Source organism: Pteropus medius, unplaced genomic scaffold, assembly GCF_902729225.1.
Source record: "Pteropus medius unplaced genomic scaffold, Ma_sr-lr_union100, whole genome shotgun sequence".
Lineage (NCBI taxonomy): Eukaryota > Metazoa > Chordata > Mammalia > Chiroptera > Pteropodidae > Pteropus > Pteropus medius.
This window is the reverse complement of record NW_024340701.1, coordinates 6,814,383-6,885,870: the sequence shown is the minus strand read 5'-3', so window position 1 is coordinate 6,885,870 and position 71,488 is coordinate 6,814,383. Positions and strand designations below refer to the sequence as shown.

Genomic DNA, 71,488 nt, shown 5'->3' with positions numbered 1-71,488 from the left:
AAAGAACAGCAGAAAAACGTCCAACCTTTAATGTTTGGGTAATGTGGCTCACCCTCCTATGCAACAGATTGAGGCTGGCACCTCCTATTTCTGATAGAGCCCTTAGAGGTCAACCTGCTGGAGCAGGAAGACTTGGGACTCAATATCAGTTGCTCTCGTTACATAGACCCATTGCCCCAAAGTGTCACCTACTGGGATATAGCTTGAAATGTTTATTCCTTTAACTGGTGTTTTCTGTGAAGACACCCACATTAATGGGGTCTTAGTTCTCAAATTCTTGTATCTCTATGAAAAACAGTGATATAGAGAGCTATAGAGATTTTGGAGGGTGTGGAGGAGAGACAAAGAGCAGAAAATTGAGAAAATTAGCAGCCACAGGGTATGAAGGAATCGGACATCATCATCACGATTGTTATTTTTGTTGGGAGGGCTTAAAAATCTGAAAGTGTCTTGATTTACATAATAGAGGGTTTAAGGACCTAAGAACAGCTAACTGCCACCCTCTGACTTATGTAACCACTGGTGAGGGCTTCTTTTTTGCCTTTAGAGTCACATCTTTCAATAAATTCATAGAGATCAGAAGGATTAAATGTTGTTATGCTTCAGGGTTGCTGAAGAGGATAAGCCCACCTTCAGTGGAGACATTCACAATGAAAAATTAGCATCCCCAGTTGACACACCTGGTACTGCGCATCACGCTGAGGGAGCAGATGATTCCCAGGGCAACTTTAGGTAGGGATGTGTAAGCATTGTGCTTTGTGACACTTTTTGTCCCTCAGAACTGAACCTTTTTAACTATCCCTGTAAATAAACTATTTTGATTGATTAGTAGTTTTGTTATTAGTGTTCTCTCTAGATTCTGGGTGGGGTAGAGATTATGTTCTTCAATATGGTTGCCTTTTCTTTTAAGAACATTTGCTTTTTTCTATTATCTTCCTAACTTGTCACTAGGGGGCAAGCTTGTCATTTTCCTACTGATAATGGGACTTCTGTCATCATCTAGTTTTTGGGCTTCCAGTTTTGCAGCTGTCCGAGAAGGAAGGCTTGCTGCGTGAATGAAGGTTCGTAAGCATAGCCCACCAGCTTCTCAAGTTGATAGAAGAGAGAGATTTTCCCAAGAGCAGAGAAGTTTTAAAAAGTGAGTTTATTTTAAAAATGTAGTTTTTCTTGTATTTCAAATAAAGTCTGTAGGCCAACACACATATGAAAAGATGTTCAACATCACTAATCATTAGGGAAATGTAGATCAAAACCACAATGAGATACCACCTTCTACCTTACATCTTTTAGAATGGCAATTACTATTATTATTTTTTTTTTTTAAAGACAATATGTGTTGGCAAGGATGTGGAGAAATTGGAATCCTTACACATTATATGTGAGGATGTAAAATGGTGCAGTCACTATGAAAAACAATATGGTGGTTTCTCAAAAAACTTCAACGTAAAATTACCATATGACCCAGCAATTCCATTTCACGGTACATATCCAAGAGAATTGCTAGCAGCGCCTCTAGGAGAGATTTGTACACCCACGCAGGAATCACAATAGCCACAATATAAATGGAATGTTAATTCAGGCTTAAAAGAAAGGAAATGCTGACACATTCTATAACTCGGATGAACCTTTAAGACATCATGCTAGGTGAAATAAGCCAGTCTCAAAAAGACAAATACTGTCTGATTCCGCTTAGATGAGGTATCTAAACTCAGAGATAGAGTAGAATGGTAGTCACCATGGTCTGCAGGGTGGGGGCAATTGGGAGTTTTTTAATGAATATAGCATTTCAGTTTTGCAAGATGAAAAACTTCTGGAGATTACTTGCACAAAAATGTAAATATACTTTACTGAACTACACATTTAAAAATGGTTAAGATGGTAAATTTTATGTATATTTTATGACAGTTTTTTAAAAAACAACATTTAATTTTTAAAAATGTAAGATCTGAAGTTTTGGGTTATAAAAGTAATATGTTCTCATGAAATGTAGTTGGGAACTTAGAAGAAACAATTACCCCTCACTATCCTTTACCACCTACCAGCATTCTTTGGCCCAATAGTATTATTTAAACATCTTAAGAATCACATCTTTTCAATTAAACAAAGGGTTTTGTAATTTTGAAGAATTAGCTTAACATGATTTTTAGTGGCGGATATGCTGGGCTATGTTTTTATGGACCAATTCCTGGTCAGGACCCATGGTACCTGCCTGCCTTGCATTACATACTAAGATGGGGCTGGCAACAGTGAATGAGTATTGACAGTATCAAAATGTTACATTTCACAAAGTTATTTAAATGTAAAGAGTAATAATTTACTGTCCAGAAAAGTCTAAGGCCATTTAATACACAGGTTGCTGTGGGAAGGAATGGATTGATAATGGCTAGCATGGTTGAATTTTCTTTTGTTCAGCCTTTGAGGCAGGGTTTGAAAATCAGTTTTCAGATTCTGGTCACAGCAAGCAGTATTGTTACTGTGTCTTCTGGCCAGCAGGCATTTGAATCATTACCAAGTATTTCCAATGTGTTTCCTCCCTGCCAGGCCTGGACTGGGCGGTCTAATGGGGAAGAAGTTTCATAACTGATTAGTAGTTGTGTTCTTATTAGCGTTCTCACTAAAATCTCAACAGTGCAGTGCTGGGCACTATGAGAAAAAGAAGCAAGAGTTCCATAGGGAGGGGAAGGTAGGTGTGAGGAATGGGGTAGGAAGGTCTAGGTTTGGGTTTTATCTTGTGATCATGCACAGTCACTGCAGGGTTTTGAGCAGAATGAAATGATCACATTTGGAAATTAGATCACCATAGTGTGGAAAAGGATTGGATGAGAGTTATGTGGGGGTGGGAGGAGGGTAGATCAGGCCGGGGGTTAAAAACCCAGATTTCTAGCCTGGGCACCTGGGTGGACAGGGTTAGCCATTCATCGATTTGGAGCCTATGAGCTCAAGAAGGGAACAAAAAAACAATTTTGTTACGTTTGGTAATTTTTTAAAAAATTTAGAAATACATTTTAATTTGTTAAAGGTTTATGAAATTGCTTTAAAAATTTTGTGAGAGGCAGCATGGCAGAGGGAAAAATGCCTAGACTTCAGATGCTACAGATGTGTGCAACTCTGGATTAGTCAGAGGCATACTAAGCATGAGTGTTTAGGGTACCTAACAAAGAATAAGAAATATAAATTTAGAATAATTTTATATTTTTAAAAAGCACCAAGTAACCACTTTGAGAGAAAAAAAAATTGAAAACTTTTGGCTTCCAGTTTAGATCTTTTATTTTGAATTCTCCATTAGAGTTGGCGGGGAACCAGACTCTTTGCAGTGCTTAGGTCTAAAGTTTTTAATTTGGGTTTTGATCTGGGGTTTACCTTTTATTGGCTGTGTGACCTTAAGCAAGTTACCTGACCTTCTGGGTCTTGGTTTTGTCACCTCTCAGATGAGGATAACACTGCCTTCTGCTAGGATTGTTAGGATTAAATAGTAGCTCTTATAGAATTGTAAATGTTTCTTTAAAGAGATCTTTATGGGGCCACATTTTACAAATAGATAATTGTTTTCTCTCCAAGTGGCAATGTTAGCTTGTGAGTGTGTCTACCTTTTAAAACAGGCTGTTTTTGCCACCATTCTTTTAATATCCAGGGAGCTGATGTTGAGGCTTTCTAGGGGTATTCAGGGCATAAAACAGCTGCAGAAGGCAGGCCTGGTCGAAGGGTGGGGCCTGCCTCCTTCCTCCTTGCTTCTCTGCTGTGCCAGTAGAGAGAGTCACTGAGAAGATTTGCACCTGTTGGGGACCCAGAGTGGAAACTATTCCCAGCTGGTGCTCCTCTTCAGGCTTGAGGGATGGTGATTGTATTACAGTTTATACACCAGCCCTCCCCACCGTCTAAAGGGGAAAGGGCAAAATTCTTTGCCCAATATATAAGTCCTTGCCTCCATATTTAGCTCCATCTTGTTCCTAACTTGGGCTTCTGTAGCAGGGAACTAACTGCTTATAGTCTCTGCACCACCACCAAAAAAGTAACAGGAAAAACACTCAGGACGTTTCTTACTGCCATGTTTTTGTAATGCTGGTTCCTCTGTCTGGAATGAACTGCTACCTTTTATGAAGAATGACCTTCATCTTTTAAGACTCTGGAAGCATTCCCTTCATCCTTCAGGCTGGTTAGAGGCTTTCTCTGCTCACTACTGCCCCAAGTTTCCATCCATCACAGCACTGTTCACACTGCATTATCATCTGTGTATTATTAATGGTCTCCATTTCCTACAAGACTAAGTTTCTGGAGAACAGGGATATGGTTGGCTTTATCTCTATCTTCAGTGCCCAGAATGAGGCTGAGGCCATGCTAGGCCATCAGTGGTTGCTTGCTGAGATGAACAGCACAGAGCGGCATTTAGTAGCCTCCTGATCACCCCAAGACAAATCAGGCACAGGCTCCTCTAATCCAAGAAATGGTATGAGCTGTAGGGCTATACTGTTTTTGAAACTGCTTATCAAGAAAAGCTCCTTTCTAAACCAGAGTTGGCACATGATGGATCACTAATATTTCTTGGGTTCTGTTCAGGAACATATCTTTTCTTAAAAAAAGGTTTTTGAAATAATTAAGAACCAACACAGTGCTACCTTGATACCCTTAAAGTACATGTTCAATAGCTTAATGCCAAGGAACCAATATTAATATCCTCATGGCTAAAGAATCACTAGTCCAAGTATGGCACTTTTTTCTTGGAACACTAAGAATATCTTTCTTGAAATACTAAGAATTAATAGTCTTTGCTCATCATTATAATGACTTGTTTTTATGTTTGTCTCCCTGATTAGTCTCTGAGGCTCCAAAGACAGGGATCAAGAATCCTACCTTTTTGAAATCCTTCAGAGATTTCTTTTCCATACAGCAGTGGTGACCCTGTACTCCTCAATCTCTTGTGGCACCTGCTTAAAATAGAGATTCTTGGGTTCACCTAGAATGAAAATCTGGATTTTAAGCAAATCCTAGGAGATTTATTATTTTTTTAGAGAATTTTTATAAGTTTATTTAAACCAAAATTGACAACAGTTTCACAGAAACAAGATCTCAAATGCGCTTCCCTAGGAGATGCTTATTCATAAGAAAGTGGATGACCCACTCAAGTGGTACATAATCCTAGCTCCTGAGCTTGGCACCATTACTGCTCTGCAGTCTGAGCTCCACAGCTTCAGCTCTTTGCACAGCAGTTCCACCAAAACATCTTGCTTTCTCGTCCCCCTTGGCACAAGCCTGGCCAACTTCTGTTAGTCCTTCAAAACACAGCCCAGATCGCACCTCTTCCAGGTAGCCCTCCTGGACCCTCAAGATCTATGATGCAATGACAGCCCTTGTGCTTCTCACTCTCAGTTCTTTTCACATGGTTTGGGAAAGGCTATAAGTGCCTCAATTACATTGATTATATCTAACACCTCTATTCCCAGTGCCTACCTCAAGACCTGGTACAGATAAGATAGTTAATAAATCTTTATTGAAAGAAAGGGAAGGGAAGGGACTTGGCATAAATCCTATCTTCCAATGGTCCATTGAAAAGGTTGTGTTTTGGGGAAGTATCTGGATTTAAATCATTTCTCTGCCACATACAAATGTGTTATATTACATCTCTGAGCCTCATTTTCCTCATCTCTGAAGCAGAGATAATGTTTACTTTTGGGGGGCTAATGTGAGAGTTAAAGAGTTAAATGAGATAAAATTGTGAGGTGCTTAGCTCAGTGCCTGGCACATTTTAGTTGTGTAATAAATCACCGAAGAACTATCTTCTGGAAATAGAACTAGGCTTATTCTGTACAGCTCCAGAGAGCAGAACTAGGCCCAATGGGTGGAAGCTGCAAGGAGACAGACCTCAGTTCATAGAAGTCTAAGTGGAAAGAACTTTCTACTTGACAGAATGGGAAACCTTGGTTGGAGGTCTACTTCCTATTATAGGATTTTACAAACTGAGGGTAGATGCTCACCTGTCAGGGATGATACATAGGAGACTGATTCTACTGAGAGCAGTGAAAGATGGGAGCCCTCTAAGGCATTTCAATTCAATGCCCTCCAAAATTTATTATTCATTCAACTAACATGGAGAGTCTCCTCTTGGCTGGGCCCTAAGTTGAGCACTGAAGACACAGCTGAATCTGACAGGTTCCCTGTCATTTAGAAACTCACAGTCTAAAGAGTGGTTATTTGCTAGATGCTCTGATCCTCTCAAAAACCCTCTAAGGAACCTTTCATTCTCACCATTTCTCAAAGAAACAAGCCCAGCTAGACAAAATGATTGCAGAGACATACAGACCCAGTGAGTACTGCAGCTGGGATTAAAATTTAGTCCTGCCTGTTTCCTACCCAAGGCTGCTTGTCATCCAGGTGTTGAAAACTTTGCAATCTCAGAGAGTTCCCAGACAGCACCCAGGGCCCTTTGGGACACCAAGCAGATGCTGATGAACATAGTTAAAAGGCTGAGATCAGCTTCAGGAAGATGTGGGCTCCCTGCAGCATGCTCTGCGCCCTGGGGTTCTCTCCAATCTGGGCCACGTGGAGGGCCCAGGAGAACATGCTGAGGTTAGGCCCCACTACTCACATGACCAGCTAAGCTGCCTGGGCCAGGGCTCCCTCAGAGAACTTGAAACCCGGCTGAGTTCCACCAGCTCCAAGAATAGCAGCTGACCCTACCCACCTCTAGCCAATGACCTCTGATCAGGTTCCAGGAGGCCCCAGCAGATTCTAGACACCAGTGGCACAAGCTTTGACCTTGAAGGGTAGGGTAATAACAGCTACATTTATTAAGGAACCACTCTGTGCAGGGGACCTCCTAAAGGAGAGGACATCCTTCAACGGAGGTTTAGGAAGTATGGAACCTGTATTACAGATGAGGAAATTGGGGCTTAGAGATATTGAGAACGTGCCCAAGGTTATAGTAAGTATGTAACAGAACAAGATTTGAGCCGAGGCTGCCTTTGCCAGTTACTCTGCTTCTGTGAGGAGAGAAGAGTACTTTCAAGACCTCAGAAGAGTCTGGGCAGAGGAGATAAATTGCATTAGCTTTCAAAATGGTGTTATTCCAGCAGAGTGGGACTCATATGCTTAGAAACGCAGGATTTGAAAGCCAGGAGAGATCCTGGCGTGTATCCCCATTCACCTGAGCCTATTTCCTCATCTATAAAATGAGAATCACATCCACATGGCAGGTGAATAAGCATAAGCATAGCCTTCAGAGCCAGGAAAATCTGGATTTTAATCCTGGCTCTGGAGTTTCCTAAGTATAAGACCTTGGACAAATCATATCACTGCCTTTCTGAGCCTATTTCTTCGTTCATTTGTTCCACAGATAGCTTTTGAGCACCTACCATGTGCCAGGCATTGTTCTAGAAGCTGGGGATACATCAGTAAGAAAAGCGGACAAAAGTCACTACCCTTATCAAGTTTAAATTTTAGAGTTCTGGAAAATACCTCATTGGATTGTCATGAAGATTAAATGGAGGAATGTACAACTGTGTAATGTGTCTGGTAAATAATAAGTTCTCAGTTTAATATGATTATTTTCATGTGAACATGCTGGTCAGTGCTCAGTGAAAGAACATTTGATATTGAATTCAACCATTTCATGTAATAGACAAGGAAACTGAGACCAGAGAGGGCATGAAATGCCTCCAGTTGCCCAGCAAGGCAATTGTAAATTCCTAACTTCTAGTCTCATGTTTGTACCAGTATCCACTAAACCTGGAAGCCTATCTCTGACAAAAGGAGCCAGGGAGGGAGGTGGCAGACTGAATCTTAGAGCCAGTAAGGTTCAAGGTAGGCTTACAGCTAATTGATGGACTCTAGCACCCAAATGGGCTTTCACTGTCTTGGTACCAAACCCTTATTGTGTTTCTCAGGTGTCCCAGGAGCTTCCCAGGCTCAGCCTCCACAGGAGGACATGATAGGATGGGCTGAGGATGTACTGGGGTGCTGAAGAGCCAAAGATATAGGGTGTTGCTTACAGCCAGCTTCATGGATGAGCCCCTGTGCATTTACACAGGGCTCCTCACTTGGTTTAATGCTCTGCTGTTAACAGTCGAAATTCTTAGTAATTTTTGAACAAGAAGCCCTGCATTTTCATTTTCATTTCACTAGACTCCACAAATTATGTAGTTTATTTATGTAGGTGCTACGCTCTGTGGTGGGAGGTAGAAGCTCCTAACCTGCAGTTGTCCTGGGACTTGTTAGAGGCTTGTCAATACTGTGGGCCAATGGCCGAGTCACCAACAGACAGGAAAGAAGCCACATCAAGCCCCCAAATACAGCTCTGACCTGTGATTACAAATCTCTAAGAGACCTTAATGGGCAAGGGAGAAGACAAGCTCTACAGAGATTCTGGAGATACAACAAGAACCCACCAAAGAAGGGCATGATCTGAGGGGGATTTCAGCTCAGCTCAGTGGGAGACTTTCCCAACAGTGAAAATGTAATCATAACATGTAAAATATACCTCAGTAAAGTTATTAAAATGTAATCATAATATTGGCAGCTAACATCAACGTGGTGCTGACTATGTGCAAAGGGTTGTGCTAAGCACTTTGTTAACAATATGGAAAATAGTGGAGTGGTCAAGAATACAGGCTCTGGAACCATTCTGCCTGGGTTCAATCCTGGCTCTACCATTTATTAGCTGTGTGACCTGGAGCAAGTTACTTGATTGCTCTGTGCCTCTGTTTCATCATCTGGAAAATGGGGATAAGAATGGTACCTATCTCCCAGGACTATTGTTATTAAATGAGTTTACAAAGGGAAAACACTTAAAACAGTGTTTGACATATACTCAATACTATATATATATAAGGTTTGTTAGTTATTTTAGTTAATCCTCAGGACAATCCTATGGTATAGGGATTATTCAGCATTATTCCCATCCAATGAATGTGTAAACTGAACCTTAGAAGAGGTAAGTGACTTGCTGATCATATTGTCAGTAAGTGGTGGACCTGGGATTTGGCCAGTAGTCAAGGAATTTTCAAGGAGATTCACCTTAGGAGTTAGGTCAGACTTCGTGATCATTATGCCCAGTGCTTATACCACAGTAGGCATCTGGTGAGTTTTTGTTAAATTAATCAATTAATTATTGTTTCTTTCATCTCTGAGATTCTAAGCTTCTGGGAAATGTGTGCTCTGGCTGGAGGAGGATTAAGGAACCCAGCTGTTTTGGGATTTCTTACCAATTATTGGCATCAGTATAATTAAGTATCAAGTATGTCCACTCTTGGCCTTCTGAATTAACTGCCTGTTGCCCTCTCCTTTCACCTCCCTTGGTACTGCCCAAACTCCAGTCTCTTCATCTCTCCGAGCTCTGAACTCAGCACCACTGTATACTAATCCTGGTCTCTCACATCTGCACAGCATTTCACCGTATACAAAATGTTTTTACATTCAGTGGTTAATTGGTCTGTGTAGAAGACAGCTCAGCACTCTGGCCTCTGAACAGATCCCAGCCAGCCCTGGCCACCTGCCCCAAGATCAGGACAGACTGCAGGGAAGGGTGTGCAGTCTGGACACCTGGGGGAGCTCAGTGAGTTGTTGCTCTCTAGATGGTGTTTGGGAATTTTCTAAGCCAAAGAATGGACTGAAAGGGGCAAGATTCTCACCCATAAGTGTTCATGGCCACTCATATTTAAGATCTCAAACTCAAAACCAGTGCTTGGGGAGAATTGTCTGAAGGTAGACAGTCCCTCAACTCCACAAGTTCAGAAAGCATCCCTTCATGAAGTTGCAACTATAAAGGGCTGAGGTCCTAGACCTTGTCCCTGACACAGAATGTCTTTTTCCAAATTGCCATCAACTTATATCCAGGATTGCTGTAAGACATACAGTAGAGTGCCACCACATCTATATTTGACAACAATATAACAATTGCACTGTGTCAAATACTGTTTTAAGTGCTTTTGTAAATATTAACTTTTAATTCTCTCAATAACCCTATGAGATAGGTACTATATTTAACTTACAGAAATTCAGTTTTACTTGCTGTGAATAAAAAGAGATGGAAAGAGAGAAACCAATAATATATTAAATATTGTTTTACTTATTCAGCATATGCCCCAGGATGAGAGAGGTAAATCTGTTGTTCCTTCCATTGGTATCAGTTCCTACATGCCTCATAAAATCCTCAGTGTGTGAGCATTTCGCCATGCTGAATGTGCTTCTAGTAGTTTTTTTTTTTTTGATTCTAGTTTTTAAGGATATATCTTGCCCCAAAGCAAACCAATCTCTTCATCAGCTATCCCAACAAAGAAACAGCTGTCAATTTCATTGCTAGAGGGAAAATTGGCTGTGCTATTGAGAGATGATTCTATAGTTTTACTTTATGGGTGATTAAAAGGGTTTCCAAGGATAATTTTGATTATACATGATTTTTTAGTATATGTGCCGCCAAAGCGAGCACTATACATGATTTTTTAGAACCTATTCTAGGTAAGCTTTGACTGAACTATAACTCACAAATAAGGTGAGTAACCATCTCAGTTTGTCTGGGACTAAGGTGGTTTCTGGGATTCAAGACTTTCAGTGCTAAAACTGAGAAAGTCCTAGGCCAACCAGGACAAGCTGGTCACCCTACCACATAACACATCTCTGATTCTATTGTGAGAGCCCTGTTGAGGCCATAGTCATTATATCATACTTTATGAGGATCTCAGGAGAAATTCTTGTCTGGTATTCATACCAAGAATAGTTGTATGTCCCCTAAGGAGAAAGTGGTTTGTTTTTATCTCATGAATATTGTGAGTTGTACAAGTAAACAGGTTTCCCTTTTTGCCTTGGCTGCTGGAAGTCATTGCTAAATATGTGGAACACAGATTTAGCTGTGTAGATCACTATGTTCTGCACTTTTTGCATCATTCCAGCCTCTGCTTTGTCCCTATCTTGTTTTTTCAATCTTATCTTATCCTATCTTAAACTTAATGATGTTGTTTTACTTTAAATGTCTTTCTGGATTAAGGCAGGGTAAAATTATATCATTCTTAACTTAAAGTCCATGGATTTTGCTGTGAGTCATTGAAAATCTGGAATGATATATAAGATTTATGTGTACATTTTTTTTTTTTTGCCTGGGGAGGAAGAAGCCATAGATTTTAATAATTTCTTAAAGGAGTCTATGTTCCTCAAAATATTAAGAGCCATTGGTATAAGTGAACCAAGAAATAAATACATGTTTTTAGTAGAAGGACGTTGGAAGGTTGAAAGTTTGAATTGTAGTGCTGGTATTTTAAAATGTTGGAGTGATGGTGTGGCAGAATGTTGGTGGGGCCGAACTTTGGAATGGCAGAGAGAACATTGGTGTGGTGGAATGGCCCCCATAATGGAATAGCAAGGTGACAGAATGTGGTATGCTGAAACATTAGTGTGTTAAAATATTAGTGTGTTTTGGAATGTTGGTGTAACTGAGTTTCTAGAACTCCTCCTTCCAAATGTGCTGGCATCCTCCTTGCTTAGTTTTACCACAAGGAAGGGCCTCTATCTGATTCAGCCTTTAAATCTCCTGTATCCCCTAGCCCAATGCCCTATAAGGTCATGATAAAGAACCAATTTGCTGTTAGAACGCTCACTAATGGGCACCTGCTGGCTAATGAGTTTGTCAATTTCACACTGAGATGCCCTTCTCCTTTGAGATAGATCTCAAATACCTTGCAGACTTAGGAACCCAGTAGACTACATTGCCTACTTTCATTCTCGGTGCCTGTTCAGGGTTTGCCCAGAGTGCATGCCAACCTTGCGGCTACTCTAGGGTACTCTGGCTAAGCTGCTGGCCAGGAGTTGGGCGGGGGTAGGTACTGGCATCTGTGTGGTGGGAAGGCTGCCTCAAGGGCCAAGGTGCATTGAAATTCCCCAGTGTTCAAGTGTGGGCCTCAGATCAAAGTGCTAATGATCACAAACTGCCTAGTTCTTTGGGCTGCACAAGTGTGATCTGTCCAGGTCTAATCTAATTGCCTTCAGACCCTCCTCACCGGCTTTTCCAGTAACCCACAAATTTAAGACTGTTGCAATCAATGCCAACCAGGAGAAGATAATTGGCTCTTTTTTTTAAAACACCTACAGCACCTGGTATTCCTAGGTGGTCTCCCATCCAAGTACTAACCAAGTCCGACCTTGTTTAGCTTCCAAGATCAGACGAGATCGGGCATGTTCAGGGTGGCATGGCCGTAGACTGATAATTGCCTCTTAATGTTGGGAGAGATTTCCTGATTATGAGAAAACAGGATTTTCTGGAGGTGCAAAGTCTTCTACCTCCCAGCCATCCTGCTATCATGTCCTTTCTTCTGGGCATACACCTTAAGTTGGTCCTCATCACAATAGCTGGGTGGGCCATGTACTTTCCTGGTATCCGTCTCAGTTACATAGGCTTTAAAATGAGCTCCATAATGGTGTGGGGACTGCTCACTAAACAGGGAGGTAAGAGAACTGTCTTCAAACCCTGGCTCTTTTACAGAGTCTTCACAGATGGCACTATGTGAGGTTGGGCAGGGCACTTCCTCACTCTAGGCCTCAGCTTTTCCAACAGTGAAAAGGGAGAAAGCATGCAAAGATTTCTAAGGCCTCTTCCTGCCTTGACATTCTTTGTCTATGTAGAATCCTGGATGTCCTGTCTTCAGGCTGCTCCTTTAAAAGAGAGGCCATGTGACTCTGGAGACAGGATATCTAGATATGATTTGGGCTGACTTGCTTTGTGAGGTTGAGACAGTCACTAAACCTCTCTAAGGCTTAGTATTCACATTTGGTAAATTGAAGTAATACTTAACCTCACAGGATTTTGTGAAGCTCCAATGTGCTAAAAGCAGTATGATGCTGGTGGTGGTGGTGGTGGTGGTGATGATCTGACTGAATAAAAATCACTTGGAATAAATTAAAACTGGGAGTGTTGCCAGGAAGTTAGGGGCTAGCCCCAGAATCATAGGAAATGTGAACAAGTCTTTGAAAACCTTCTCCATGGCTGAGCAAACATTCCCAGCAAGAGCTCTTCCTGAGAGGGAAAGGGAATTAATTTTTGCTGACTACCTACATACATTTGTTGCTTCTATTCCTGGGAAGCGAGTGATAATGCACCCACCTACTAGCTGGGTGACCAGTAAGTAAACCTTTTAGAGACTCAGTTGCTTCATCTGTAAAACAGTATTTCCTGACAGATGGATGAAGGCTATAATGGACATTAAATGCTTTTGGCTGCCCAGTATCCAAACAGTTTTCCTATCAGGAGGAATTCCAAGCTATGTGAAAACTGAAAGAGGCAGCAGCTCTTCCCCTGACCCCTGTGGTCCTGGGCTTAGCCAGGTTGGTGCCCCACCTGGGCCTTGAGCTTGGTGGGAATTAAGCACAGGGATGAGGACAGCCAGAGATTACTTCAGGTGGCTGTAGTGGGTACAAGAGCCCAGCAGTGCACTGGTAAGCAGCAAGTAGCTGTGTGGCCCGAGGTAGAGTCTGTCCTAAACAGAATTCCTGTGGCAGAACTTTGGTTGTGCACAGCTGCCCCTGATTCCTGTCTAGCTCTCCAATCTCCCCATCATTTCAGTGAGCCCTCAAATAGCCTTTCAAAAAAGCCCCTTTTGCTTAGTTTTGCTAAGTATTGTTTCAATTGTTTGCAACTGAGAATCCTGACTGGTATAAAGTAAACCATGTAAGCACTAAAAAAAATCACAACACCACACACACATACACACACACACAGTTTCAGAGAAGTAAGTGACCTCACCTAGGCAGTGGCGCTGGTATAAGGCTGACCATAAACATCTTAGTGGTACATGGTATTAAGATATCACTTTACATCACAACACATCATTTTTGAACAATTTATTGGTGATTCACTGATCCAAAAGCTTCAAAACATCCTTTGAGGCCCACAGGCCAGAATACTCTCTTTAGACAGAGAGGAAGGCACTAGCTCAAGGTAACTCAGTAAAAAGTAGTGGCCTGGACCTCAGGTCTTAAGTCTGCAGCCGAGGGATGGTGGTCTGGTGGTATCCTCACATGTGCACATGCTGGTGCATCTATCTAGTGGAGCAGTCCCATCTGAAAACATAGATACCTGGTACATCAGCAATCTGGGGTGAGTCAGCAGCTGCCTGTGCGGACATCAGGGAGAGAACACCATGTACCAGAACCTGCAGAAAGGAATGCTCTTGTAGCCACTATGCTGATCTGAGATGTGGAGCAATAGAGGGATGGTAATGGGGTACAGGGTGAGAGTCCAAAGGGGATAAGTGGAATCATCCTAAACTGGGGCCACCTCTGCTAGGCCTACTAATCAAGAGAGGTTTTGATTACTGCAGTGTTAGCAAAGTGGCTTAATTGGACCTGATGGGAGAAAATGTGTGATGAATATGGATAATACAGGCAATGAGGCCCTAAGGAAAGCTGGCTGGAGGGTGATGAGCTAAAGACAGGTCTGCTGGGAATTAGGCTATGGCTCGTTGGTGAGTCCATGGATAGCAGGGACAGCTGCTCCTCCCCAGGGGCTTAGGACCATCCTGCTGACCTGGGTCTCTACCCTGCCCTGGCCTTCAGACCTTGCCTTCACACTTGCATGGAATCAGAGAATGTCAGATTCATAAGGTTCTGGGATTAAAATCAGACTCAGGATTCTAGAATCATAGACCTTTAGCATCACATATGTTAATATAGAAAATTTCAGAATCTAACGATCTGAACATTGGAGGCCCTTGGAAAAAAATTTAGGAGATCCTTCTCCAACCTTCATTTAAACAATAAATAACATCTGCTGAATATCTCATAACTTCCAAAGTCCTTTCACATCTCTATAGCCATCACATGAGTAGTGGGTGTTATGATGCTTTCAGGTTAAGTATAGTGCATATCAAAATGAGCCAGTTGAGACTGGAACGCAGCTTTACAGGATGAATTCTATTTTCGTATGCCAAGGTTTGGATACCTTTGTCTTCCAGAATTATAGAAACACTCTGAACTACTTGGTCTAAAGTGTCCAAATTCTTAGATGTTTGTTGTGTAAATTCTGCATGGTTGTGTACTGTGTTTCTTAATGCATTCTGGCATATTGTGATGCACTAAAATGTGATTATCTTTGTTGCATCAGCATAATCAAGGCTGGTGCATTCTGCAGTAGCTTTTTGTCAGGTTTTATCATTCAGCACTATTTTCAGTTCACAAAGGACTTAAACAACATATCCAAGAATAGATTTAAAGTCACTAATGTAAAGACTGAACTTCAAGTCACTCGAGGTTTAGTCAGAACATATTGTTATTCTCAGAATAAAAAGTTAAACTACCAAAATGTGGAAAGACAAAAAAAAAAAAAAAAAAAAAAGGAGAAATAAGACTCCCTGGTTAAGAGCGCATAATGCCACAGAGGGGTGGTTGTGGTGAAGTCCAGGTGCTCCACGTGGAGGAAATCTGTATATAGGATTCTGCCAGTGACCGGCTTCGGGTAGCCTGGGGGCAAATCCCGGCTCTTCTCTAGGTCTCAGTTTCCCCTGATTTCAAAAGGGGATGATAATTCCTGTCCAGGGTAAATTCGGGAGTTTATCAGCCCTGGGGGAGATCTGCAGTCACACGAGAAACGGCTGAGAGAGATGGCGAAGGGGGTGGGGTGCGGAACAGCAGGGAGCTGCGAGGGGCTTGCGGTCTCCATGGTAACGCACGGCGGCCAGGCGAGGAGGCGGGGTTTGGGAACCCTGAGCTGGAGGTTTTGAAAACGAGGGTTTCACAAAGAAAGCTCCCTCCTCCCTGGAGAAAGGCCTCCTTGGAGATACAGCTCTGCACTAGAACAGCCTTTTGTGCCGGATGGCGCAGCGACTCTTGCCCGGTGTTACACACGGGGAGAACAAAGCCTAGAGAGAGGATGAGAATTGCCCGCTAATATTTGACCCAGCTGTCCTGCCTTCTAGTCAATGCTCTTCTCTGTACCAGAATTGGTGTTCCTCTGACTTTCGGTTTCCCCGTTTGTACAATGAGACAATTGAAAGGAATAGGTCTCTGAGAGCCCTTCCAGCTCTGACAGTGTTCGATGAAACTACTAGCAAACTCACCCGATGTGGTGAATACTAAGATGAGGATCCTGTGGTCTGTGAGACCTGGGCATTGTCTAATTGTTTCTGGGTCCCCACCCTAACAGATAGGGAGGCACAGAGTGGACATTGGTATTTATGGAATGAATATTTATGCAAATGTACACATTCATTCTTTTGTTACCCAAGGTTTAAAGAGCACCTACTATGTGCCAAGCACTGTGATAACTCAAAGAGGGGCTCACTTACTGAGGGCTGGAGGAAAAAGCCCGGGGTAAAGCGAAGGAGTGCCCAAGAGGCCACAGGTGAGGGAGAGGACTCTAGTGCCTTGAACTCCCCTACTAAATGTACTGCATTCATGTCCTGGACCTTCTCAGCTAAGCATGATTTCTCCCTATCCCAAGTCTCCAGGAGGGTGGTTTTAATCTCCAGGTTCCTGCTGGTCAGTGAAGCATGCAATTGGGTCAAAACCTTTTCTTGGAAAAATTCAAAAAGTTCTATTGAAGAGAGTGGGACAGGTAGCCCCTGCCAGCTTCTAGGAGGGCCTGCTTTGTTTTTTGTTTTCTTTCCCCATTGGCTTATTAGCAAGAAGGTGTGTTGAGGTCTCGCCTCTTCTTCACAAGAAGAGCACTGAACCGGGAGTCAGAAACCTGGATTCAAATTCTGACTCTACTTCCAGCTCAATATGTGGCTCTAGGCTGGTTGTTTTTCTTCCCTGGTCTTAGGCTGCTAAAAAAATATAATGATAGTGATCTTCATAGTGATATAGTGAGAATCAAATGGGAAAATGGTTATGAAATCCTTTCTACCTCTTCACCAAAGTCATATTCATCATTTACTATGAGCCAAACATTTTACAAACATTATCTATAATATGAGCAACAATCTTGAAGTGTTGGTATTTGTTATCCATATTTAACATACGAGGAAACTGAGGCTCAGGAGAATGAAGAAATTTGCCTGAGGCCACATACCTAGGAAGCCATAAAGCCAGAATCTAGACTCAAGTGTTTCTGACCAAAGTGCAACTCTAACAGCAGGTCTCTTGGAATCTTCCTTTCTTTACCAAGTGACGTTTTTTGAGCATATACCATGAGCTAGATGGCAGCTGGGTTAGACTAAGGCATAAAATACTATCTCAGAGAGTCAGGAGGAAATAGATGGCATTCTCAAATTGAGTAATTTGAGAAAAGTATAACAAAGGGTTTATTTCATACAAGGACTAGAGATAGGGCAATACTTCAACATAAGTAATGTTAGGTCTAAAGGAGCAGGCGATGGGCACAATTACCAGACTCTGGAGACCGATAGCTGTGGTAAGAGCAGCCTGATAGGGGCTATGTACCTTGGTTGAGAGATACAGCCAGCTCATGGTGTAACTTCAGGCAAGAAGCTAGGGGGATATATACGCTGCTGGGACTCCAGTTTGCCAAATCCTACCAGAATCCAGAGAGCAAGGTAGCCCCTTGATGTAACGCACATGAATCATACTCCTAAGATATGGAGCAAGGCCGAGAAGGGAAAAGATATTCAGCACAAAGCCAGGTTCTTTCTTTTAAGGAGGAGCTCACAGACAAATGGAGAAAATAGATATATTCGCAATTGTAATAAAATATGAAAAGAACTATATGAGTAATCTACTGTGATGTAACAAACTATCCCAAAGGATATGGTTTAAAAAAATAACCATATACTCGTGATTTACTCGTGATTCTATAAATTGGCACTTTGGGCTGGGCTTAGCTGATGGTTCTTCTATTGATCTCACCCAGGGTCACAGTAGTTGCAGTCATTTGGTAGTTCAACAGGGAGCTAGTTGGTCTGGGAGGCCTAGTGGAGAGTTCATGTATGTTCTACATGGTTTCATCCTCCAGTAGGCCAGCCCAGGCTTCCTTACATAGTGACACTGCATTCCTAGAGGGTGGGAGGAAGCCGCATGGTCTTCTGAGGCCTAGACATAAAAGTCACACAATGCCACTTTTGCCTGTCACATTTTGTCAAAGCAAGTCAGAAAGTCAGCACAGAAACAAAGGATGGGAAAATATATTCCACTGCTTAATGAAAGGGGTGGCAAAGTTACATTGCACTAATGTAACACCATGTATGAGGTTAGCATCACCCATCTTAGTGGTAAGCCATCTTTCAACTGATGAATGAAGAAATCATAGCCCTTCCTATACTATTTAATTGTCTAACCTATCATTGTCTAACCTCCCCAAGGGCAGGATTTATGACTGATTCATTTCTTGGTTCCTAGAGCTCAGGGAAAGGCCCGGCATGCAAAAGATATGAAGTGTATGTTTGTTGAATGACTATGGCTGGGGGTGGGGCTGTTGAATGTTCTACTTGTCCAAAGCCCTTAGACCACAAGTGGAACTCTCTTTAAATATTATTATTATCGTTTTGTATAGTGATACTGTTTATATAATTTCTACCCATATATTAGTTTCTTTGGATATCGAACAGCTTTTGAAAGAGACAAGAAACTGGTACCAGTTGTCCCTCCAGAGTGGGGAGCTAGATGCCTGTGGTAGCTCTTATTTACAGATCCCTTGCTCAGACATGCTTTTGTGCAGGTTGGGTGTTTTTTATTGAGTTTTAGATGTTCAGCTTATTGTTGTTTCAAGAGGAAAGATCTGGGGACACCTCTCACTCTGCCATATTTATGACCACTTGAATCCTCTTTAAATATTATAGAATACTTCCTCTACCTCATTGAGACCCTTCAAATGTTGCCATGGTCCATCAAGGTCAAATTCAACCCCTATTTTCTCCACAAAGGTTTCCAGACTGTTTCTTTTCTCCTGTTTTAGAATCCTTGCAAGTCTAATGGCCTTTGCCCCACAGCTTGGCATTTGCATTCGAATTGCTCTCTAGGGGTTTCATGGGTCAAACCTACTCTTCATCTCTAGTGAGTAAGTCCCTAAGGTTAGGCCTGTATCTTAAATCCTAAAGGGCTTGTAATGGTGCTGGGCCCACAGAATGTCCTCAGTCAATACTCCCCGAATGGATTACTGACTCTGGTGACCTTGATCCTGTAAGGTATGGAGAAAGCATGCAAGGAGCCATTCACACCCTTGTGAATGCTCCACACATGAGAGCCTCACAGGTCTCTGGGACAGAGCAAGGCACATCGCTCTCCTGGGCTCTGGTCTGTGGCCTGGGCCTTGGTTGCCCGATGCTTTGGCCCCTGAGCTAACTGGGCATAGGAAAGGAAGAGCAGTGTCATGGATGGCAGTGAAATGGCCTCCTCCTCCTGACAAGAGGAGATATTTCCAGGACTTCTTCTTGTGGGCACAAGAGTCATCACTGTCCTTCAGACTTCAGGAACCAAAGGGGCAGGTGTTCAATGGGCCTGAAAAGCAGAACTCCTGGGTGGCAAATTTCACTTCTGTGTCATGAAGAACATGAGAACAAGCTATCAGATAAGGTGCTGAATTCCTTTTCCATGTTGAAAACCCTTTCACATGGCTCTCCCTTGTCCTCAGGTTAACGCCCAAGCCCCTTAATATAGAAAAAGCTTTAGGACTTGGCCCATATTTTCTTTTAGCTTCATCTCTCACTATTCCCCATCTTGGGTATAGTGTCCACAAAACTGAACTACTTATTGTTCTTTGAAATCACCATGTGTCCTCTCTTAGCTTTGGGTCTTTGTGTATGCTGTTTTTTCTTTGCCTTGAATTCTATTCCCCACCTTGTACATAACCCTCCTTTCACTTGACAATGGGTCTTTCAAGACTTAATTCAGGCATTGCTTCCTCCAAGAAGTCTTCCCTGAAGCCTTGGCTAGGTTAGGGATCTCCTGTAGATGCCATGTCCACGAGTTCCTTGAGGACAGGGACTGAGACTTCATTTAGCCTAGATCCTTGGCAGAGAATCATTGTCAATCAATTTCAAAGGAACAAACAAATGTTTGAGAGAAACCACCTGACAGGAGTGCTATAAAGGTAAGTGGAAGGTTCTAATATTTTCAGATTTTCAGATTCAACAGTTCCCTAATTCTTAGTGAAGATTCAGACTCCCCAGCTAGTCACCTCTACCCAGTGCCCTCTGATTGTTTGTTCCCAGGCAGGCACACACACATGTTCTGAACATAACCGGGAAAGCAATTTACAAGAAATAATTGCTGGTCGATGTGTGCTTGGGAGCAGCAGTGAGCTCAGACTATTTCTGTCTGTGCGTCAGCCCACCCAGCTTCCTTCCTCCTCGGCAGCCCTGGGGGAGGGGGCTCCTGCTGCACAGGGTAGGCAGTTTCTTTCCAACCCAGGACTTGGACAAGCCATCCCCAGTGAGAGTGAGCTCTAAAGATTGATTGAATTCAAATGACAGAAGCTGAACTTGGGGGATGGGAAGGAGCTTTAGGGCCTGGGATGTGTAGGTCAGCAAAGGCAGCAGAGCACACACAGCCTATTTTCTACCTATCTCCACCCCATCCACACAGGTTCCTGCTGGGAAAATACTACCAGGTCTTCAGGGCCCTGCTCAGTGTGAGGTCTCCTCCTAACCTCTCCAACTCTGAGTCCTCTTTGTTCTTCCTGGCCAGTCTTGCTCAAAGGGTGGTCCCAGACCAGCAACATCAGCATCACCTGGAACTAGTTAGAAATGCAAATTTCGGGGACTTACTCCAGACCTACTGAATCAGACACTTGGAGGGGGAGAGAAGTGGGCCCAGCAATTTGTGTTTTAATAAGCCCTCCAGCTAATAATTCTGACACAGCCTGAAGTTTGAGAGCCACTGCTTTAAGTCATTGACAACCACTTGAGTTTTTTGAATTTACAGATCATCCTCCCCTATGAGACCATGAGCAGACTAAAGGCAAGGGCAGTATTGGATTCTTCCTTGTCACCCCCCAGAAAGCTCAGTACAGAAACTGTTCAGAGGAAAAATGGATTTTTCTGATGAGGATAGCAAGGAGAAACTGTCCTGTGAAAGGTCACACAGAAGATCAGCAACTAAACCTCCCACGATGTGCAGTTCCCAGGCTATGCAAGGCTCTCTCTCACTATTTTTACACGGGTTGTACTAGGACCATAATGTCTTCTGACCTTGCCTCACCTGGAAACTTTAACTTGTTTTCGATGATTCCTTATTCCTCTCTCAAGCTGCATGACATTACTTATTCCTTCCTCAAGCTGCATAAAGGGATGGCCTTGGGCCAGTTGCCCTTTTGTGTGCCTGCCTTGCCCTCCATATGAAACCCCTTGAGGACAGCAGCTGTGGCTGATTCCCTGTTGTTCCTGGTAACTTTCCCAGGTCCTAGCACAGAATAGACACCAATGAATGTACAAGAAGTGGATTAAGGATTTAGAGTGCTGAAAATAAGACATGCACATACACACACGTGTGCACAAGACGACAAATAAAGCAAAACCAGAACTGAGGTATCTTGACTGCCGGCCTAGGGCACTTCTGTGGGGAACTCACCCTGCCTTGCTACCCCATCATGTACCCTTGGCTTGCTCAGGCCCCATGTACAGATATCTAAGAGTGACCAGTACACTGTTGCCAAATCCAGCAGCAGTTCATTTCACTGTCAGAAATGTCAAGAGTTGCTTTCAGTGGCTACTGAGTCTTCCTGATCCTTGCCCTGCACTCCCAAGGAAAGCCTAAAGCCACTGCCAAAGTTAAGATGCAGAGAACAAGGGGTTCCTCTGTACTTGCTACATGGAATGCTGCCCTTTTTGTGAATCATTTAATAAAGCCAATTAGATTTTCAAAAGAAAAAAGAGAGAGAGAGTGAGAACAGCCAGGAGAGAGGGGTGGCAATCGGCATCCTGCTCTAAGATTCCTTTCCTATCAGCTTAATTTAAAAAAAAAAAAAAAAAAAGCGAACACATAATGTTTCCATTTGCCAATATTGCTCTAAGAACTTTGCATGAACTAAGTAATTTAATCCTCCAAAATCTCATGAGGTAGGTACTACTATTATACCCTCTTGTATGGATGAGAGAATCAAGGCACAAATACTACCCAGCAAGTAAGGGCAGGGACAGGATTTGAACCAGACATTTGACTTCAGGGTATCTGCTCTTACTATGTTACATAGAAAATACCCATCTGAAAATATAAAGTCTTTGTAGCACTTTCGTTTTTATTAAAGGAGTTCATATTCATGTTCTCATTGACCACTCGCCATAACCCAGTAAGGGAACCAAGGCTCAAGGAGTCTAAGGGAATTTATCAAGACCGCACAGAGTTAGGAAGTAGCAGAGTCACACTGTAGAGCCTGTGTGTTTGGTCTGCTAACCGTTCATTCCTTCACCCACTTATTCATCCATTCTTTCATCCATCTAAGAAATTGAATGATATTAAGCATGGTTGGGTCCTATGTACTCTACATGTTCTCTCATTCTGTTCCTTGGCAAGGTGTTCACTCTAAGAGTAAAGTAGAGCTGCTGAAGAGGCAGGAGTCACCTGCCTCTGGGTCCCGGTTATCTTCCATGGGATCCTAAGTATATATGCTCTGTGGCAGGAAGACCAAGTCAGGGTTCTCTGACTCCCCAGGTTAGGTGAGGGGCTCCTCTGAGCCTACACAGGCCTCAGGTTTCTCCCTGATGGCAAGGAGTTGTTACTGACCATTTTACCTAGGGTCCATGTCCAAATTCCCTTTGGCCCACGGTGGGCTACACAGAGCAAAATAGCTAGGTCCACAACAGGAATTGGGGGGGATTGCTGGGAAAAGTCCTCATTTATCCAGCTAGGCACCAAAGTCCCTTTGATCATCCCCACCCCCACCTTTCACTGAAAAGAGACTCCAGAAGAGGATGGTATAGAGACATTTATTGGATTTATGGGGCTGGTCCACCTGGGCTTAGATTGGGGACAGGGGCCTCCTCAGGGCTGCCCGGAATATCACTGGTGGTCACCGTGGCCATGAAGCAGTGCTGGAGGAGGCATTTGGGGTCCACAGCCTGCTCCTTGCAGTCCAGCCGTGGGTTCAGGAAGGGGTGACTCTGCCCTAGAGGGCTCACTCCTGGCACCTCCACCGAATTGCCTGTATTTCCACCTTGGCGATCAGGGGGCACCTCCTCAGGGTCTGGAAAACAGCAGGCTGAGGGCATGGGGTTTTCTCCTGCATCTCCTTTCACCCATTCAGGTTTACACGCCCTGGCTAACTTCCCTGAGTGCTTACCTTGGGCAAGACTGTGCTCAGAGTCTTAACTACCATGAAAGGCACCATTCATTTAACAAATACTTATTAACGATATACCACATCATGCAGTAGGAGCTGTCAGTGTTTCTAATGAATTTAAAGTTTAGTAAAAGAGGCAGACAATAAACAATTGTTAGGCAATATGAAGACGACTCCCACCATAAACCCATGAAGTAAGTACTATTAAAAACTCATTTTATAGATGAGGATATGGGCTTACTACATAGCCAGTATGCAGAGAAGTGCTGGACATTTTAAAAATATACGTTATTTTCTTTAAGAACAGATTCCATGATTTTCTTTATCTACTGCTTTATCCTCTCCTCTTAAATCTGAGTTTGAAAGGAGGCTCTCCTGGCTTTATTAATCTCTACTTCCCATCTATGATTTATTCTGCTACAAATTACTTGCAATTTACAAACCAACCTTAAAATGTTTTGTCATTAAATCCCATGGTCACTTATAAATCCTTATCTCCCTTGACTTATCGGCATTTGACACAATTGAGCATTCCTGCCTTTTTGGATAAAAAGTGTATCAAGTGTTCAAGCCAGAAATGTGAGTCATCTCTCACACCTTCTCTTCCAACCCCTTCGCAAAGCCAAGCAGTTCACCAAGTCCTGCTGATTCCACCATCTGCCATATTCAGTCATTTCACTCCATCCTCAAGGCCACCACCCTCTGTCAGGCTTTCATCTTCTTCTGGCCAGAGGACTGGAACAGCCTCCAGTCAGGCCCTTCCAGTCTATCCTCCAGGCGGTAGCCAGAGATCTTTGTAAGGTTGAGTGAGTCTATGTGCTATTCTTTCTCAAAAGCCTTCGATGTCATCCCATTGCCTATAATACTTGAGGTGGCATTCAAGGCTCTTCGCATACTGGTCCCATCTTTTCAGCTTCATTACTAATCACTCTTTCCTCATAAATTCTATGCTTTGCCATACCATATTTTTGAGTGGAATTGGCCCTACTCCAGCTATAGAAGTGGGGCCTGATCGATCTGAACCATCGCATAGCACTGGATAGGGGTGGGCACATGACCTACTGTGGTCCAATCAGAGTAGAGCTCATGCCTCTCCTCACTCTTTCTCTTGTAGAAAGAGGTAGCTCCCTCTTTCTCTTCCTGGCTGGAAGGGAAGAAAAATCATGTAATCCCAGGGACTGCTGGCAGCCAACTTACTACCATGAGAAAAGTCAGCCTGAGGAGAAAGCCAATACAAATACAGGGCAGAGTTGAGAGACTCTCAGAGGATGGAGTCACAAGCCTGAGGACATTGTGAACTTCTATTCAAACCATGCCTAAAGCCCACCTCCTATGTTTGGACTTCTTACCTATAGAGTCAATACATTTCTTCTTTTGTTTTGTTTTTAACTTTCTATTTTTAAACAATTTAAGACTCATAAGAATTAACAGAAATAAAGAGTTCTAGTGTATCCTTCACCTAGCTTTTCCTATTAATAACATCTTTCACATAACCATAACAATTTCAAAACTAGGAGATTGACATTGATATGATACTATTAAGTAAACTACTACTGATCATATTCAATTTTACTAGTTTTTATATGTACTTTTTTGTGAAAGTTTATCACATGTGCAGAGTTATGTAACCACTGCTACAATCAGAATAAATAATGATTATCACCACAAAGAAACTTTCTCATGCTACCCATTTACAGTCAGTCAGACCTTCCTCCTAAACCTAATCCCTGGCAACCACTAATTCATTATCCATTACTATAATTTTGTCATTTCAGAAGTGTTATGTAAATGGAATTATACAGTATACAACCTTTTGAGATTGGCTTTTTTTCATTCTGCATAATACCCTTGAGATCCATTCAAGTTGTGTGTATGGATAGTCCATTCATTTTCGTGGCTGCATATATTCCATTGTATGATTGTACTGTTTGTCCACTGAAGGACATTTGGGTTGTTTCCAGTTTTTGCCTATTACAAATAAAGCAGCTATGAACATTTGTGTATAGGTTTTTGTGCAGTCGTACACTTTCATTTCTCTAGGATAAATACCTACGAGTGTGTTGCTGATTTGTATGGTGTAGTGGGCTGAATGTTGGCCTTCAAAGATATCGGGTCCTAATCTCTGTCAGTGTTACTTTATATGGTAAAGTTTTTGCAAGTGTGATTGAATTAAAAACTTTTGCGATGAAGAGATTATCCTGAATTATCTAGATAGGCCCTAAGCGCCATCAGAAGTGCCCTTATAAGAGAAAGGCAGAGTGAGATAGACACACACACAGAGTTATATGAAGACAGAAGTAGAGATTAGAGTGATTGAAGCTACAAGCAAAGGAATGTTGACAGTCACCAGAAGAGGCAAGAAATAGATTCTTCTCTGGAGCCTTTGATTTTGAACTTCTGGCTCCCAGAGATATGAGAGAATAAATTTCTATTATGTTAAGCTACCAAATTTGTGGTAATTTGTTACAGTGGCCGTAGGAAACTAATAAATATAGTGTTTGTTTGACTTTATGAAAACATCAAACTGTCTTCCAAAGTGGCTGTACAATTTTACATTCCTACCAGCAAGGTATGAGATCCAGTTGCTCCACTCCTCACTTGGCATTGTTAGTGTTTTTACTTTAGTATTCTGATAGGTGTGAAGTGGTCTTTCACTGTAGCTTTAATATTCATTTCCTTAATGGCTAATAAAGGTGAAACATATTTTCATATAATGCTTACTTGTTATCTGTATATCCTCTTCAGCGAAGTGTCTGTTTAAGTCTTTTACTCATATTCTTATGAGATAGTTTTTTTAATGCAGAGTTTTGAGGATTCTTTGTATAATCTAGACAAAAGTCCTTTATCTGATATGTGATTATTGCCCAGTAATGGGATTCTCTTTTCATCCTTTTAATAGGGTATTTAGCACCACAAACATTTTGAATTTTGATGAAGACCAGTGACCAATTTTTTTTATTTAAATGAGTTGTGATTTTGGTGCCTTGTCTAAGACATTGCCAAACTCCAGGTCATGAAGATTTTCTTCTGTTTTCTTCTAAAAGTTTTGGAAAGGTAAGTCATATAGATCTATGATTTATTCTGAGTTAATTTTTGTATAAAGTTTAAGGTGTGAGGTTTAGGTAAATGTTTATTTTTTTTTACCTATGGAAGTCTAGTTGTTTCAACATCACTTATTGAAAAGACTATTCTTCCCCCACTGAATTGCTTTTGCACCTTTGTCAAAAAACTGTTAGACATTCTTATGATGTAGGTCTATTTCTGGACTCTATCTTGATCTATGTGTTTGTCCCTCCTCCAATACCATACTGTCCTGATTACTGCTAATATATAATAAGTCTTAAAATCTTACTAGGTGGTGTGATTTCCTCCAACTTTATTAATCTTTTTCAATATTATTTTAGCTATTTCCTTTGTCTTTCCATATAAATCTGAGAATCAGTTTGTCTATATATACAAAAGAACTGCTGCAATTTTTATCTTTACTATGCTGAATCTTCCAATTCATAAATATGATATATCTCTCCATTTATTTAGATCTTTGATGTCTTTCATCAGCATTTTGTAGTTTTTATTATACAGATCCTATACATGTTTTATTAGTTTCATACTATGTCAGATATGTGGTTATTTCATTTTGGGGGGAATGACTATAAATGATATTATTGTGTTTTCAATTGTGGTCTCCAATTGTTTGTTGCTAATATATGTATAAATACAATTGATGTTTGGTTCTGACCTTATATACTATGACCTTACTAAATGCACTTATTTGTTCTAGGAGGTTGTTTTGTGTGTCTCTGTGTGTGTTTTGTACATTCCTTGGGATTCTGATTTATTTAAGCTTGCATTTTAAGGCATTTTATTTGGTATAGGTATTTAGTTCAACCTTCTATTCAATGTGAGAATCCCCTTAGCCGAATCCCACATTCAGCCTTTCCCTGATTACCTTCCAGGCTTGGGGGTGCTTTTTTTTTTTTTTTTAAATCAAGAGTTACAAATTGATTAACCAAATGATGAGGGTCTTCTTTACAAGAGTATGTCAGGTCTCATTCTAAGAAAGGTCTACCTTTCTTGAATTACCATCTGTTTCCTATGGCTCTCCGCACTGATCCCAGCTCTTTTCTCTGGCTTCTCACAAAATTTCTCCTCCTCATGCTCTAAGACAGCCTAACAGAGATCTGAGCCCCAGACTCCTTTACTTAAGGCCAAATGTCCCCAGCTCTTCAGCTGATATTCATAAGACCTGCTTCCCAGACCAAGCCGCCTCTGATCACCTGATTGGTCAAAGTCCCTCTTAAAATGTGGAGCTCTGAACAGCAGAGCAGTTAAGATAAGATTCATGTTTGGCTAAAATGTGCTGGTACAACAATCTTAACTGATTCTCCAAACAACACTCTGAGATGGATATTATTATTCCATGTTATAGAGAAATAATTGAGGCCCAGACGGAGAAAGTCAGTATGGACACAGCTATTATGTATTGGATCTAGAAATCACTTTTCATTCTGCTTGATTCCATATCTTGGACACTTACCACAGAATAAGCATACCCTTAGTATATGTAAGGAACTGGGCTAGGTCCTGGAGAAACAAAAGGCATGTAAGGCACATTCTATCTTTGAGATAGCAATAGACTCTTTGAGAAGGCTAACATGTAAAAATCTAAGTGCCTAATAATAAGAAAAATGAGAGCTAATAATTGTTAAAAGCCTATCATGTGTCAGAAACTAATTAGCTCCTATGTAAGAATTACCTCTAGTTTTTACAACTTTCTTAGTAGATATTACTGTATACATTTTACAGAGTAAATTGAGGCCCAGAGAGAAGTGTCTTGCCTAAGACCACACAATGAGAATGACAAAGCCAAGATTAGAACCAGGCTCTCTGATGTCCCAGACCAGGGTGTGCCTTCCCACCTTTCTCCAAGGACCTCTGTGGCCAGTCCCCCGATTGTCTGAGGTCCTCAACCTTGAATTTGGGACAAGCCCGTGGTGACCAGCCAGGAGAGGATTTCTCAGATTCTCTCCTTGCTTGGAAATGAGATAAGACCGACTCATCACTGAAGCTTGTTTGGGTCATAGATACCAAGTGTAGTTAATTAAAAAGCAGTGGGCTCTGAGGCAACTGAACGATCTCTGGAAGGTGAGAGGGGCTGCTGCAAGGAATGATCTCTGGCCTAGGAGACAAAGGCTTGGCCAGTTGTCTGGGTGACGTTGGGCACATGATTGTCCCTTTCTGGGCCTCAGCTCCCCATCTGTACATTGAGAGTATCAGACTTGATTTCTAGGAGCCACTTAAGTCAATGAGAATGGCTGATTAATGATTTCCTCACCAATACTTTTCAGAAGAGGATGAGAATTGAACTCTTTCATGTTTTCCCTAAATTTTTTGGTCTCTTATTAAACGTACCCAGGTTGGAATATCAACTCCACACTTAACCTCATCACCTCATCTGCAAAATAGGGTTGATAATAACCACCTGGCAGAGTAGTTGAGCAGGTTGAATAGGATAATATGTTTAAAGTCCTTAGCATAGCATCTAGCATGATAGCAGGAACTTGGTCACTCCCCGGATTAAGCTAGTTCCTCACAAAGCACCATGGGGGATTGGGGGCGAGGGGGGCGGGTGCATGATGCGACAGTACAGAATGCCTGGGCAGCAGAAGGAGCTTGTTTTCAGAAACTGTTCGATTTCCACTCCGCTCTTGCCAAGGTACTCCGCATCCCGCCCTTGTCCCCACACTCAGAGATTAGGACCCTGAGGTACAGTGCACTGACCATAGGCTTTAGAATTTAGGAGATTAGGGCTGCTATCCCAGCAATATGTGCCCGCTAGCTGTGTAGACTTGGCCAGTTTACATCCCCTGGCTGAGGCTTGGTTTCCTCTGCCTTAAAATGGGGCTAATGATCTCTCTACAAGTCCTACTGGAGAGGGAGACAGCAAATAAAAACAAAAGTCTGTAAAGAGTAAAGCTCTGATGAATGTAAGATAGTGAGCTTGTGAATTATCTCAGATGCAGAAGGAGGAACAAGAGGCTTCTGAGGAGAGGACAGCGCTTAATGAAAAAGAAAGGGAGGGACTAAGGGCTGCATCTGGGCAAAAGACAGAGCGAGCTGAAAGCTATCATTTAGTAAAAGGTCAGGAAATGCATTTTCTATCTTAAAAATAAGAAGCAAAAAGCAAGAACACAAGCTGTGTCAAACTCTGACGACTGAATAATCCAGTTGGTGGCTGAGTAGTATAGAGTAGGAAGATGGTTTTCACTCACAGGGCCAAGGGATAAACTGTCTTCTTTCTAATTCAGAAAGGCTGAGGGGGGAGATAGGGTGGGAAGAAATGAAGGGGACTGGACACAAGCAGGAGCGCCCTATAGATCCAGCCTGGTAAGGAAAGTAGAATAGGACTTTGGAGGCATAAAAACACATACATTTGAATTCCAGCTCCACAATTTACAAACTGTGACCAAGGCCTTGGGTAAGTCATCTAACCTCTCTGAGGCCTGGTTTTCACATCTATAAAATGGGTGATAATAATACTTACTTCACTTGGGTTGTTGGGAAAAGAAAATTAGGTGAGAAAGTGCATTTAAGATTTCAAACAATGTGTGGCACATAGTATGGACTTCCCTTTCACAGCACAGGGATAAGGAGAGGAAGGATAGTGGACGTAGAGTTGGCTCTGTCGTTCACTCACTAGGTGACTTGGGCCTCAGTTTCCTCATCTTTAAAATAGATAGTAATAAGTGCTATACCCTGCCCAGTTATTATGAAGAGCAAATGAAATGGTCTATTTCTACATAGTTTATTCCTTTTAACTGTGGTATCATATTTCATTATTCCTCTCCTGGTACACATTTAGTTTGTTTCCAATATGACAAGCTATCCATCTTAATAAGTCTTCTTCTAGTGTAACTATTTCTCGAAGGCAGATAATTAGAAGTGGAATTACTGAGTTATAGGGTATACATTTTTAATGTAAACAGATATTGCCAAATTGCTTTCCAAAGTAGTGGTACCAATTTATACCCTTACTAGTATGTGAGAGTATCCATTCCCCCCACCCAAACTTATCACTATTAATGTGATCCACTTTTGGACTTTTGCCGATGTAATTGTTAAAAGTTAGGTGCCTGTGAGCCTATAGTCACAACACTTTTGTCAACAGATCAATACATAACTTTGTTTTGTGTGTGTTTCGGTTTAAAGATAACTTATTTAATATTATTCATTCACTAATGGCCAACAGCACTATAACTTCTGCCTGAACAAAGGCATATGTATTTTCTCCACAAGGCACATGACAGCCTTTTTTTGTGCTTAGGAACACTAGACAGCACTTCAGCACTACTTTTGGGGGCCATTTCCAACAGTGAAACCATTAACAAAAATCATAAAAATGCAAAAACATGGCACTCAATATACCATGAAAAGGATACTTGTTTATAGCCTGAGAGCTGAAAGAAGGCAGAGCAAGGCCTTGTTCAACCTCGGCTAGGAATGTGTGTGATGGGGCAACTCAAATTTTTTGCTGCTCTGTGCATGTTCACATTCGGAAATGACCTTGAAAACACTGTGAGTATTGATTTTGAGGTTACTAATACATTTTAGCAGGAAGGCAAATTCTCAAATATTGAATCTGCAAATAATGAGGATTGCCTGTATGTGTGTACTTACATTTATAATGTCTTTGCAATCTACCACTTGTTTTTTAACTTTATGTATAATGTATTTTGTATTATTTGTATTTGATGTCTATTTGCATTTTATGTAGGCAAATTTGCCATTTTCCCCTTATTTTAAAAAATTAAACGTTTTATTTAAATTCTTATATTTTAATTAGCCTGTTTCTGAACTCTCTATTTCAGGGTTTTTCAACATCATTACTATTGATATTTGGGGTTGGATAATTCTTTGTTGTAGAGTGCTGTCCTCTGTATTGTAGGATATTTAATAGCATCCCTGGCCTCTACCAAAAGATACCAGTAGCACCCCTCACCCAATAATGACAACCAAAAATATCTCCAGACATTGCCAATGTCCTTGGGGAGCAAATGCACACCCAGTTGAGGACACTATATTGCTCAATTCTTTCTGTCAATTTCTGTGCCAATATCAAACTGACAAATTCTTAAAATGTCTTATTGTCTATAAGAGAAGACCCTCCTCTTCTTTCTTTTCTAAAATTGTTTTGTTCCCTCTTGCACCTTTGCTCTTCTAGATTAATTTAGAATTAATTTGACAAAATGCATGAAATCTTTTGTTGGGATGTTTAATTAATTTATAGATTAATTTAGAAAGAGCTGATGTGTCTTTGATATTAAGCCTTCCTCCTATCCATATACTTGTCATATGTCACTGGATTATCAGGTTCTTTTCTGCCTTTTATTAACTTTTATGATTTTTCTCTAAAAATTGAAACGTGGGTTGTCTTTGGTCTCCCTGAGGCTGGGTCTATTCTCCTTCAGGCTTTCTTTCTATTCTCCTACCACTGCCTTCCAGGACTGCCTGACTCCAAGGGGAGCCAGATAAATCCTTCTACCCTCAAAAGCCATCCCTCCTGCTTTTCACTGCTCAGCCACAGCGGGAGTCATTAGGATCTGAGAAGGGTGCCTGTACTGGTTGTTTGTTGCACAAGTTTGTTGTTAAGTTAAAAAAAAATAATTTTTTACAAAATTTTCAGCCCTCTTGTCTTTCTCTGATTCTTAGCTATTACCCACCCAGTCTCTTCTCCCTCCCGCTGTCCAGTCTAGCCTTACTCCCTATGGTACCCTAAAGTGAATGACCTTGTCACTGCATAGGTCTCACTCAGTCCTGCCCACACAACTTTACCCATTATTTTCTCTATCCTGGAATGCCTTTTCTCCTCTATTTTGCCTAACCAACTCCTTCACTAACTTAACACTAATTCAAGTATCCTTTCCTTTTTGAAAACCTCCTTACATTGATATCAAACTATTTTGTACTTAATGATATACCTGTACAGACCCAGTGTGGTGAACCAAAGAAAAAGAGAGCATGACTAAAGGTGGAAAGACATGGGCTGGATTTCAGCTTTACCATTTATTACCTGTAATACTTTGAATATGTCACCTAATCTCTCTCAGCCTTGATTTTCTCGTTTCTAAAATGGAGATAATACTCATTTTGAGTGTTGTCTACCAAACTGTACTGAAAGATCTTTTGCCAATAGGGACTTATATCTTTCACAATACTTTGCAGAGGCTGTAAAAATGTATATGATAAAGATTTGTGTAAAAAACAACACTTTTTTTTGGCCCTGTAGAGAAGCTCTAGGTGGCCCGTGCTAATGAAGAAATAAGTAGTCCAGAACATCAGAGTGTCTAAAAAATACTTCTATTTAGTTTCTAAATAAATTGAATTTGGTGAGCAGTTAATTTTTCTTATTGTTTTTGTGGGGGGTAATATATGCATATTCTAAGGCTACACTTAAAACGTCTTAGAAAATCCACAAGGTAGAGTAATCTTTGTGTAACAAGTAGAATACTGACTATATCTAATTATTTTAGTAAACAGTGAGCACATGAAGAGTTTAGGATGGAAACGTACAGATCATGAATGTCCTGGGAAATGTGCTGCTGTTTCTGAATATTCCAGGAACACTTTGTGAGGCAAATGTTCCAAACATCATTTCTACATATCTCCCCTCTGTAAAAATGCCAGTCTGATGAATACAAAAAAATCACGTGGCCTCTTTCTTACCTGCAGTCTGTAAGCTTAAGCCTGGGTCCAACTTTGTGTGGGGCTTTGAGCTGATGAACAGGTAACAAAGCACACAGGCGGTGACAATGAAGGCCAGGAGGACCACTGCTGCTATGGACAGGCCCACAAGAGCACCAATACTGAGAAAAGAAGACCATAGATAGAGGGGCTGAGTATCAGGAAGGGACTTAGGAGGCAGCAGGTTATAGGAGAAGCATTGTAGTTGTTACAGGAATCAGCCAGCTTCAACTTTTGTTCTGTTTCTACTAGTCTTGAACAGACTTCCTGTGTCTAAGCATAGGAAAGAGTATCAATTCTATGCCAAGTACTCTTCACATACATAACATGACATGCCTCAGTGCCACTATGTAGTTGGGATTTGATATGTGTTCCCTTTCTTCTCCTCTCCATCCCTCCCTACTTTCCTCAACCTTTTCCCACCTCAGGGAGTGGAGATGATTTTAAAGAGCTGTATCCATACTACTGTTTCTTAAAAATCAAGACACATAGTTAAAAACCATCTATCCTTCCAGCCTCAAGGAAATTTCTGTGCCACTCTCCAGTAGGTCGTCACACCACTGTGGACTCCACATCTAGAATGCCTCCCAGCCACTGGTTCCTCAATCTCCAAACTCACTGCCTCTGCCCTAAGTCAGACCTTGGTCGCTTAGTCTCTAGACAATTACCTCCTAGCTCATTTGGGGGCCACTATCTTTCCTGTTTCACATGATCATTCCCCATTATCTCCCTGCACTGGAATTTTACCTGTTCCCAAAGCCCATCTCAAATGTCTTCTTCTCAATAATGCCTTCTTTGGTCATCTTTCTCTCCCCTTTCTTCTCCCATGCCAGGCTAATCCACCCAGGACACTTTCCTCAGGGTCTTTAGCACTTCTCATGGGGTCAGGCAACTCCATGTGATGGGAAAATAGCATAGAGCTTTGGAACCAGACCTACTTTGGTTAGGATCAGCTCTATAACTAACTTTGAGATCTTGATGATGCTATTTAACCTTCTGAGCCTCGGTTTCTTTATCCGAAAAGTGAGAATGATCAAAACATAGCTCCTCACAGGTGGCATTGAAGAGGAATGATATATGTCATATTCTTGGCACATAGTAGGTGTTCAAAATATCACTGCTATGTTCCTTGAAGGCAGACTCAGACCATGTTCAAACTGGCTTTGTCCTCCCCTTGTACAAGCCCTGGCACATAGTAGGCAGTTAGTCAATACTGTTCAATACCTACCGTATGTCAGGTACTATGAGATGTTCTCCCAAGGTAGGAGATAGGTAGGCACTAGGCTTTGTTTGTGTGCCCTTACTACCTACGACTCCGAAAAGGGTTTCCAGACCCAATTCCAAGGTGTATGTGGAGATTTCCCCACATTAACAAGCAATTCTCTGACCCCAGCAGAATTCAACTCAATTTGGACACAATCTACCCAAGTTAGAATCAGATTCCACAGGTAAGGCTTCATTTCTACAAGACTGACCACCCACACACACACACACACACACACACACACACACACACATTTCAGATACCAGCTACACAAGCCCAGGGTCTTACCTGTGCTTCTGACTAACTAGCTATAGAGTGGAGGTTCCAATGATCCCCTCCTTGGGTTCAATTAATTTGCTAGAGAGGCTCACAGAACTCAAGAAAAAACCTCCCTCCTGGACCTGATTTTGCTCCCAGCCAGCTAATGGCTAACTAGCTGATGGCTAATTTCCACTGAACAGAAACACCTTAGAACTTTGAAGAGTCTGTATTCCCATGGCTAAATATATTATCGGATACTCCCTGTATCCAATGTAATGGAATGGAACATGTTTTCAAATAATATTTAAGATAAAGGCTAAAATATACCATAACCCCAATTCAAATAAATAAATATATTAAAAACTGTGCATATGTACGTTTGCATGGAAATATGCCAAAATGCTAACGGGCGGACTCTGGGTGTAGTTTAGGCTGTGGATGTCCTGTCTGTGTCCCATTGGGTCTTAGAATTGTGAAATATTCTGGCCAGAGTTTCAAATGCCAGCATTTGTGTGTATCTCTTTGCCTGAGGGCTTTCTTGGGCCCAGAACAGTCTCTGTTTACACAGTGAGCAGGTCAGAAGTGCAGGAAAATTAATGCCTCCCTTCTCCCATCAGCACACCACCAATGACTGACGGAAAATGGTGTGTAAATGCCCAGCTCCCTTGGCCCTTAGGTGGGATGACTCTGAGGTATAGGTTCTACACTGGCTGCCAGAGTTCAGCAGATTTAAGCTCTGGTGACCCTCGGTGGTGACTTGCTTGGTAACACCATCCTTCGCTCCTTCCTTCCCCATCCTCAGTTCCACATCCTTACCAGTGTTTTCTAGAATCACTTTTCATATAAACTGTTTGCCCTCAAATCCTTGTCTCTAAGTCTTTTGGGGAACCCAAGCTAAGACACTGGATCTCTCTCCTTTTTTATTTCTCTTTTCCTTTCCACATTCTCCACATAGAGCAAGTAGTATATTTTAGTTCTTGTAAGTACTTTAATTAAACATTATTTCCTCTTTTGAGATATACTCACTGTTTATAAGGCTCTTTCTTATCTGGGAGATTTGTGCTCAGGTTGAGACCATACCCTTTACGAAGGACATCTATGGGCACCTGAATGAAAAGGGCCCTCTAAAAGTAGGGTCATTTGAGAAGTATGGGATATATCAGAGCAATATATCCTGGATCAAGGGTCAGTCAGGGAGTGGGCACTGTCTCTTATGGTCTCTCTGGGGACAGAGGAACTAGCCCCCAAGGACAGAACTGGGAGAGAGCAAGGGAGGCCCCAAAAAGGAAAAATTTGTGCTTGGTATAAGATGAACTTTAAATGGTCAGAGTTCTCCCATGGTGAATGTACTGCCTCAAGATGTGGTGAGTTCCCTATTATTGGACAAGTTTGCACAGAATACCTGGATGAGTACACCTTTCAATGAAGTTAGAGATTCCTGTCCTGAGTGAGAAATTGCATTGAGGAACCGCTAGTTCTTCAATCCAATCTCACATATTTATGACTAGGATTTCACAGATTTATGACTCTGCAAGAGACAGCCCACTGTGACGCCCTAGAAAAGAATTGCAGGCGTAGTCCAACATTTGTTATGGCTTTTGAGTCAGACAATTCTAAGTTTGAATCCTGGTTCTGTCATATATAAGTTGAAAAATTCTTCACCTCTCGATCTTCATTTTCTTCATTCATAAAGGTTCCTATCTCACTAGGTGTCCATAAAGATTAAATGAGACAGTGAATATACACAATGCCTGACCATCAATTCTGCCTCCCAGCAAGGCTGCTGCCTTTTGGCTCACATCCTGGTCAAAAACAGAACTATTGATAGAGGGTAGTGGAAGTGGATCAGACAGTGATAAGACCAGCTGCTTGTCTACACAGAGTCTTCACTTCTTGAGACATGTTTTTAAAAGACAGCAATTCTCCTTGAGTACTATCAAAGGAAACAGTGTTTTCCTGGAGATTTATATGTTTTTAAGGGCTAGTTTTCATGAAAAGGGCCAAATGGAGTCCCGAGCAAAACAAAGTCTCTATCCTGCAGTGGTGGGGCTCTGAAAGGAGCATGCCCGAAAGGTTGTTTCAGGGCTTGGAGCACACTGATCACCTAGACGTCCTGAGGACCTTTGGTTCCCCTCCACTGTACAATTGTCTGTGATGTTTATGAACTACATTATGTCTAAACTGAGGAAGAGTCAGCCCTGAAGGCTAGAACCTTTCAGTTGCCCTTGGGGTCATAGGATGGGAGCACACTAACATGTGATGTGACCTCAGAGCTCAATCCATCCAATCCACTACCTCATATCTAAGTCATTAAAGCACATCAAGTGTCCAAGGCAACTGGAGGAACTACGAGGGGTATATAGGGAAGAGGGTGGTAGTGGAGGATAGGGTACTGGCTGGGTGCTGAGGGGGTTACGCATCTCTGTGTCTCCAAGGGCTAGCACAGTGCCCAGAAGACAGTAAAAGATCAGTGAGTATTTTTTTCCCAAATGATTGGAGTAGAGCAGGTTATAAAAGAGCCAGGCTAGATTTAGACAGTTGTGCAGCAGGACAATCCTGGGCTTGGGGCACACCCTGATAGTAACTTAATGGCTTTCAAGTTCTCTCATCTGTAAAATGGAGAGAAGACGTGCCAGGGTTGCAAATGTGTGAATGCATCTCACCCTTGGATGGTCCTAAATAATGTTCTTTAAATTTCAATCTGCTATGACATTGCTAGAAGATCCTGGATAATTCACTTTTATACTCCGAGCTTCACTTACCCCACCCATGAACCAGGGAAAGGGAACTTCCTGTTATTGAGCAACTACAACATGTCCTAGTCACTCTCATATGTAATTTCACTTAATCATCACAACAATTCCATAAGACAAGTATTACTATTGCCATTCCAAAGATGGAAAAAGAGATTCAGATATACTTTGCCCAAATTCACATAGATATTAAGTGACAAAGCCAAGGTTTGGACCAGGTTCTAACCAGTGCCACACTGTCTGTGTACCTCAAAGGGAGGTCAGTGCTGTCATATTTCAGCACCTAGCTCAGTGCTAAGTACACAGTGGATCTTCAACAAATATTCCATTGTTATACGTTAGATGCATGTCATATTTCTCTCAATGGACTGTGAACTCCTCAGCAGTGGGAAATAATTAATCTCTGTGTCCCCAGTGCCCAGCATAGCACCTGGAACGAAGCAAAGGCTATAATGAATGAAAATATGGATGAACAAGAGAATAAATTAATATAATTCTCTTGATTACAGATAGCAGCTAAATGTGCAGGATCTGAAAACCTGACCGTCTGAAAATCCTTTAGAATTATGGATTGAGCCATCCAGAAAAAGCAATAATATCTGTAATTGTCAGTGGCATATACCAAGCTGATTTCACTTCTTTATCTCATCTGGTCCTTGCCCTAGTTGGAAATCAGGGCAATGATTTATTATCCTTCCCATTGATAGATGAAAAGACAACAGCTCAGAGAGGTTTTAGTGGCAGACTGTCTTTTTACACCCAGAGGACATGCAGCCTGTGGTCACATACCTCCAGGGACAGGAAAATCACTGTCTACTGAGAAGGCCCACTCCATCTTTGCTGATGTCTGTTTTCCAGAGCAGGCTCAGGGTCAGGTCCTTTCTGGGTGAGGACTTTGGAGATGGAGAGAGCTTGAGAACTATTGCCTGCTCAGCCCCACACTTAGGTTCCAGGGATGTCAGTGCTGGCCTAACTACCCCCTTCCCTGAACCAAGGTACTATGGGTAGAAATTCACCCAAATTATATTGCTATAAATATAGCCTAAACTGGTTTCTGAGGCAGCATTATGCCATTGTCTCATGATGATCTTGGAGGTAGCTCTGATCCTTTGGTCTTCTGCCTTAGCTTGGGAGTGGAGTACATCCCCAGCACCCACCACAGGGCCTGGCACAGCTAAGTGCTCAGGGGTGGCTGAAAGAATGACTAAATATGAGGGGGAAGGAGAGTTGAGGCTGGGCTGAGGCTGGCACTGAGTTGCGGTGTAGCATCAGGTGAGGATTAAGGCTCCAGGCTAAGGTTTGGATGTAGGTTTAGATAATGTTTGGAGTCAGGGTGGGTAAGGAGAGCTGAGGTGGAGTTGCAGGGAAGATTGACACAGAGTTTAGGGCTGGCAATAGAGTAAGGGCTGGGATCAGTATTGGGGATTAAGGATGAGGTAAAATCAGGGATGAGGTTGCTGTCGATATTAGGAAGGGGACTCTGGTGAGCACTTAGATGAGGGTGGAGTTTGGGTTTCCTGTGAACACTGGAAGATGGGAATTTGCTGTTAGGGAGAAGGTTGTTAGTAATTTGGGATTGGGTTGAGGGTGGTGGAGGATGACGCTTGGAGTGGGGATGGAGTGCAGATTTTTCGTGATAAGAGTTGAGGTTCAAGCTTGGATCTGAATAATAGCTTGGGTCAGGATGGGGGAACGGAACTGAGAAGCAGTCGCAGGTGGAGTTGGTCCATGGTGGAGTGAGATTAGGCCTGAAGGGCTAAAGGATAGGTGAGGGTTGGCGCTGATGTTGGGGTGGGCTCTTGAGTGAGGGCTGAGGGTTTATTTAGCACAAGGCTGGGTTGACAGTTGAGGTGAGGAGGCTAAGACTGGAATGGGGTTCTAGGTGGGGTTAGGGCCAGGGCCGGTACCTGAGCCACCACATGTAGCTGTGCTCGTAGGGGAAGAAGCTGTGCGGGTCGTCGCAGCAGTACTTGTGGTCGCGGAAGCCGCAGCAGAAGACGGCAGCCGCCTCTCCCCCCGGCCGCGGGCAGCTGAAGCCGCGCACCACCTCCTGCTCGGCGCTCACGTAGCTCGTGCAGGCGCCGCTCATCGCGCCCGGCGCCGGGCCCGCCGCCACTTCGGGCCACCAGACGGCCGGCGAGAGGGGAGCACCCGCGGCCGGGCGAGCGAGGGACAACAGAGGCAGAACTGAGCCCTAGTAAGACACAGAGAGATAGACAGGCAGAGATAAGCAGAGAGACAGAGAGACACACACAGAACAGAAAAAGACAAGGCGAGAAGCGCGGAGACGCAGCGGTTAGCGACCTAGAGTCCCCGAGGACCGAGAGAGACGACCAGGTACGCGGACTGGGCGCGTCCGGAGGAGGGAGAGGATGGGGAGGAGGGCTGAGGAGCGGTGGGAGTGGAGAGCAGCGGGAAGGGGGCGGGCGCGGGAGCCGGATAGCGGGCGCGGGGCGGGGGGCGACCCGCGGAGCCGAGAGGAGGGAGGTGCCCCCGGGAGTCGCCTAGGCGCTGGTCCTTGCCCGCGCTTACCCCACCGACCTCCCCTGTGTACTCATTTTATGCATGAGGGTGCTGGGTGCTCAGAGAGACATGTTCAGGATGGCAGGGCGGGAATCGAAGCATGGATTCCACACTTGCTCTGAGCACCTCCCTGGTCGTAAGCACTGTGCCGGACGCTGGGAATCACAGCGCAGTTCCAGACTAGTGCAGGACGCAGACCAGCGACCCACCAGCGACCACAGAGTAGGGTCAGTATGGGATGACTAACACTCTACCTCACTTAACCTTCACAACAACGCAGAGGACCAGGTATTTTCAAACCCATTTAATAAATGAGAGCTAAGAGTCAGAGAGAAGTCATTTTCCCCTGCCTTCAGGCCCATGGGATTTGAACCTGGGTCTGTATGGTTCCCAAGGCTTTGTTCTTTCTGGGGCTCTCACAGCACCTCTTTTCCAGTTGACTTTTAAATATCATCCTCTGGCATCGTTGCCTGTCTCTTCCTTCCCTGAGCAGCTAGCTCATGCACTGACATGTTCACACTCCCTTGTTCACATCCTGTCTATAGCAGCCTAGGTCAAGGGTGCTTGTGAATGTCCCCATCCACCAGGAAGCAAAGCCAGCACACCACTCCATTCTCAGAAATTATTTCCAGATCACAGGGGCAGTGTTCCCACTAGGATCAGAGGACCACAGTTTGAAGAAGTTATATGAGGCCCATAGAGATCGCCTGTCTGCCCTCTCAGGGGACTTTGGGGAACCTGAGGCTCTGAGAGGTACACAGCTTGGCTCAATCACACTGAGCCAAGACTAAGGACTCTTGAGCGTTAGTTGTCCCATTCATTATGTGAATAATTCTTATGCTGACAATCAGAGGGTACTGGAGCTGATAAGGACCAGTGGATCTTGTAATCAGTTACTGAGTCACAGCTAGCATTAAAAAAAATAATAACTATTATTAAATGGAATAGGAAAAGTACAGTGCAGATAGTAAAGCTAAGTATTCTTTCATAAAATGTTTCAGTTATATTTATATGTGTTATGGACCAGATCACAATGTAAAATACATTTCTAATTTTGAGTCAGGTCAAAACATTTGAAAGCCACTGAATCTGACACCTCCCATTGTACAGATAGGCAGGGGCTATCTTGAGATTACAAAATCTTTAGCTCTCCTCATTTTTTCACAGCAGTGGGTAGAATAGGGAGTAAGTGATGACTTGGGACTCCGCAATTCCTCTATCCCTTGCTTTAGGTGTATGTGGGATCGATCATGGGCATCTAGCTTTACCCCTTCCTGCTTTTTCTCTCTATGCTTCAGGTTCCTTCTCTTCATCTAGGCCAGCTCCTAAGATGCCAATATATGCCATGCCTATGACGTGGGTGCTGGAGCCCCTGAGAGGGATGACGTCTGGGTCTGCCCTTGAGAAAAACACAGTATGGTGAGGGAGTCAGATAAACTTCAAAAGACAGGGCAATGAAAGGGGAAATGAAGGGACTGTGACCACAGAGGGGTCACCATCTGAGGGAGCAGGAAAGAGTTTTGAGGGGGTAGTGTCCTCAAAGGTCACTATAAGGTCAAATATGAAAACTGGAAGGAATTGTATTATCCCCAGAAAATCTCTCCCCTGAGCTGGGGATCTCTGCATATTGGGAGCTGGATGGCGTACTCTGATGGAGGTGCACTTTGGCCTTTCTATCAGATGGAGAGTGAAGGGGAGGGGTGGAATCCTGTGGAAAGCAGAGAGGGCTCCTGGAGACATGGGTTTCAGCTGGGAGGTAGGAAGTGCTCTGGCTTTTGGCAAAATTGAGAAGCCGCCAACAGTTTCCAAAGTTCTTTTCTAGCCAAGAATTAATTTGTTCCTCCCAACAACTCTGTGGGGTGAGCCAAGCAAGGATGATTGTGCCCCTGAGAGAAATAAGAAGCCCAATGTCACACAGTAGTGAGTGGCCCAGGCAGGACTTAACACCTATGTCTGTATAGCCAAGGATCCCCTTTGGCAGTCTGAGGAAGACTATGGACCCCTATTCAGAAGAATATTTTTAACTACAAAAAGTAAATTACTTAGGATTACAAAGGATACCAGTTATACAGAATCATTATCAAAATATTTATTTAGTGATTTAGCTCATTTTAAACATATGAAATAACAAGATCTAGAAATTGGTCTGTCATTTATTGTAATTTTGAAGTGGCGAATGAGTGTAAACTGTATTAAAGATATCACTACTTGTAATGCAATATGAAAATATCTATGATTTATTCCTATTGATGACAGTCACAGGTACTGCTAATACTAAATATTGTGATTTGTTGCTTACATGTATTATAGAGGGAAATACTAAATTTCATTTAGAGGTTAGTGAAATCAAGGATGTGATTATTTTCCATCCAAGTTCATGGACCTCTCCCCCTGAACTCTGTCCATGGACCTCTTGGACTCTATGGAACATGTTCTAAAATCTTCTACCTCTTCTGGTCTAGCTCTTACTCCAATGCTTGTTCCCTCATCGTAAGTATCTTATTTCTTCTTGCAGATACCTATTGCAGACCTATTGTGTGCCAGGCAGTTTCCCATCTTCTATGCCATACAGTCCTTGAAAACTTCCTTTGAGGTGGGTGGTTATTCTTCCCATTTGCAGACAAGGTAACTGAGATTTGGGGGAGGTTAAGTAATTTATCCAAAGCCACATGGCCAGTCAGGGTCCTGTACCACCCCCTTCTTCCTCCCCAAATGAGGTCTGGGGGCACCAGTCTCTAACACCAGAAGTGAAGGAAAGTATAGGAGAAGGGCGAGCAGGGAGAACTCACATTTATGGAGAACACAGTGAAGTAGAAATTGTGCTGCACTTTTCATGATCTCATTTAATGCTCACAACAACTCTGTGCAGTATAACTCTCTCTATTAAAAAAAATAATAACAATAACTAAATAATACATAGTCAATATAAAACAACAAATTAGAAAATACAGATAAACCAAAAGAAAAAATAAAATTCACTCACAATCTCTCCACACAGATATATCTATTAATACTTTGGAATGGAGTGTTCCAGATCCACACACACACACACACACACAATTTTGCACCTACTTTAATTATAGGAAAACTGAACCCAGAGAGGTTAAATAACTTGCCCAAGAATTACTAGTAATAAGTTCCAGTCACCAGCAGTGTAACCTTAGGCCAGTTACTTTCCCTCTCTGCGTTAAGGCAATAGTTAAGATTCTCCGAGATGATAGAGTGCGAAGCTAGGCAGCGGGAAAACCCTCTCTGGAAGCGCGTTCTGCATGGTTCTCAAAACAGTGCCCTCTAGTCCTTGGCAGCCTTTCTCCAGGACCCTGTTTTCCCAGAGAGGGTCTGGAAAGAAATTCCCCTCGCTGTGGTGGGCCAGGTAGCTCGGTGACCGCGCCAACCGAGTATGAGAACCCAGGCACAACTCGAGGTTGAGAACTCCATGTGGCTGGCTGGGCTCGGCTATGGGTGGGCACCACAGGAAGTCCTGGGACTCCCCCATTGCCCTACTGCCCCCAGAAGTGCTTTCCTGGGTTTCCTTTCCCGAGGGCCCCCTCGGATTCTTTTCCTTCTCTTCTGGAATGAGGCTTTTACGCCTCATCCTGAGAGAAGTGACTTTGCCACAGTGGAACATCAAGTGCAGGGACAAAATCCGGATGGAGACTCAGATCTCCTGGTACCAGCCAGGCACTCCTCAACTCTAGGTGGCCACCCTTTTGGTTTAGGTTTTCGTTAGTTTGCTGTTTATTTATTTTTCTGCGACATCTTTAAGACACAAAACCCACCCATGTACCATCCACTTAGTTTAAGAAATAAAAAAATTGATCAATCCTGTTTGAAGCCCCCTATGTACTCCTCCCTGCCCTGCCCGCTACTCCATAACGCACTCCTGAATTTGGTATTTATCATTTCCGTACTCTTATTTATCACATATATATGGATCTTTGAGCAATGTAGGGAGTTGCTTTGCATGTGATTAAATTTCAAATAGCGTCATACTGTATATATTCTTCTGGAACCTGCTTTTTTCATTCAATCTTGCATTTGTGAGCTTTGTTTATAGTGATGTGCACACTCAATGTAGTTCATTCATTTTTTGCTGCAATATAGTTTTCTATTTAGTAATACATGATGACTTATCCATTTTCTTCGATATTTACATTCCTTCCAGTTTTTTTATTGCTTTATAATGACACTTCTCTTGAGATTTTTTTCTTTTAAAATCAATTCTATTGAGGTATATTTTACAAACAATAAAATATACCCATCTTAAGTGTATAGCTCAGTGAGTGTGTACCTGAGTGTATTCACTCATGTAACCACCACCATAGTCAAGATACAGCACATTTCCATCACCTATCACATCAACATTCTTTGTGCCCCTTTTTGCAACCAACCCTCCTCCCCACCCCCAGCCTTGCCTTAGACACTTCTGGTCTGTTCTTCGTCTTTACAGATTAGCTCTGCCTGTTCTTAAATTTTTATCTTAATAGAATCAGATAATATGTCCTCTTTTGTGTCTGATTCCTTTTCCTTACTACAGTGCCTTTGAGATATACAGAAATTGTTGCATGTACAAGTAGTACCTTTTTACTGGAAATATACCCATTATGTAGAAATACAATTTGTTTATCCTTTCAATTGTTAATAGATGTTTGGGTTGTTTCCAGTTTGAGACTATTATGAATAAAGTTTCTCTAAACATTTTTGCACTTTTTTTTCTGTGTGTGCATGTTTTCATTTCACATTTGCACATTTTTGCACTTTTTTTTCTGTGTGTGCATATGTTTTCATTTCTCTTGGGTGAATACCTAGCAGTGGAATTTCTGGGTAATAAGGTAGATGTATGTTTAACTTTATAAGAAGTTGCCAAACTTGGCTGTACCATTTTGCATCCCCACCAGTGGTGTATAAGAGGTAAGGTTTTATATACTCACCAGCACTTGGTATTCTCAGTTATTTTTATTTTGACCATTTTTATAGGTGTCAAAGTGGTATTTCATTGTGGCTTTAATTTTTTTTTTGAATGGCTGATGATGAACATCTTTTCATATGCTCACTAACCATTCATACATCTTCTTTGGCAAAGGTCTGTTTTGTTTATTTTTAAATTGGGTTATCCTCCTATTGAATTGTTCTTATAGTCCAATTTATCACTTTTTAAAATTAAAATTAGTGCTTTATGTGTTCTATCTTAAAAAAATCTTTGTCTACCCCAAGACTGCATCCTATATTTCCTTCTATAAGTTTTATAGATATAACTTTTACATTTATACCTCTAATCCATTTCGACTTAATTTTTGTGTCTAGTGTGAAGCAAAAGTTGAAGTTCACTTTTTAAATGTGGATATCCAGTTGTTCCAAAACTGTCCTTTGAAAGAATGATCTTTTTTACATTGAATTAACTTGACATCTTTGTCAAAACTTAATTAACCACATATGTGTAAATTTATTTCTGAATTCTCTGGTCTATTTCATTGATCTGGATCTGAACTTAAGCCAATACCACTCTGTCTTGATTACTGTGGCTTTATAAGTAAGTCTCGAAATCAGGGAGTATAATCTTCTTTTTCTTTTTAAAAATTGTTTTAGTGATTCGAGAACCTTTGCATTTCCATATAAATTTTAGAATCTACTTGTCACTTTCTGCCCCAAAAAACCTGCTGGGATTTTGCTTAGGATTGTCTTGAACCAATAGATCAATTTGGAGACAATTAACATCTTAATATTAAGTTTCACAATCCATGAACATAGTATATATCTTCATTTATTTAGTTTTTCTTTAATTTGTCTCAGCAATGTTTATACTATTCTATGTACATGTCTTGTATATATTTTGTAAAATTTATCCCTTTTTATTATTTTTGATGTTATTGTAAATGACATTTTTCATGTGATTTTCCAATTGTATGTTGCTACAATATAGAAATACAATTTATTTTTGTGCATTCACTTTGTATTCTGAGACTTGCTAAATTCATTTAGTTCTAGTAGCTTTTACTACTTAGGTTTTTTTTTTTTTAATGTTATCATAAAAACAATTTATTCCCACACCACATAGTAAGCATTCTATGAATAAAGGCAGGTTTACTTTTCCTTTCCAGCTGACGGTTTTTACTTCTTTTTCTTATTTTATTACACATTTAGGATCACCAGTGTAATGGCGAAGAAAATTCTTTTGAGTTTTGAGGCAGAATTGTGTAATTCTTTTTTCTCTGCACTTGATTCTTTTCCACCATACATTTATAAACAGAGAGATCCTCTGAAGGCTCGACCTGAGCTGTTGAAGTACCCCGATGATTCCAGTCTGACCTCTAAAATCTCTCCCTACCTTTTCAACTATACCTGCTTCTACTTTGATATAGGAAGGCTCTGATTCATCCAGTCTGACCTGGGAAAGGAGCCTCCTTTCTTAAGTTTTTGCCCTTGTAGTTTCCTGCTTCTGCTTATCTAAATCATCTCCACCCTTTAAGGACCAGCTTGAAGAAACCTTTACTGCAGGAAGCCTTTCTGTAACCCATTTTCAGGGCACCGTTCTTTCTTGAAGCATTTGCTGTCTTGACTGTACATGTACCACTCATTGAGCACTTTTCGTGTGCTATCATCTCACTGGAATCAGAGCTTCAAATTAAAGGCTCCTCTAGGACAGAGGTTGTACTTGTTTCAGCCATGGTTTCACAGAACTCAGCCTAGGGACTGATTCTTAAAGGCAGGTCTGCTGCTTTGTGCTACCTTTGTTCCTTTGTGTGCCTTTGTGCAAATACAAAAAAAAAAAAAGTGCCTCTTCCTTTGCCTGATTTAGCTCTATGCCAAAGACAAGGCCTGGTAATTAAAGTTCGAACTAGATTTCAACTCTCACTTGTTCCTTTTGCTGGAAACCTTCAAAACCTGCATGGTCTTATGGGTCAACTCTGCCTCAAGGAAGGAATTAATAAATAAATAATTCTGAAATGTGGCTATTTTAAACTATAAAGATATCGAGGCTCAGAGAGGTTAAATTTTTCACCCAAGGACCCATCTAGGAATGGCAGAGTCTGAGATTTGTCCTGAGTCTGCCGGTCTCCAAAACTCAAGGAAACACTGCCTTTGCCTATCTTCTTCTCTGGTCTCAACGTGAGTCTAACACTTTACATCTTATTAAGCATGTTCACAGTTCTTTTTCAGACTGAGATCAGCCCCTTCTGGAATTTATTCCAAGACTTCTGCACCCTGGAGTGAATGTCTGGCCCTCTCCCAGGACCAGTGTCTCTAAGACTAAACCCTCCCTGTCCTTGCTGGAATACTATCAAAGTCCATGAAGCAAAGGACAGAGGGGAAGGCAAGGACTTTGGTACCAGAGTTGCCTGTATTCTATTGCTACTTGGCAGCTGACTTACTGGTAGACTTTGGACTTGTCACTTGGCCTCATCTGTAAAATATAAGTCATAATACCTCCCTCATAGGAATGAGATATAGCTTTGTAAGCACTCAGTAAAGCTTAGTTCTCCTCTTTCACTTTGCTGAGAGCAAAGATTGTGTCTCATGTTAAGTTTATACACAAGAAAACTGAAGCCTTTGTCTACAGAAGATTCTTAGTGAACTTTGTCAACTCCATGACTAGAATTGCTTTTTCTCTTGACCTTGGGCAAGTCATTTTCCTGTCTTTTCTTGTCTTTTCAATGGGAACAATAACACCTAAAAAAACACAAGCACTACTGTAATTTACTGAATATTTACTATGTATCTGGGCATTGCAGTGCTTTATGGATTTACTGACATTTAATCATTACAATAGGACTATGAGGTAAGTGCTATTAATATTCTTGATGTCCCAGAGGTGGACACTGAGGCTCAGAGAAGTAAAGGACTTTGTCCTTGAGTCACCTAGCTGCTAAGCAGCAGCACTGGGATATAAATCCTGCTTTGCAATACTCTAGAGCAGGATTTCTCAACCCACTGACATTTTGAGCCACATAATTCTTTCACATAAGTCTTATGCACTACAGGATGTTTACCAGCCTCCCTGGGCCTCTACCTATTTGATGCCAGTAGTACCCATCCTCCACTTGTGAGAGCCAAAACTGTCCTCAGATCTTGCCAAATGTCCCCTGTTGAGCAAAATCACCCTTAGTTAAGAACCACTTAACTAAGGGTGATTTTGGAGAGGGAGCTGCAGAGATTTTGTTATACCCAAGGCAGCATTTCTTTCTTTTATTATACCCAAGGCAGCATTTCTTTCTTAAAATATGGTCTTTTGACTACCCGCAATATAATCATTCTGGGTGAGGCCCGGGAATCTATGCAAGCAGCTTGGTTTTTTGTAGGGACCCAGACCTTGGAAATCCCCTCCAGCTGGCCCTCCTGGGGCTGCTTTCCACAGGTGTCTCCATGGTGACTGGCCCTCCAGGCAGCTTCCAGAACAGCCCACTTCTAACAGTAGTTCCACATCTGCCTCTGCCCCAGGGTTTATTTCTGGCTTTCAGGTTTGGTACTGAAGACAGATTCTGTCATGCTAAGTCAGGTCACTATCATTTCTTACCTGCATTTCACAAGGTCTTAAATGATCTGGCCCCTGCTTACTTCTCCTCTCTTCTTATTACTTGGCTCCAGGCTGCACTGGCTCCATCCTATGGAGCATCTTCCTTCCTTAGGGCCTTTGCTGGAGCCACTCCATCTGCTTAGGACCTCCCCACTTCTTTCCCCTGACTGACTTATTAAAATTTCAGCTCTCAGCTAAATGTCATTCCTCAGGGAAGCTTTCTCTGAACTCCAGAATAGGTCCAATGTCACTTTCATACATATTCATGGCTCCTGTACTTCTTCCCAGTGCTTATCATAATTGTAAATATAATAATTGTAGTAATTATTTGGTTAATGTTTGTTTTTTCCCACTATTTTATGAGTGCTATGACAGCTGGGAATATGCATGTTTTATTCACTGATATATCTCTGGAACCTGGTGCAGAGCCTGACACATAAGTAGTGCTCAAATACTTGTTGAAGAATGAGTATCTCTTCCAACCATAATTTTCCAGGAAGTCACCTCATAGTCACACGCTTTTCCCTCCACCCTTCAGCCCAACTCAGTGAAGTAAATAAGCAATTAGGATGGGACCTCCCTTTTTCCAAGGACCTGGGACTAGTTGATGTTGAAAGAGAATGAATCATCTGAGGGTGAAAGGAGAGCTCGGCAAAAGATAATGTCCTTTATCATGTCCACAGCCAGAAATGAGCCCTCTCCAAACTCCTAACTGCTGGTCTCTGGATTGCTAACCTATCTTTAATAGCAGATAGCTAAGGGATCAGTAATAAGTTTTAAGGGGACAACTAAAATGTCGATTAATAATTAAGGCTTGGCAAATAACTAAACTGCTATTGACGTAAGGAACATCCAAACCTGTAGAGAATTTTTGTAAGAGTTTATTTGAGCCAAACTGATGATATATGCTGGGGAGCAAGATCGCAAATGCTTCGGAGAATATGTTTGCAGTTTCTTTTATGTGTTTGGAATTAAAGAGGGAATTTAAGGAAGATTACACGGTGGTGGAAAAAAATAAGGCAGGGATTGATTACAAGTTTATGTGCTTTCTTAAGGGTGGTTACGCCTTTGAGGGGTATTACTTCTAGCATTTCAAAGGTGTGTTAACCTAGATGCACAAGAACAATGGATGGCCCTTGCTTAAAAACCTTTCACAAGAGAAGTTACAGGCTTGGGATGTGCCTACCCACACTGACCTGCCCTCTTTCCATTCACACTACTAAATACTAATATATAACCTAATAAAGTATTTGGCTTACAAATAAAGTGTTAGAAGATAATTAAGGTGGTAGTAGAAAATCAAATATTAACTACTCAAGTGTTAGCTGATAACAAAGGGATTAATTTAAAACTAAGTTGTTAGCACATACTGGTTAACCAATGACTAGGGCAGCAGTTGACAAGAATTTGAAGTGAGATTTTTCCAAGGGGACTCTTGTATTTTAGTGAAGACTTGGGAACAGCAGAAAAGAGATAAAGCCTATAGGAATGAAGTTCTAATTGGGACTGTAAAATCCTCAGCTAGATTCTAAACTTCTGAGGAAAATGTGTTTTGCTTTCCAGATAGGCTTTAGTCAGGGATGGCATGAACCATGTGCTTAAAATGCTTATTTAATTACAATTAATCTGCTAAGGGCCAGGCACTGTGCTGAGGAGAGAAGGAAGGGTAGTTGCTTAAACAATGAAAACAGAGTGTGGTGAGTGAGTGAGTGAGTGAGTGAGTGGTGTGTGACAGGAAAGGCTCAGCGGCTTTGTGAAGGGTGAGTGGAAGGGAGAGCAGGTGTGTCAGGAAGAGACAATGAGTTTAGTTCTGGATATGCTGAATTGAGGTGTCTATAGACATGCCAAGTAGGCAGACTGATATGAGTCCAAGGTAGAAATTTGAGTCCAAGGCACAGATGGTGGTCAAAACCATGAGAAAAGAATGATATAACTAGAGAAGAGTATATGGAGTGAGAAAAGGGACCAGCCTGGAATCCCAAGGAAGAACAACAGGGAAGGAGTGGGCAGAGAGGAAAGAGACATCAACAGACACTGAGAAGAAGGAATAATCAGAAAGGGAGAAAATTAAGACAGTGACATGAAAGCTAAGGGAAGAGAAAGTTTCAAGAAGAGTGCTGTCAGCAATGTGAGATGTGGCTGAGAGGCCAAGCAGGATAAAGTCAGAGAGGTGTTCATTGAGAATGTGGTTCCAAAATGTCCATCACAAAAAGTTCTGTGATAGCTGGCTTTCATTCTGTTTGTGTGTGTACAAACACAAGAGCATATGCAGAGCTGGAGCTTGGAGCAGGGCATGTAAGGGGCAGGCTGGAGGCCACCATAGAGGGGCTTGTGGTCAGCTCATAGAAAGCTTTCATTTACTCTGGGCAGCTTTTGGGAAGGACCATTAAGGGAGATTGTGAGAACTGTAAGCACAGTTCAACCCTTTTGTTGTCCAGTGGTAAAATTAAGGACAGCAGACAAGGAACAATTTGCTCAGTCTGTGAATCAGGGGCACAGCCAGGACTTGAATCTGAGTCTCCTTCTTCTAGAAGAGTGACCTTGGGAGAAGTAGACATGAAATTCTTACTGTCCAATGAATTATCAATCCGTGACTTTTCCCATCACTTCAATTTTTAGCTGCCACATTTTTATAATTATATAAAAATGAAATACATATTTTACACACAAAATTTAAACATTATAAAATACTTAACAAAGAAATTGAATGACTCCTATTATCCCACCCTCACCCCTCAGAGACAACCACCATTATAGTTTGGTCTGTCTCTTTTTATCTCCTCTTTCCCACTCAGTTATAACATAGTAAATTTTTTAAATAAAAATATTATATGTTATACTGGATTTTTTTGTGTATGCATGTGTTCATTCTGTTTTACAAGTTTCCTTGTTTTCACTCTTGGACAGCTTTCTATGGTTGCATATAGAAATCTAATTCATTCATTTCAATAACTATATTAGTGTATCATTTGGATTTGTAGCATAATTTATTACCAGGCCATATTGATAGACACAAGGGTTACATCCAACTTTCACTGTTATGAACAGTGTACATACATATTATTGCACATATATATTTGCATAGTTAGGGAGTCTTCTAGAAGGAGAAATGATGGATCTAAGGATATGAACATTTTGTTTTAAAAGCTATTACCAAATCATGCTCCAAAAACTTGTGACAGTTTATTGTCCCACCAACAATTTATGCAAATGCCATTTCCCCACATCCTTACCAACAATGGGTATTATTATTTTAAAAAATCCTTCCAATTTGAATGAGGCTAAGTATCTTTTCATATACTTATTATTTATCTATATCCTTCTGTGAATTATCTATTCATATCCTTTGCCTATTTGTTATTGTAGTATACTTTTCATCAGTGAATTCTTATTGGGAAATAATGATTAGGTTGATTAAAAAAGGCTTGGAAGCCTTTGTACCAAATTACTAACAATGTTTACCTCCAGGGAATGAGAGTATAGAAAATGAGGGGGATATTTTCATTTTATTATGACATCCTGTATTATCTTACAATGTATTTGCATTACTTTGGTAATTAGAAAATAATACAGAAGAAAAAAACAATAACAACAAATAAATGTTTGGCCTGGATTCTCATTGGCTAGAAATTCATGTTGGGTACAAGTTTTCACTGATTACAAGTTATTTTTTGGTTCATATGCAAAAAAACATTTATCAAATACCTCTTATTCAGCTGACACAGCCTTAGGCATATTCACAGGTTTTTTATCCTAATCCTCACAATAGCCCTGTGATGTAGAAATTGGCCCTGTTTTACAGAGTTCTTAATAGGTAGAAGATTTTTGCTTGATATAGTTCTTTTTGCTATGTTTTCATGGGCTAGAGATTCTTATTGGCTGGTGATTCATTGGTCAGGAGCTCTCATTGGCCAGGAGTTCCTATAGGTTGCTCTAAGATTTAAATCATCAAAATACTAGAATTTTTCCCCTCATAGGAGTGATGTGGTAGGTGGGGTAAAGGTGGAAGAAGGAGAGTTAATAGTCTCTCCCTTTGAAGCACCATTCAAGTTTGCTTTGGTCACCCACGGAAGGTGGAGGGAAGGGGACGGTGGAAGAGGAGGGAAAGTGATTATAAGTCTTCTAAAGGTGGAAGAAGTAGAGTCAATGGTCTCTCCCTTTGAAGCACCATTTGAGTTTGCTTTGGTCACCCACGGAAAGCGGAGGGAAGGGGATGGTGGGAGAGGAGGTGGGAAAGTGATTATAAGTCTTCTCGCTTCTTCAGTATGAGCTTCCTCACAAGCGCTGTGATCTGGGGCCTGATCTCCTCCACCGATATAGTTGGGTCCCAAGCCTCTACCACTTTTCCATCTGGGGCCACTAGGTACTTCCAGAAGTTCCAGGTAGGCTCCTTCCCAGAAGTTTCTAGAGAAAAAGGAAGAAGGAGAGCAAAGTTTGCTTCCCTGTGTGCCCTCTCCTGGAATTCTACTATCAGTGTCCAGTTATCCCCTGAAACGCTGGTTCTATTAGAATTAACTGGAGAGATTTTCAAATCTTGATGCCCAGTCCACACCCCAGACCACTTAAATCAGAATCTCTGGGGGTAAGACTCAGGCATCTGTATTTTTAAAAAGCTGTCCAGAAGATTCCAATATGGCGCCAAGATTGAAAACTACTGCTCTAGGATTGTGTGAAGTGCTTGATAAAGCAGATTTAGATCTTCTTTTATTAATGACCTCAAACTACTGAATAGTCTACACATTATTCTCTAACAAAAACTTAATGATTTCCAAATGTTAGTCCATGAACTGGATGCATCTGAATCATGGTGGCAGTGATAGTGAGGAATGCTTAAAATAAAGATTCTTGGGCCTTGCTTTAGTAGGTCTCAGGTTAATGCATTTTTAAGAGCTCCCCAGTTTTGATCTATAACAGTGGGAACTGGAAAGGAACTAATAAAAACACACAGGGGGAAAAAAGCAAATATTAGGATTGACCCACAGAGCAAAATTCTAATCTGCCTCAGTAAGGGACCTTTTGTTGGCTACACTGTTGTTTCTCATTTACTCCTCTAGGTGAATGGGTTGGTTGGGGGGTGATGAGGGATATGAAGGCAACCAGAAGCATAGAGTGGGAGAAAACAAAAATGGAGCCCCCAAAGGAGGAGAAATGTTTGAAGGAGGAAATAGGACCATAATGATAAACATGGCTCATGATCCCATTTTGTGGTCTGAGGCTTCTGGGGCTGGAGAAGGGATTTATTTCTGAAATACTGAGATCTGGTGTTTTAGCTCAGGTTTCCTTCCCATGGCCTATATAGACTTTGCCTCTGACTCAAGACAGGAGATGTCTATCAGCCTTCTCCAAGAGTGTGGCATCCCATCTGCACCTTGGTTTCTCCATCCTAAGTTCATAGGCTCAACTAATTCACACTTACTAAAATCTGAGGGCCCAAGCTCCCCTGCATATGAAAACAGGGATCTAGAGATGTCTGCAAGAGTGATTCTGATGGAGAACGGAGACTGAGAGGTAGCAGGGTGGAAATATTCTTAGGCAGGAATACCCCTAAGTTCATCCTCAAAGATTAGTGCTGAAACGGATCATCAACCCACCCACTGGGGTCTAGAAGGGGCCCCAGGTCACCCAGCCAGGCAGTGGCTTCTGCTACCAAGGGAGCTACAACCTTAGTCAGATGAGGGAAGGTAAGATAAAAGATCAGAACTCACGGATCAGGTACTTGAAGGCGGGGTGGGCACCAGTGCCGGTGACTGCGACCTTGCTAAACATGGGGAAAGAGACACTGTAGGTGCGGCGGGCAAAGCTCTCGATCTCCCTGTTGCTGTCAGGCTCCTGTTGGCCAAACTGGTTGCAGGGGAAGGCAAGCACATTGAAGTGGTGGGGCCCCAGGTCCCGCTGTAGCTGTTGCAGGTCTCGGTAGTGCTGGTCTGTGAAGCCACACTCGCTGGCCACATTCACCACCAGGGACACCTGGGTGGCAAAAACAAAACTCAGATACATACACAACCCAGTGAAGAGGCATGCACTTGTACATGGCTTGACATGCCCATATGTGACCCCTCCCCCACAATTAATGCCCTCATACATACAAGAATACAATGTACACATATGTAAATGTGACTGCAATGCTCTCACATATATACAAACACATGCACACAGGCACAAATGAAATCAAACATGCAAAAGCTTACAGATATATGTGCATAGACATACATGAATATTGTGACTAAGCATAAAATAGTCACAAACGGGTATGCATATTCCATGATACAAAGATAAGTTAGCACACATCACACATGTCCACAAAGACAACACATTCACAGAGAGGCACACACACTGGGGAGCTCATACCAGGAGGTGATGTGGGGGAGTGGAAAGGCACACCTGGGTTCAATTTCTGGCTCATTTAGCTGGCACTCTTTTAGAGTGCCATGTCTCCCTTTTAGAATGTGAACTCGCTGAAGGCAGGAGCTATGTCCACTTCACTCCAGGACTTGACATATAGAAAAGTCTCAGAAAGTGCCTGTTGAATGAATAAGTAAGTATGCAGATATACACAATCACCTGCATAGGTACATGGACAGACATGGATTTTCCTGATAAAGGACCCCAAGGATCCCAGAGCAATCCCTTTTTGCCCCTCTCCAGCAAAAAAATACCACTTTCTTTTATCACTAGACTCATCCTTAAATTTACTATCGCCTTATAATAAATGTATTTATTTATATAAATTTATTTATAAATTTATCACCTTTAGGTAATAAATATAAAGCTAGCTGATGGAACTTGATTATAATATTGCCATTAGAATTTTGGCACCAATGCTATGTTTTTAGCTTCTAGTTATATATGAATAAAGGATTTTAAAATTCATCCTGTGTCTGGGCAGCCCTGCCCTATCTCTCTGGCTACTTTTTTAGGAGAGCTAGGATCATACCAGCTGGTTGCATAAAGAGGGCCACCTCCCAGTGGCGGCCGGGGGCACTGGACATGCGCAGACACAAACTGCTGAGGCAAGACAAGGTTTCTTGACCTCAGGAATATTGACATTTTGGGCTGGATAATTCTGTGTGGTGTTGGGGCTATTCTTTCTGTTCATCGTAGGATGTTTAGCAGCATCCCTAGCCTTTACCCACTAGACACCTAGTCTTGACAATAAAAATGTTTCCATACGTTGCTAAATGTCCCCTGGGAAGCAAAATTACCCCAGTTGAGAACCACTGGGCTAGATTATGAGAGTCGCTAAGCTGTAACTCCCTCAACCTACCTCTACCAGATGAGGAAGGACTCATTCCCAGAGCCACAGGGTGTTAGAACAGCCTCCCCCATTTGCATCAGCATATGCCATATTCTGCCTGTGGTTGTGAGAAACTAGGATCTTTAACTCCCTTCCCTAGTCAGGGGTCTTATTCTTTCTTCTCTGATGGATTTCTGGCAATAAGAGCATTAAAAATTGCTTATTTTTAACCTACATCTTGTGAGTCTACTTACTTTTTTGGAAGGAAGGAAATCTTGCTTCTAATTCCATGCCTGAAACCAAAAAGCTCATCCTTAAAGTGACCAAAACAGACAGACAAGCTCAAATACACACAGTTAATTTATATTATATATATATATATATATATATATATATATATATATATATAAGCACAGCTATAGACTTGGATGTGTACATAGAAGCAAGCAAACAAATAAACCCTTCATACACACACACTACTCAGGGCTGCATGCACATAACCTCACACTTCAGGCAGGCACATTCTCGAGTGGTCACCCATCAATCCATACTCAATGCTGGTCTAAATGACTATCTTCCTAGTTAGCCTGAGGGCATAAATCATACAGTCTTGCTCATGGTTATGTCTCCAGGGCTGGTCCCAGTGAGGAGAATGTAGGGGAAGCCAGTAAAAATTTTTCCAATTAAAAAAAATTGTGATGAAATACACATAATGAGCAAATAATTATTTGCAGATGAATGAATGACCATATTGCTCAAGTGGCAAATCTAGCTTGGATTAACTCACAGAATCATTTATAGATTTCCTGGACTGACTCTTCCTGATTTCCCTCTAAACCTAGCATTTAAGAGCATAGGCTCTGGAGCTGGGCTGCTTGGGTTCAAATTCTAAGTCTACGACTTGGTAGCTGTGTGATGCTGTTCTTTTTCTTTTTTCAACTTCTTTTTGATTGATTTCTTGGCCTTTCACTGCTATGCATTTACCAATGACCTGGAGTATTAAAACACTTAGAATTCTGGGATTACTTTTCTGGGTCATTTTCTTCAGGATTTCTGTTCCTTACATCCCGGATGCTTTATTATTTCTGAAAACAAATAGACTTTGTTCTATTCTTGTCATAGCACTTATTGCTACTAGGAATTACCTTGTTCATTTTTCTGTTCCTTGTTTATTATCTCTATCCTCTCCACATCATATAAGCTCTATTAAAGTGGAAATTTGTCTGTGTTGTTCACCACTGCATCCCCAAGACTGGCCTAGTACTTAGTTTACAGTAGGTATTCAATAATAATTAATGAACTAACTGAGTAGCAGAGCTGGTCAAATGCTAAACCTGGGGATCTCCAGCCAGCTGCACTAGAAGGAAGGGAAGGCCTGAACAGGAATGGGCCCTGCTCTTATTGGCTTTTTGCTCTGAGCAAAAAAACCAAAAAAGTAATAAATGCTGTGGTAAGGAAGTAGCAGTTACCCTGGATAACTCAAATCTCAGCGTGAGCTGCCATCACAGGAGTTTGCCTACAGCAGATCACAGAGGGATGGGTGGTTCTCCTCCAGGCTCTGTGCTTTCTAGCTCTGTATGACCCTGTGCAAACACCTTCCCTCACTGGGCCTTTGTGTCCTCCCTGGAGGACGATCTGGGTAAGGTCCGCATGCACTCCCTCTGCACTTGCGCATTCATTTCTATCATGTTCTCGTTGGATTCAATATCAGCAACTCCTCCCGTTCCAGATGCCGAAAGTGGGGATGGGAAAGACAAAGGCCGCAGGATGCTAGCTAGGGTTGCTTTTTCCACTAGTGCATGACAAAGGCTGGGCTCGGGTCATCAAGCCTCTGGGAGAGGTCTGGACTCGCCGCCCAAAGTGGCTGCAAGGGAAATTGGCGCCGGCTGTGAGAGTTTCGGATTTCACGGCAAGCCGGGGCCGTGCCACGTAGTCGCAGGACGGACCCCAAGCACCATCAGGGGCGCTGCGCCCCGGGGGGAATGCCTGGGTGGGGGCGGGGAAGCCAGGGCAGTGTCTTTGGGCTGCAAGAGCCCCTCGGAGCTACACCCGCAGGGTCCAGGGCCGCGGGGCGCCCCCATCAGTCCCTGCTGGGGTGGCGCCGAGCTCCCGCGGGGGGACACTCACCGAACCCCGGTACTTCTCCAGCGACACCAGCTTGCCCCGGATGTTGACGGCCTTGAAGTCGTAGAAGTCTTGCTCCCGCGGAGCGCAGGCCGCGGCCGACAGGAGCAGCCACGCTGCCACCAGTGCAGCCACCATGACTCGCTCCCGAGGTGGCCGATTTGCCAGGGCAAAGACGAGGCAGGGGGAGTGTGTATGTGTGTGGGGGGCGGAGGGGGAGACTCTGAGATGGGGGGAGGGAGGAGGCGGCTCCGGCATCACCCGGCCAGAGACGCAGGACGCGCCCCTTTCTCTTTCTCCTCAGCAGGAGGTGGAGCGCCAGCCACTGGACCTCAGTTTCCCCATCTTTGCTACAGGAGCCGTTCGACTCTGCGCCTCTTCCCGGACCCCACAGCCAGGGTTCCAGGATTTTGATCACTGACACCAGGATTTAGTTGAGTGAGCTCATCGCTCTTGTTCCAGGATGCAGCAACTTGGTAGGGAAAAGAGGTGAAAATCTGGATCTGATTTAAAGCAGTGGCCTTAGGCTGTTCATACCACCTCTCTGGGCCTCAGTGTCTTCATCTGTTCAGTGGGGCAAGCCTCCCTTCTTGCTGCACCTAGGCAGTATAGAATGAGAGTGATAGAAAACTGGATGTGAAACACTTTGTCAGCTGAATGGTGCCTACAGACTTTAGGTGAATGAATGAATGGTCAGTCCCTGAGGGATGGCATCAAGAAGGGGAAGAGGATACAGAGGTTGGTGCAGGTTGAGTTTCTGGGAAGCAGATTCTGAGGTGGAGATTGCTGTGCAGGAGCACCCTGGGAATCAACACCTGTGGAAGGGAACAGGAGTGGGCAGAAGCCCAGAGCTCCAAGGACAGTCTTGGCTGATGCCACAGGGACTCTGAAGCTAGCATGGCCAGTAGAGTCATCCCCAGATAAGCTAAATTGGCCAGGCCTTTATGTCCCTGCCTTCATCAGTTATTAGACATGGAGCCATCTGGGAAAAGCTGTGACAGGAGCCAAAGTGGCCTTGTCCCTGGAGGGGCTGACAATTAAAGGCTTCCCACCAACAGCATGGGTGTCCTAAGTCTTCATGATTGGAGATCTGGGCAGCATCATAGTGTCTCTCACATTTAGAAAACCCCTACCGAGCCCCACTAATTGCCAAGCATGGTGCTGGGTGCCGACACTGTACTAGTTCTCCAGGAGCTCACAGGCTGCCGTGAGAGAAGCCAGGTAAACTGGGGATTTTGTATTATGTGGTAAGGGCTAAACATTGCTACAGTCATTCAACAAATACTTCTTGAGCACTGTTCTACACCGAGTTCTGCTCGAGGTGCCTCTTATGCAGTGATGAACAAGAGGCAGGCAGGGGTGAGGTCACACAGAACCTGGTGGGCTACAGTAAAGATTATGGTCTTTAAGCTAAGAAATGAAGGTTCTTTGTTTTTTAAAGTTAGTGAACAGCAGTGAGTCCTACGTTGTAGAAAGATCCCTCTGGCTGTTCTGTAGAGAGTAGATAGGAAGGGGCAAGAACAGATGTGCTCCAGATGCTGGGATAGAGGAGTTCTGAGTTCTGGAGTTCTGAGGCCCAGAGGTAGTTCCTAGCAGTCAGGAAAAGCCTCCTCGAGGTGGTAATACCAGAGTTATGTCTTGAAAGAGGAATGGGAATTCTCCAATTTGAGAAGAGGGTGGCAAAGATGTCAGCTTGAGAGAACAGTGTCTGTGAAAGCACAGAGCCCAAGAGAAATGCTTAGGTGTTTGGGGTGAGAAGGGGTATGTATAGGGTAGATGAGGTTGGAGAGGGCATAAGAGGTCAGATAAAGGAGGGTCTTGAGTGCCAAGCTGAGGAACTTGGATTTTACTCTCTAGGCTGCGGCAAACAAAGGTTTTGAAACTGGGCACAGGATCATACAGTAAAAAAGACTCAAACCCAGGCCTTCAGAATCAGAACAGGAACTTTCTGCACTACTAAAGTGGCCTCTCTCTTCAGGAACAGACATTATCAGGAGAGGTGGGAAACAGGAGAAAGTGTGCTCCAGGCAATGGCCAAGGCAGAAATAAAGTTCTTCTGCTCTTCTACTCCTTATAGCCTTGAGCCTGTGATGGGTCCTGCAGTATTAAATGGCCTCCTCCTGCCATCTGTCCCTTTCACTCAGCCTTTTCTTGTATGTCTCAATAACCAGGGGTTCTCAAATTCTGCTACACACAACTTAGAGTTTTGCAAGCTTGGCTGAGCTACTTTCTGTTAAAATCCATATAGGTAGGCATTTCTATGAAGCAGGAAAAAAAAAAAGTTAGTGGTGAAATGCTTCTCACTTACAAATTTCTCTCCTGGGCCCTTCTCTCCTCCCCTATTCATGCTTCAGAACCCAGCTCAGATATCGTCCCCCTCTGCTACTATACTTAATCTCTCTCTCTTCTCTGTTACCTTTGTGCCTAGTACATTTTTCTGTAGTGGGCTGATGATAATATGGTGTAGTTGTCTGTTTCCATGGCCACTAGGCTGTGAGCAACTTGGGGGCAGGCTGGACTGTACCCGAATCAGCTTTGTATCTCCCTGGTACCCACTCAGTAAATATTCATTTTTCTTAAACCTTCTGGTAACTTTTATTACTTGTCTATGCTAGAGTCTGATACGAGATGCTGTTAATTTTAGCCAACAGTATGTGTTTTGTCATTTTATTTTTAGTTTTCTATGCATTTTTGGTATTTCCGAAAGAGCACAACTATTCCCAGGTGGCCCATCTACACAGGTGGGAGACCCATAGGCACAAATACATACACAGTTCTCAGCTGAGCACCTAGAAGGGTGGAGGACTCACTTCTGGGTTCCCCATACTTCTCTTTCCCATAATAAGCTCAAAAAAGCCTTTTATTAATTTTTTGTTCATTCAACAAATTATTGAGCACTTACTATGTACAGAAATGCAATTTTAAAGTCTAGGAATATGTAGTTAATAAGGCAGACAAAATATTCTTGAAATCACATTCTAGTATAGGAGGGAAGGATAATAACTAAAATTTATAGTATGAAACATATAGTACATTAGATGATGATAAGAAGGGGATAGAGAATATAGTAGTTGGGTGGGGAGGGACTGCAGCTTTAATTCAAATGATTAGAAGGCTTCACTGAGAAAGTAGCAATTGAGCAAAGACAGGAAGAAAGAGAGCAAACGATGGGAAAAGTAACATTCCAGATAGAGGAAAAGCAACATTCCAGATAGAGGAAAGGCAAGTACATAGGCCCTGAGGCAGGGGCGTGCATGACGTGTTTGGAGAACAGCCAGGAGCTAGTGTAGATGGAGTGGATTGAGTAAAAGAGTAAATTTGTGGAGTGAGTGAAAGAGAGCAAGGGATGACATCAGAGGTGTAATAAGATATGGGGCAGATACTGTAGGAGGGTCTTATAAACCACTGTAAAGACATTTGCCTGGATGGACTCTGAGGGAGGCAGGAATCCAGCAAAGAGTTTTAAGCAGGGGAATGACATTTCTAATTTATATTTTAACTGCAGTATTGAAATAAGGAGACCAGTCAGGAAGCTATTGTGGTAATCCACGTGAGGGAACATGTAGGCTTAGACCAAAGTGATGGCAGTTGTGGTAGGAAGTAGTCAGATTCCGAATATATTTTAAAAGTAGAGGCAAAAGAATTTCCTGATTTAGGGTATGAGAGGAAGAGAAGCATCACAGATGACTTTAAGGTTTTTAGCCATAGCAACCGGAAGAATAACGTTGCCATTAATTGAGTTGAAGACACCTGCAGGGCAACTAGTTTGGATGGGAAATTAAGAGTTCAGTTTTGGACATGGTAAATTTGAGTTGCCTATTAGCAGTGGCATATGCTTGTAAATGTTTAACAACTGACTCTTCAAGGAAAAAGGGTGTGTGTGCGTATACTCATATAAGTTTATTATAAAGTTTACTGATAATTAATGATGCATTGCACATAATTTACAAATCATAATAAAATATACAGTACTCCTTATTGTAAATTCCACCTGACCAATTTATTCTCATAGAATGCTTTAATTGATTTTTGCCAAACTTGTATCTGTAGCCAACTAATGGTTGCAATTGCTGAACAAGTGTAGTTCCAAGATGAAGGTTGGTTGATATTTTCATTTACATTAATAGTAAGATGAAACAATAAAGACATGTTAAACTTCCCGAGTCAGTGACACAAGTGACTTCTTTGCTGAATTGGACAGTAGTTTTCCAATACGGGAAGACCATTTCTTCAATTTTTTTTTTTTTTTGCTATTCACAATGTAATAGCTATAGACACAATATACTCCAAATTTATTCTACATTATCAATATTTATCTACATCACTTTCTTAAGCGTAGACAATTAGCAAAACGATAAATCGAACTCTGATTGGTAGCATTTGCCAATTTCTGTGGCGTGAATTCTCACCATGGTTGGTTTTGGAGCTACCAACATGATGTCACTGAACACAGAGTTAGGAAGAGATGTGAGAGTAGACATCATTATAGGGTAGTTCCACAATACAGCTAGAATAGATGTAAATAACTCCAAGAGAATAGAAAATAATAAAATATAGTAAAATAACTAGAAAGTGATGTTTCAAATATTACCTTTGTTTTTTTAAATTAAATTAATTTTTTTTTATTTTGGTGCTTCTTTCTTCCCACCTGGTTTTTTAAAAACTTTATTTATTTAAATTAGTTTCAAGGATTACCTTTCTTTTTAATGACATTTAATTTTGAATTTACATAATTAAATTTTTGGTAATGGCTGCTTTAACAAGAGGCTGGAAAATTTCTTGAAAATGTAACAATTGACTCTAGAAGCTGCCTCTTGACATCACTACTATCTCTAGGTTGGATATATATGTCTGGACTTGAAGGAGAGGTCTAGGTCAGAGATATAAATTTGAGAATGGACAACATATCATATATTTAAAGCCATGATACTGGGCGACGACGGCGAGTTAATATAGATAGATAAGAGAACCAAGATTAGCCCTCGGAACTCTGACATCCAGCATCAGGGAAATGAGAGGGAACCAAAAGAGGGGACTGAAAAAGAGTAGCCAGAGGAAGAAGAACCAAAAGGGTACAGTGTCATCGAGACCAAGTGACACATTTGTCCAAAGAAGAAGAGTGATTTAACAGGTCAAATGCTGCTGATAAATCTAATAAGATTAGGCCTGAGAACTGAACACTATATTTAGCAATTTGTCCTTCATCAATAAAGGGAATTAAAAAAAACACAATATCTTCATGCCTTGTTGCTATTACTCATGCTGCTCCCTCTGCCTCTCTCTCTCTCTCTCTCTCTCTTTCTCTCTCTCTCTGTGTGTGTGTGTGTGTGTGTTTTCCTTCCTTATCCTTATAGCTCCCATCCTACTTCTGGCTTTATCAGTTAAGAGTCTCAATAGAAAACAGAAGACATACTAAAATTAGGATAATTAGACAAAAGTTTAATTTACAAAGGAACTAATTTCAACTGTGGGTGGGGTATAGAGGAAGACAAGGGATAATTGTGAACTGTTAAATGTCCTTTGACCTGAATGGGTTAGAGAGAGGAAGGAAAGATTATGAAAACTAGGAAAAAAGTCTTGTTCATCAAGCTATCTTGAAAGGGGCAGTTACATTCAAAGGAGTTTCACGGCTAGTCCAAGGCAAATTCATAGGCATACTCACCCTCCTCCTTCTCACCATTCACTGATCTGCAAGGGCGTTGGCCTATACCTAATAGAAATCCGGGAGCAAGGAAGTCCACTGGCTTAGTTCTTACAGGTTCGGTGTACTGGGTGGGTGGGTGAATGGATAGTGGATCTAAAGGACAAAATAGAAGGTGTTCAGCACAGAAACCCAACTAAAATCGACATCTCTCTGAGGCTTTTCGCAACACCTTTTGGCAGTTACATGCCCCTATTCTATCTTCCCCTTGTCAATCACGGTCATTGGCGCCAATTCGACACCAACAAGAATCCACCATTTGGAATGTGGTGAAGGAGGAAACTTTATTGCAAACAGCGCAATTGTGATACAGCGCAACTGTGGAACAGCTCAATAGTGTTACAGCTCGATTATGAAACAGCATGGCTGTGAGGTGGCTCTAGAGCAGCCCTTGCCAGCTAGACAGTTCTGCTTGGGTCCAGTCAGGTCCGGTCTGCTTTGCTTGCCTTATTCTGATGCAAGAAGACATCCTCAATGGGAAGAGAAAGTGAGCACTCTGTGGCAGATGCGAGCTAGCTGACTTATGTAGAGAGAAATCTCCACCTCTGGTTCCTGATTGGTCCAACCTCATGTAAATGAGGACTCCAAATCCACAGTTTGATTGATCCAAAAAGCACTGTCCTGTTTGGTCAGAATGGAGCCATTCTGATTGGTTGGTGAAGATGCTAATGAGGATATAGCTAAACGGCTCTGATTGGATGCACAAGTCTCACTTATTATTTCAATACCATTCCAGGTACTCCTTTATGAGGATTGGCTGAGTCAGAAGGAACACAGGGCAGGGCAGGCCAGGCCAGGCACTTCAGTGCAGGTTTCCCCCTAAGGAGAGGCTTGCATGAGGCTCTATTTAGCAATGGCTGCTAGGATCTGTAAATTTGAGCCCAGTTAGCCACCAAAAGCCCTTCTTGGTATCTTCTTTCTCGCGGTCAACACCCTTAATGTAGCACTTATGCTGTAATGTAGTGATCCTCAATTCTGGTTACACCTTAGAATCACCTGGGGAGCTTTTAAAAAATACTGATGTCCAGGCCTCTTCTCAGACCATTGTATCAGAAAAGTCTGGGAATAGGGTCCCAACATTAGTGCTTTTTAAAAATCCTCCAGGTGACTCCAAGGTGCAGCCAGGATTGAAAACCACAGCTGTATTGTCATTGCTTATCTACCTGTGTGTTTCTTTGAAGAATCTCTGAGCACTTTGAGTGTAGGACATGTCGGATTCAAACCTGTGTCTTTAACATGCAGCATGGGATCTGATATCAGGCAGATACTCAGGACATGACAGTTCACATTAGAGTATGATGACTTCATATTTTGTGTAATTTTGTTAGGACTGTGGTACATATGTCACTGAGGTCATTGTTTCTCAAACTGTGAGGTGCAACCCATTCATAGGTAATAGAATCAAATTAATGGCTCGGACCAGCATTAAAAAAAAAAGTATTTGAATAGAAAATATCAGCGTAGGTCACATATAGTAAATTAGTGTAGTATTGTGAAACAGGTATGTATGATCCAAATTGCAATATAAACTATGCTTCTACTAGGCGCTGTACTCAAGACGTTTGAAATCCACTGACCTAAGACATGTAATAAAATTCTCTGTGCTTCTGTTATCTTTAAAATGGGAATACTATAATAGTACCTCCTACCTCATGGGATTGTAAAGAAGATTAAATAACATATAAAGTGCTTGGTGTCTACCACAGTAAATAATCAACGGTAGCTGTTTTATTGTTCAAAAACAAAACATTAAAAAATTCTGATATATATAATATATAAACTTTTATTTTTCCTGTGACTATTGCTGGATAATATTAAGCATACAGATAGATAATGGCTTTTTGTTTTACTATATCTAGACAGTTATTATTGGTAAATGCTATGATGATAAATAACCTTTTGCAAATAGGAAGCTGTGTACCCAACATCTTTTCTTGAGGCCAGGAATGTTGTGGGGCATGCTTGGAGAGGTGGAGGTGCTGCCTTAGATTCTGAGGCTATGTCCTATTTATATCTCTACTGCATCTGACCAGTACCCACAGGCTATATCTGCACTTGCTCCTGGAAGGTTAACAAAGGTCTGTTTAAAGGCCCTGGAAGGAGGGATCAGCAGGATTTACTTATTTAAGTATCCGAAGCACTTAGAACCATGCCTGCCTGGCACTCAATAAATGTGGACTAAGTTGAATTGAACTATTGATAACTGTTGTGCTACCTTGATCAAGTCACTCCCACTCTCTGAAATGGAGTTTCCTCTGTGCAGAATAAGAGAGACTGCATGGAGGGTTAGAGGTAGAAGGCACCTCTGATTTTACAAATGGGGAAGCTAAGACTCAACTAGGGGAAGGGACTTCAAATTCACACCACAAGTTAGTAGAGAGGCAAAGGTTATAGCTGAAGTCTTTCTACTCCATGGTAGAGCACTTTCTACGGCATTGTATTGTCAATCCAATTCTGTAATCCTAGGGAGTAGTTAGTCAGCAAACTAAAGATACGCAGAGCATCAGGGATAGATCTTGAAAAATATAGTATGATGTACAAAAAGAAATATAGAGATTGAGATACATAATCAAGCACTATTTATATAAATGTATAGTATGTGCATACAATATGAAAACATGTTTTGCATGAACAATATAAACAGTTACACAATAAAGTACTCATTAAAGAGTTGTGTGTAGGGATGGGTCGGGAAAGAGGATAAAAGGAAATAAGTAGAACAAGAGAGGCCTTCAAGGGCAAAGAAGACAACTGAGTAATATGTTTAACTCCACTCTCTACAAATAAAATGGAAAAATAAAATACTATAATCTTTGCTTTCTCATGGATTTTATTTCTAGTAATATGTATAAAATGCAAAGCAAGTAGGTGCTATCATTGATTTTTAAAACTCTCTCCTACCTCCTTGGCTTCTATTCTCATTTAGGCTTCAGTTTCTCTCACCTGGACTTCTGGAGCAGCTTTCTCCTTTGTGTCCCTGCTTCCACTCTTGCCCCATCTAATTCAATGCAATTTCCCACAGAGCAACCAGAATAACCTTTGACACACAAAAATCTGGTCATGATTCTCCTTTGTTTATATAACCTTCAGTGACTTAGTCTGTGACCAAATGACCAAAGCACAGTGGGGCACTGCTGTGAAGCCCAGTTCTGCCACTTTCTGTGTGATTTTAAGCAAGTTAATTAATCCCACTGTACCTCTGTTTCCTCATCTGTAGAATAGGAATAATAGCACCTACTCATTATATGGTCGGCAGATTAAATAAATTTAAACATGTGAAGTATTTCAAACAATGCCTGTCACACCACAAACATTTAGCTATTATTATTGTTATTTCCAGGCCCTTGACAATTTGGGTCTCATGTAACCCCTCGGCCTCATTTCCTGCCTCTTCCTTCTTGTTTCTGATACAGGAAAAGCCCTGCTTCCTGTCTTCCACTTGCTAGATGCCCAGGTGATTTAAAATCCCTTCCTCCAGGAAGCCATGCTCTAGTTCCCTGGCCACAGATGGGGTACAGTTGATAGGGAGTTCTTTTCTGTGCTCCTCAGACCCCTGTACTGTAAATTTCAATTTCTCTTCTTTGTCTGTTTGCCTTACACACAGTGCCTTGTATATGGTAAGTATTCAATGAATATTTCTTTTAAAAAACTTTTTATTGATGAATAATACACATACAGAAAAATTAATATGTCATAAATATACGGCCTTGATAAATTTTCGCAGACTGAACACACCATGTAACCTGCACCCAGATCTATAAATAGAACAATTCTAGAACTTTAGAAGCCTTCTTCATGCCCCCTTCTAGTCACTACCTCCCAAGCTCCTAATCCTGACTTCTGAGAGCATAGATTACTTTTGTCTGTTTTTGTGCTTTATCTAAATAGAATCATACAGAATATACTCTTTTCTATCTGGCTTTTTCACTCATCCTATGTTTTACTCGTTGATAGTCTATATTTTGGGTTATAGTTGTAGATTGTTCATTCTCTCGCGTGTATACAATTAAAGTGTATGAATATGCTATAACTCATTCTTTGTTGATGGGCACGCAATAAATATTTCTTGACTGAAAAAAGAAATCTGTCTGTTCTGCTATATCATGAGTTTCTTAAGGAAAGAGACAGGATTTTATTCATCTCTAAATTCCCAGTACCTAGCACAGGGCCTGGCACTTGTTGGGAGCCCATTGAGTGTTTGAGGAATGACCTGATAGATGATTCCTCTGAGAATTTGCAATTAAACTGGTCATTTCCCCATCCTCCGTGGGGCCCCAGCTTCAGATCCCTGGGTGATGCAGGTGAGTTGCTAGGCAACAGCATGAGGTTGGCTCTGGGGTCACAGTGGAGAGTGTGCTGCTGAGGCCAAGGAGGAGGTAATTGGAAACACTTCTATTCAGCAGCCTCTGAACTGCCTCTGGTTTCTCCCCTCCAGCCCATCCCCCACACAATTGCAGGAGGGATATTTCTAAAACAGGCATCAGACCACAGCACTCCACTATTCCAAAACCTTTGGGCTCTCAGTTGAAGAAACAAAGGTTTACAGATCTGAAATAACTTGTCCAATGTCCATATAACAAGTAAAGTGCAGAGCTAAACCCAGATTTGTTTGATTCCAAAACCTAAGCCCTTTCCAGCAATTTGACTTTGAATAAGTTGAATTTGGAGTGCCCATGGATCATCAGGTGGTGAGGTCCAGGTGTCCATAGGTCACATTGCTGCCTTCCCCATCAAAGCTTTCCATTGGAGTAGGTACTTCAGCAACATACAAAACCCAGAAGGCTGAGAGACCAGTTCCCTGCGGGAGAATCGATAACTAAAGATTCCCTCCAATTTGATATGTGGGGTTCCAATTGGTGGGCTTTGATCCAGAGAGCAACCTCTATGTCCGACCTTACTGATCCCAGACAGGCACAGCAGAGTGGTGAGCACCTGACTCAGACTGGAACAACAAAGGAGGGCTGTCAGGAAAGGATTTTAGGACAAAGGAACATTATGAACGATAAATAGGAGACCAGGTAGAGACAATAAAAATGTGATGGAGAAGGTCTGAATGTCTGGACGTGTAAGTTTAGTAGATTTAATGATCTGGTTGAAGCCTACTTTCCTAGGTGAAATGACAGTTCTTTCAAGCATTCATTCATTCATCCATTCATTCCACAAATGTTTCTTGGTTGAATCACGTACCTTATGCTTCAACTACTGAATTTCTCATTGCTCTGTACACAATAAACAAAAGTGCTATCTCCCTCCAGTCTTTATATGTGTATGCAGTTCTATGGGGAACCATGGCAGTAAGTCTTATTCTAGATGTGGGATGAAGAAAAGGCATGTGAAGGAAGGCTTCCAAGAGGAAGTGTCACTCAAGCAGATACCAGGAGGATGTGTGGTGTCAGCCAGGTCAGGAAGGAGGGACAGGGAACTGGTCTAGGTAGAGGAGCTACATATGTAAAGGCTCAGAGGTAAGAGAGCATAGCGCTTTTGGACAACTGGAAGAAGCTTCTCATGATGAATTCTTAGACATTCTTCAGGTTTCCATTCAAATGTGTCCCCTATCTTTGTGGAGTTGTTTCCAATTAACCCAGGGAAACTTGCACCCTATCCTATTCATCGAAGCCTTACGATGTCTTTTCTTAGAGGATTCATTACATGATGTTGTTCCTTATCTGGATTGTAATATTTTGTGTGTATTTGTTCTCCTAAAGACCATAAGTTCCTTGAAGGCAGGGAACAATGTCTGATTTTGTTTTGCAATAGCAACCAGTAAATAGTGACATTTAATAAATGTTGAATGACTAAATGAATTAAACTATTCATATGTCTTTCTTCTTCACTGAACTATGAGTTGCTCAAGAGCTGGGATCCTATATAATTCATCTCTAAGAACCCTTGGCTTTTGAGTCTAGCAGAAAGTGCACAGGCTTTCAGAGACAGACAGATGAAAGGCAAATGTCTATTGAATCATGTACTAGCTCTGTGGCCTTAACCTTCTTTGCTTTCAGTTTCCTAATGGTCAAATGGAGCAATAAATATTTCCATCCTCACAGGGTTTCTATGAGAGTTAAATGAAAAACTGTATATAAAGTGCCTAGCACACAACTTGGCACGTAGTAAATGCTGGTTGAATAAGTGGGCAGATAGGTGGTAAAGCAGTGGCTGAGGAGAAGACACAGAAGAAAAACAAAAGACAATATCTTTCTATTCCCAGATGAAAGAGAATTTCCTCCCTAATCATTAGAAGAATACTGAAGAGCTGTCCTTTCTACCTGGACCCTAAATTCCAGTTTAGAATCCACTAACTCAGTGTAATATGCTCAACCCCCACTAAGACTTTCCCGCTTACCTCATCCTTTAGTTCACTCCCTTGTACAATTTGTGAGTACCAGTCCATCTCCTCCCCAGACTAGAAGCAGTTGGAGAGAAAGGATCAGCATGGATTAATACTCTTGGCTTCTCAGTGCCTAGTACAATGCCTGGGCACATGGAGAGTGGTTCTTATTAATCACATGTGAAGTAGAAATATAAAGAACAATGAGTCTGAATAATACATTCGGGGTGATTCCTGACTCTAATTTAACTCAAAGACATCCCATTAAAAAAAAATTCTTCTTTCCTGGTAGCAATTTTCTATTTGGGGCCAGTGACTTGATTTATTGAAAGACCTTAAAAGCACTGTCAATGTGAGCCAAAGAAAGTTCAGAAAGCCCTTTCTTGGCAGGGACTCAATCCTTTCTATTATGTCAGTTTCTTTAAACAAAAAAGGATTTAAAAAAATCTTTTTAAATTGATTGTCTTATAAACACTCATAGAAAGAATGTCTGTCCTGTGGCTGGGTTGTGATTGACTCTAAGAATAAAGTGGAGATCTCTTAATTGTAAAGACTTGAAATGTCTGAACCTTCCCTCCTACATATTTAGTGTAATTGGCAATAATTTTCCCCTCCCCCACTCCCTGGTTGAGAGACAGCTCACTTCCTATTAGAAGAAAACCAGATCACTAACCTGGGAACCTGAGTCTTGGAAAGAGTTTATTTTACCAGAGCATGCTTCCAGAGGGAGCGGAAAGCAGGAAGCCTGCATTTTCTCTCCGCTTCAGTCCACCTGGTACCTGGACTTATCACCATGTTTATGATTGGCCTCAGCTTTCCACCCTCCCTCTTGGGACACTTTGCAGTCTTTGAAATATTTGGGCAGATGTTTCCTGTGGAAAATATTCCACAGGGCTGCCCTCTTGTTATATGGGTTTCTGGTAGAAGTATCAAAGGTCTGAAGCTGAGCTCCATATCGAGATATTAGGGGGTATATTGTGCTTGAGGAGTCTATTGTAATACTAGAAAATTCCTCCTTAGAAATTTTTTTGCATTGCCAGCAATGAAAACTTCTCTTCTTCAGCAGCCAAACTTTGAAATTTGTCAAACTCCAGGCTCTACCGTATTAACTGTGCAGGTTTGGGCAAGTTGCTTACCGTCTCTGAAACTCAATTTCCTTTTCTAAAAAAAAAAAAATTTTCTTTTTAAATAACAGTTCCCACCTCCAAGGGCTATATGAGAAAGAAAACATATGTGAAAATCCAAGCACATAGTAATCACTAATAAATTACAACTGCGATTAATGTTAACACTCTAGAACCAAAGACTCAGTTCCGCTCATTTTCTAAGCTAACATTGACAAACGTAGGGTCAAGCTGCCTCACCTGTAGCAGGTGGGACTGAGAATTAGACCTGGTTTTGGATAGGCCTGTTATGAATTCTGGTTCAGTTTGTACAACGGATCTTCGGCTGCAGTACTCTCAATATCCTGTTCCACAGTGTCAGCCTGTGTAAATCCTACTAATCTTAAGTTAGGTAGGGAGTGGGGATGGATCCTACTCCTTATTTTAGCCACTGGCTGGTATATAGCTATGAATAGAATGATAACCCAGAACCACAATATTCCTCCCATCAGAATTTTTATCAGTGTCACTTGCTGCCTTAACTCTGGCTACCATGTCCACCTATTAAATTAGAGCTTCTTGCCACCCATACCACCTATCTAGAGCATGTCTGAACTCTCACACTCTGAACATTGTGCATTGGCCCAAGAAGATCTTCAGTGTTCTCCTCACTAGAGCTCTATTTCTTCTCTTTCCCTAGCCCAAGGGAAAAAAAGAAAAGGATGAACATTTATTAGATACTAGGAAGATTTATATATGCATTCTTACTTAATTTAATCCTAACATCTACATGAACTAGCTATT

General features: G+C 41.9%; 3 protein-coding genes and 1 pseudogene across 5 annotated transcripts in view; 1 reads left to right on the top strand and 3 right to left on the bottom strand.

Moving 5' to 3' along the window:
- COA7 (cytochrome c oxidase assembly factor 7) overlaps positions 1 to 831 on the top strand; it is a 10,982-nt gene extending 10,151 nt beyond the window's left edge. Inside the window, 1 exon segment of the mRNA XM_039886326.1 lies at positions 1 to 831. This exon segment is cut by the window's left edge and continues 407 nt beyond it. Coding sequence (XP_039742260.1) covers positions 1 to 42 — 42 coding nt within the window. The 3' untranslated portion in view covers positions 43 to 831.
- An 11,229-nt stretch (positions 832 to 12,060) lies between these two features.
- Positions 12,061 to 12,179, bottom strand: LOC120581559 (uncharacterized; annotated as a pseudogene).
- A 5,629-nt stretch (positions 12,180 to 17,808) lies between these two features.
- Positions 17,809 to 39,253, bottom strand: SHISAL2A (shisa like 2A). Of its 3 annotated transcripts, XM_039886373.1 has the most exons (4): positions 39,067 to 39,253; positions 32,864 to 33,003; positions 20,513 to 20,599; positions 17,809 to 17,958 (listed from the first exon to the last, which is right to left on the bottom strand). In XM_039886373.1, the coding sequence occupies exons 1-4, from the start codon at positions 39,246 to 39,248 to the stop codon at positions 17,861 to 17,863; spliced, it is 507 nt and encodes a 168-aa protein (XP_039742307.1). In that variant the 5' UTR covers positions 39,249 to 39,253; the 3' UTR covers positions 17,809 to 17,860. The 3 variants fall into 3 exon arrangements, with proteins under 3 accessions (XP_039742307.1, XP_039742297.1, XP_039742288.1); XM_039886363.1 differs by lacking the exons at positions 17,809 to 17,958; positions 20,513 to 20,599 and adding an exon at positions 22,772 to 23,044; XM_039886354.1 differs by lacking the exons at positions 17,809 to 17,958; positions 20,513 to 20,599 and adding an exon at positions 22,780 to 23,059.
- An 11,908-nt stretch (positions 39,254 to 51,161) lies between these two features.
- Positions 51,162 to 57,825, bottom strand: GPX7 (glutathione peroxidase 7). The gene is made up of 3 exons (XM_039886340.1): positions 57,556 to 57,825; positions 53,900 to 54,161; positions 51,162 to 52,598 (listed from the first exon to the last, which is right to left on the bottom strand). The coding sequence occupies exons 1-3, from the start codon at positions 57,808 to 57,810 to the stop codon at positions 52,435 to 52,437; spliced, it is 681 nt and encodes a 226-aa protein (XP_039742274.1). The 5' UTR covers positions 57,811 to 57,825; the 3' UTR covers positions 51,162 to 52,434.
- Positions 57,826 to 71,488: the final 13,663 nt, after the last annotated feature.

Bases quoted from the DNA above. Each gene is read 5' to 3' on its own strand.
- SHISAL2A (XM_039886354.1), bottom strand. From the start codon at position 39,248: ATGAGCGGCGCCTGCACGAGCTACGTGAGCGCCGAGCAGGAGGTGGTG. The intron at 33,004-39,066 runs GTACCGGCCCTG...TTCTTTTCTCAG, and splicing joins AGCTACATGTGGTGGCTCAG to TATTGGTGCTCTTGTGGGCC. The intron at 23,060-32,863 runs GTAAGAAAGAGG...CCATGCCCTCAG, and splicing joins CTTAAGCTTACAGACTGCAG to CCTGCTGTTTTCCAGACCCT.
- GPX7 (XM_039886340.1), bottom strand. From the start codon at position 57,810: ATGCCGGAGCCGCCTCCTCCCTCCCCCCATCTCAGAGTCTCCCCCTCC. The intron at 54,162-57,555 runs GTGAGTGTCCCC...TTTGCCACCCAG, and splicing joins TGGAGAAGTACCGGGGTTCG to GTGTCCCTGGTGGTGAATGT. The intron at 52,599-53,899 runs GTGAGTTCTGAT...CTTTTTCTCTAG, and splicing joins CGCCTTCAAGTACCTGATCC to AAACTTCTGGGAAGGAGCCT.